General features: G+C 49.9%; 1 protein-coding gene across 1 annotated transcript; it reads left to right on the top strand.

Annotated features, from left to right (window-relative positions):
• Positions 1-29,893: 29,893 nt before the first annotated feature.
• Positions 29,894-68,700, top strand: GPR139 (G protein-coupled receptor 139; the record flags this gene model as incomplete). Its single annotated transcript, XM_079120248.1, has 2 exons — positions 29,894-29,999; positions 67,766-68,700. The coding sequence occupies 2 exons, from the start codon at positions 29,894-29,896 to the stop codon at positions 68,698-68,700; spliced, it is 1,041 nt and encodes a 346-aa protein (XP_078976374.1).
• Positions 68,701-71,941: the final 3,241 nt, after the last annotated feature.

The raw sequence follows: 71,941 nt of genomic DNA, 5'->3' as shown, positions 1-71,941 counted from the left end.
GTACTTTTTAGTTACGAGAGCCCGTACATTTCTTTTTAAAAACTGAGCTCGTCAGAGCTTTTCTCTATCAATTTCCATCAGAGGCGTCCGGAGAAGTGCTTCGTTACTAGAGAGCGGAGTTGGCGTTTCAAGCCCGCCTCTGACTTCAAGGCCTTGATAGTGTCCCCACGGACACTGCAATTAGATTCCACACCGAAGGAAGGCAAAGATAAAGAAAGCGTGGCCTGGCCAGGAGGCAATCGGAATCCAGGATGGGCAGGTGACAGACTCCCACGCCCCAGGTGGTAAGAGATGTCGCAGAGGAGAGCGTGTGTGGGCAGAGGGGACACGCAGGTCAGGAAAGGCTTGGAGGACGTGACCCACGGGAGGATTCTTGAAAAGTGAAGAGACCCCAGAGGGCCAGTTAGCCTGGGATGGGAGCGAGGACTGGCCGCCCAGCCCTGCCATTCCTACCAGCCTCAGCCACGACCTGCGTGTGTGTGTGTGTGTGTGTGTGTGTGTCCCTGTCAATCTGTCTACCATCTCTCTATGCACACACATTCGAGCCTGCTCCCTCTCTGCTCTCCTACCTCTTTTCTTCTCCCTCCTCTCTGTCCCTCCTCCCCTCCTGCATTCACTCCTGACTTCAGGGTGCAGTCCACTCCATCCTCAGTGCCACCCGAGTCCAAGCCACCGTCATTCCCCACAGGTCCAACGGGACAGTCCCATAACTTGTTTGCCCACTCCCATTCTTGCCGTCTGTCCATCGATTCTCTACCTCCCTGACAAAGTGAACGTTGGGAGGTGCAAATCTAATCACGGCTCCCCGCATGCTTAAACCGGGGCTAAAAACCACGCTCCTCACCAACAGCCAACAAAAGCCCTGCCCACGCTGCCAACTGCGGCCAGCTCCTCGCCTGCCACACTGTCTGGCTCTCCGGTTCCTCAGAGTGCTTGTCTCTCCCACCGCAGGACCTTTGCACTTGCCCTGTCCTCTACCTCAGATGCTTCCTTGTCTCTGCCTAGTTATCCCTACTTACCCTTCTCACCTCTGCTCACTTCTTCAAAGACGCCTTCTGTGACTGCCAGGCCACACAAGATCTCCTGTACACATTCTTCCATTCCTTTGAACTTTTTCATCGTAGCATTTATTCGTGTGTGGGGTGGGGGTGCGTGTCTGTATGTGCATTGTTTCATACCTCTTGCTTTTGACTTTAAGATCTAACAAAGCAAAGGCTATATCCTTTTTTTTTTTTTCAGTACCAAGGATTAAACCCATGGGTATAGAACCACTGAGCCACATTCCCAGCCTCTCATTTATTTCTTCATTTATTTTATTTTGAGACAGTATCTTGCTAAGTTGCTTAGAGCCTCACTACATGACTGAGGCTAACTTGCTCCGTTGCTTAGAGTCTCACTAAATTGCTGAGGCTGACTTTGAACTTGCCATCCTCCTGCCTCAGCCTCCTGAGTTGCTGGGCCTACAGGTGTAAGCCACCACGCCCGGCTATCTCGACTTTGGAAAACAACGGCATACCCAGAACCTAGTACCATGATTGGCAGACACCCTGCTATTTTGTTGCATTGCCATGGTTCCATGTATGTTATGTTTGTGATGCTGGTTTTATTAGAGTAAATAATTATTCCTAACCCTTTATCCAAGGGTGGAGAAATGGAGTCTCGACCAAGAGGGCCAACGGTTTCCAGGAAAATGAGAGGCAGCATGCTATAGTTTAGGTCTGGAATGTTTCCCAAAGTCCCACGTGCTGAAGGCTTGGTCCCCAGCGCAACGCTGTTCAGAGGTGGGGCCTTTGGAAAGTGAGCAGCTCGGGTCCACCACGCCCATCCGCCATGATGCGCGGCCCACCAGAGGCCCAAAGCAATGGATTTCCAGCCGACCACAGACTGAGACCATGAGTCATAATAAATCTCTCCTTCTCTCAGTTCTTTCTTTTTTCTTTCAGGTATTTGACACAGTGGTGTAAAGCTAACACAGTTTCTTTCTTTATGGAAGTGAAGAATGTGTAATAGTTCTGTGTCACTCCTATTGATTATCTACCAGGTATTCAGGCATTTCTGTTTAAGACTCCTCTGCTAACACTGGGCATTTATTTCTATTTTACTCATTTATTTTAGTTTTCTTCTGGACTTCCACTTGGCATACACTGGAAATACAATGCGGGACAAGACCCTGCCTTCATGTTCCGTGGGACCTGCTCTGCAGCATGTGACGGTTTTCTGTCTGGACCTGTCATCCTGCCCAGCTGTCTGCTGCTGTCAGCTCAGGTTCTGGGGTCAGACCGCCTTGGACCCCTTCGTAGTCCAGTGGTCTTGAACAAATGGTCCAGCTGCTCTGAACCTTGGTTTCCTGCCTGTGAAATGTGACTGAACATTGCACCTTCCTTCCAGGTGCTTCTTAATAAGCCTCAGGGGTGCTCACTCCTTCCCAGCGCTCCTCTGAACCCTCAGCAGGACCAACTTTTGGGTGTGTGACTGAGCAGCCACACAGGGACCCGCATGGAGAAGGTTCCACACTGGGTCTAACGCCCTGCCTTCGCCATCTTAAAATTCTCCAGCATTTTTGAACAAGGGACCCCACATTTTCTTCCTGCATCAGGCCCTGCAAATTACAGGGCCAGTCCTGACCAGCCCACATGGGGTATGTTGAGAGGATGAACGTAACAGTCACGTTAGTTTATGAGCATTCCATCGTCACACCTAGCCAGTCTCTCAGCCTCCCTGGGACAAAGGCATTCCTTTCTTCCTTTACTCCTTTCTTCCTCTTTTACAGATGGAGAAAATAAAGGCTCGGGCACAAGAAGGTCTCTTTATATTCTCCATTCAACCCAGTACCTCTTCCTGGCCACGTCTTATAAATAGCACCTAACTCGAAGCCTCAAAATGCAAACCACTTGGAACCATTTTCAAAGTGGCTAGGCAGACATGATAGTTACATGCTAAGACTGAGGCTGTGTCCCCAACCTCAGTGGCATCCCATGCTCTGGCACTCAGGGCTGCAAATACAAGCAAAGACAAATCCATCTCCCAGCGCCCTGCATGCCCTCTGCTAGTGGGTGCTGAGGCTGGGACAAAGGAAGCAGAATATTTCCGAGTGAAGAGGAACAGAGTTCAGTTTTGAAATGGTCCAAAAAAGCCTCAATGAGAAGCAGACCTGAGGAAAGCAAGGAAGCAGGTCTGCAGCTTTCTGGGGAGAATCCCAGGCAAGGGGAATAGCCAGTGCAAGAGCCCTGGGGCCTTACCCATGAGTCATAGTGTCGGGAGATGTATGAACATGGAGGGGGATGGATCATGTACACTGCTCCTCACCCTCAGTCTTGCATCTCCGTCTAGCCACCTGCAGACATCCAATCTATGAGTTTTTGAACAATTATTTATTGTGCCTCTGTGATGTGAGGCATGCTTTATTTCAATACAGTGGGGGTTCTTTTATTTTTTGTTTGGGCTAGTTACATTCAAAATAGCTACATGACAAGATTGTGAATGTTCTCATGCCAACGAAATGATACCTGTCTGACATGTGTTTAGAGTTGATGGATATGCTAATTACCCTGATTGGATGATTACACATTGTATACATGAATCAAAACGTCACATTATACCCCATAAATATGCACAATTACCATGTGTCAATCAAAAATAAAAATAAAAGAAATTAATGAGACAGGTCAAAATAAAATTTTAATATCTAATAAGGCTTGAAATATCAGACCAGGCTTCACTAGGCCCATGTGACTCTACCATAACCTGTCCTCTAGGGGGCTCCGGGGCCTCCCTGTCCTCCACAGACCCAGCCAGGCCCAGCAGCTCTCTCCCTCCCTACTCTGTCTGGCTCTGTGTGCTTCAGAGTTCTCCACCCTGCGCTCCAGGGACATGCCCTGCCCTTCCCCAAAACCTGCTTGGAGGAGACACTAACAAAGATGGGGCGTGGGCAGAGAGACAGGGGTCCCCTTCACCTTAGGAGACAGGGCAGAGGCCAGCCAGTTTCTTCTCTCCAAGAGCTGACGTTGTAGATGGGGGTGCAGGGCGGTCCTTAAGCCCATCACACGGTTGACATTGGCAGCTGCTGCACTGCTCCTGGAATTGCCTGCCTCTGTATTTCCGCAGAATCTTAACAGTCTCACACGCGCCGTCTGGAGTACTGGACAGATGTCTCTAGCTCCCCGTTCTGTGGTAGCTGAGAAGTGTGCTCTTGAAACTCTCCATCTGCCCACCCCTAGGAGGAGGGGCGCTGCTCCAGGGCACTGCTTGGATCCCACCTGGTCTGCCCACACCCACTTGGAACACGCTAGACCGCCCCGCGCCCGCGTGTCGATGAGAGCGCCTGCCTGCGTGTTTTCACGTGTCTAGCTCGGTGTGGGATGAGAGGGCCTCGCGTGCACGCGAGTGTGTGAGGGCGCCCGCATGACTGGGTATTGTGTGTCTTTGTGTGAGCGTGGGTGAATCTGCTCCTCCCAGACTGAAGGGGTGGCGTGTGGCGGGCTTCTCCTAGCCAGCCTGCATCCCCTCCAAGAGCACTCCAGCTCGGGGACGTCCCACCGCTGGCCGCCCCCAGAGTTGGTACACGCTCACAGAGATGCACGGACCCTTCGGTTCAGAGGCAGCAAGCTTCAGCCAACCCTCTGGCATCTCGCGTCTCCCACAGCCTCCCCTTCCCCCCACGCCCTGGATGTAGAATCCTCTATATGAAGATGGACTCGAGGCATCGGAGAGGGAGAAGAGGAGAGTCGAAGAAAGGCAAACTGAGGACACGCTGGAGGAGTACGGAGCCGCTGCGGGAGAAGCTGGTCCCACCCACACCACGCCCCTCCGCGGGGGCTGGGGAAGGGGTACCCTGGTCTCCAGCCTGGCCTTCCTCCGGGGTTGCGGGCTCCAACTCCATCGTCTCCCCTGAAACTGGAGCCAAGACAGGCAGCTGGGACCCCTCCTTTTTACGCACCTACCCGATCCCCCCGCCCCCCCGCAACACACACACCCCACATCCAGGCCGTTGCTGATTGGCTGCCGGGAGCGGCGTCCCAGCCCCCCGGCTCTGAGGCGGGAGCCGAGCGGTCCGAGGTGGGAGGTGCACGAACCGGCTCCGGAGCCCCTCCCGAGTCCCCGCGCCCTGCGCCGCGCGCTCTGCACCCTGCGGGAGGGCTGAGCCCGGACTCCAGGCGGGCAGGTGCCGAGCGAGCAGAGGGATCGCGGCCAAGGGTAGAAGCAAGTCCTGCGGGAAGAAAGGCGCCGCTGCTCCAGCTGCTGCCTCCGCCGCCACCACGGAGCCGGCGTCCAGAGCCGGGCCGGCAGGCAGGGCGCGCAGCGGCGGAGGGCAGGAGGGGCGCGCTCATGGAGCACACCGCACGCCCACCTCGCAGCCAACAGCTCGCTGTCCTGCGGCTTGGGCTTCGTGCCCGTGGTCTACTACAGCCTCTTGCTGTGCCTCGGTTTACCAGGTGAGGGGCATGGGGAGAGGGGGGGAAGCCAGGATCCCTCAGGGGCCAAGCAGCTCTGCCCAGAACCCCCAGAACCCCAGACCCCTGTGCGTTCCCTGCCTCCCTCTGAACAAGTTTAAGCCTTAAAGGCAGCTGCGGAGAATTTCCAGCCTGGGGAAAGGAAGTTGCTGTGGCCTGGTGGTGGTGCTGCTGCTGCTGGTGCGTGTGTGTGCTCAGGAGTGTGCACAAGCAGCAGTGGGCATCGCATGAGTTGGCCCCGAGAGTGTCCGTGTGGATTCCAGCAGGCACTCGTGTGCCGCTCTGAAGGTCTGAGTGGGGAGGCTTCACTCAGGGCTGTGCTGTGACTTGACTGCAGGTTCTAGACCCAGCGCTTGATGGGGGCTTCACTTCTCCCATCAAACCACACGTCCAGCTGGGGACACTGCTGCCCCTCTGCCCTCTGCGCCATCTCCCAGACCGGAGATAAAGCTGGAGACCCTGATGCTGGTCACTTGCACAGAGGGCCCTAGGATGTGCCCTTGCTGCCCACCCCCCCCCCCCCCCCCCCCCGCCATAATAGTACCTCCGGATGGTTGAGAAGGCTCAGGTGGGTGCCTCTGGGGCTGTGCGTGCTCAGGAAAAGGGTGCTGACACACACGGCTGGCTGTCAACCTCAGGGGGTCACAGTCTCCTTGAGGACCAGTCTGGTCCCCTGGATTTGCCTCCAGGTCTACCCTGGTCCTTGCTGGGCAGCTCACAGGTGCTGCGGATATCTGACTGGTCCCACATCGTAATGTCCTCTCTGAGTGTAGCTAAGACTTGTGCTGAATTCCTGAGAGAGCTAGATGCTGGAGAGGAGGGGGTGCCCGGGGCCCTGTGTGAGAGCAACAGAGAGAGAGAGAGAGAGAGGTTCCCTGAGGCTCCAGCTTGGATGGCTCTTTCTTCCACACGGTCTACTGCAGAAAGATTCTGAAGATCACTTGCAGACAGAAGAGAGAGTGACAGAAAGGAGCAAAAAGGGACGGAAAGAATCCAACCCGCAGGCTAGAACCTTAGCAACCTCTCCAGCGAGAGAACCTGAGCATCCTAGGGTCCTGGGAAACTTGGGAACTGGGATTCCAAGAGCCGTTTTGAGATCTCCTTCCAAAACATCCCGCTTGGCAACCTTGAAGAGATTGTGTCAGTCGCCCCCTCCCGAATCGCCGGGCTAGGGAAAGCGCCAAGTTTATACTAAACGCGGAAGCCTCTCTCCCCACGGCCGGGGACTTGGCTTCTATTCCCACTAACCGCTCAGGCGCGGAGGGTGAGCCCCGCCTCTGATGCACCCTGCCGGGTGGTAGCGTCCCCCTGCATTACCTCGCGCTGGGATTGATTTTGGTCCCCAGTGGCACCTTCCCCCGGATCGTCTTTGGGAAATGACTTTTTCAGAAGGTTGGTTATGAGTGATGCTCGCTGATCCGGAGAAGCGATAGACCCTCCTGCCGGGTCAGCCCCTCTCATCAGGACAGATATGACCCCCAACACCTCACCCCTCCGTTTTTTTCTACCCTCTGAGGTAGCCACTCTCATGCTCCTCAGCATTTCCTCTGAAAGGCTTTAAGGGACAGTGACATAGAGGCATGGGGTTGGCTGACCTCTAGAGTCCAAAGCCAGGGACATGAGGTTGGAGAAAAGGAAGGACAGCTCAGCTGTCAAAGACCTCAAAGTGGAAGTCAAGCACCTTGGACCTTCACCGCCTAATTCCTCTGCCAACCAAGGCCTTGACCCACAGCATTGGCACCTACTGTGTGCCACTCACTGTGCCAGGTCGTGGGGTCCAGCCAGGGCCCAGAGACATTAAAAAATGAAGGGTTGGGATTAGAAACTTATAGAACGTCCATACCCTCGACTTAATGTTGACCACCCAATGCAGCACATGCTAAGGACGTGCTAAAGGGCCCCAGAGAGTCCTGGGCAGGACTCTGAGCTCAAGGAGCTCACCAGACAGCGGCATCTGATTCTAGAGGCTGCAGATGGATGGAGAGGGACTGAGCATCCTGGAGAACACGTGCGGAGACCAGGCTTGTCCAAAACCACGGGCTGAAAGGAGTCTTGTCAGTAGCCCACAACGTTGGTTCAGAGGTAAAACCTTGAAGTCACTCTTTAAAGCCCCCAAGTTGGGACTAGTACGTCCTAGCAAATAAGAGTGCGGGGTGAGCATTAACCCAGCCTCTGCCCGGGGGAGGCTGTGAGCCTCTCATGTCTCTGTGACTCAGTTTCCACATCCATTCGGAGACCGTTGAGAGAGCAGCACCTCTGGGCTGCTGCAGCTGAGGTGCTCATCACCATGCTGGCTGGTGACAAGGAGGAGGGCGCCCAGCCCCACAGGGAGCCAGCCAAGGGCTAGGAGGGGCACAGAGGAAAGCACTGGGCGTGGGGTGCTAGTCTTCCTGCAAGTTCATCACCTGGGCCCCACCTCCCCCCAACCGCCATCAATTAGCAAACCCTCATTATCCTCCCACTGACCGAGAGGCACAGCTACATGGGGCGCGAAGTGAGGAACTTGCTAACACGGCTGAAAACAGAGATTTTAATTGAATCACCATTCCTGGCAGTGAACACAGCCCCAGTGTTCCAGATTCTCGTAGTGGTGGCTGGAGATGTGGGTGGAAACCGGGGAATGGAGGGGGATCGGCGAGCGAGGGGAGCCAGTAATCAAGGGAAAGCGGGGGATGTATTTAGCTACCTACAGTCTCTAAGGAAGAGCTTGAGGAAAGCCATGTAGTCCCCTCCCCTACTCCAAGGATGTGCCTGCTCAGTCTGGCTTCATGGGTCTGGTGTGGAATCCGGAGAATTCTAACGTGAAATATAAGGATGACTTTTCACCCTCTTAGTACCTCAGTTTGCCCCATCAGTAAAATGGGGCTGACAGGTGGTCATTACCCACACAAGCAATATTATAATAAGGTCACCTAGATAAAAATGGCTCAAGCCAGGCACGGTGGGTGCGCGCCTATAAAGTGAACTAATGGGGAAGCCAAAGTAGTTGGATAACTTGAGCCCAGGAGTCCAGCCTGGGCAGCACAGCAAGATCCCATCCCTAGAGGGTGACACAAAAATGGCGGAGCCCAGTACCTGATCCAAGAGGGACCCCTTTCCTCAGTGCCTCCTCCACACATCAGACCCTTCTCACCTTTGTTATGACACTTCATCTCCATCACACTCCTGTGACAGTCTCTGAACCCATTTTACAAATGAGCACATGGAGATTCAGAGCAGTGAAGTGTCTGTCCGTGGTCACACAGTTGAGCCAGAGCCTGTCCTATTTCTGCACCACGTGGCCGGCATCACAGCAGAGGTTCTTTTCCCAGTCTGGCGCCTCCTGCTCACGGGCTCAGAGGACAAGCTGGGTGCCGCAGCCTTTCCTAAAAACTCCATCCCGTTCTCTCTCCTCTTCCTCCTTTTTAAGTAGCAAGGTATTTCCCACTTCTCGAGAGACAGACAGTAAGTGCGCTGAGCTCGGCTACCTGGGCCAGCAGGGACGAGACAGTCCAACAGGAAAGGCAGTGCAGGCGGAGGAAGGTGAACTTGAACTTGGACACCTGGAGAAGACACGGGGTGGGAGGCTGGGTGAGCCCCACCTGATCGGGAAGGAGCGGCATGGAATTAAACTGAGATTTGAGAGATATTTTTTTAAATTTTACTTTCTGAAAGATGCCAGAGATGTGGAGAAAGACAAGAGATGATAGCTGAAACCCAAGGGCCACCCTGCAGAGGGGGCTGCCAGTCCTAGGCGATACATCTGCCTCCCAGGGCTGCTGGGAGATGACAGGAGTTGATGCGGCTCACAGGCTGGCAGGTAGTCAGCAAGCCCCACACGAGGCAGTTACCGTGGTTATTAACTGGAGGTGGCAGACCAGCAGCCTGTCCCCTGGACAGAGCCCTGCAGCTGTGTTTTCTTCAGCCCATACACATCTTTAATTAGAGAAAATATAGTAAACAGGTTACGCCTGAGAACTCAGGAACTGGACCTCTAGGGGAGTTGAGTCCTGGCTTTCCTGCTTACGAGCCGTGTGATTGAAGGCAGGGACTTTCACTGGCCTGTGCTTGGTTTCCCCATCTGTAAAGTGGGACTGATGATAATAATGGTTCATAGTTGGTAAGGTTTCTGTGAAGATTCAATGAGCTAAGTACTGAACACAGTACCTGGCACATAGTAAGCACTCTGTACGCCATATTTTCATCTTTTAAAAATTAGGAAAATGTTCCAACTTGTTTGATATTGCCAGCTTTACCCTACATATCAAAGCCAGACAAATACATTGCAAGAAACCTGCAACCCAATAATCCTCATGAAATATGCACAATAATCCTCAAGAAATCACAAATCGAATCCAGCAAGATGTAAGAAAGACAATACGTCAAACCAACTTGAGTTTATCTAAGCTGGTTCAACATTTGAAAATCACTCAGTGTAGTTCACCAGGTTAACAAACTAAAAAGAAAATCCAAATTGATTCATCTCAGTAGAAACAGAAAAAAGCATTTGGCAAAATTCAATATTCATTCATAAGAAATCATCAGACTAGGAACATAAGAGAATTTCTTTAACCTAACAAAGAGCATCTGTAAAGAACCTAAATCTTGCAGCATATTTAATGAAAGCCTGCATGTTTCTCCCTAAGATCTGGAATGAGGCAAGAATGGCTGTTCTCACACTCGTATTCAGCTCTGCACTAGAAGTCCTAGCCAGAGTAATAGGGCAAGAAAAATAAATAAAAGCCCTGGAGAAGGAAGAAAATAAAGTCATTTCTATCACATGTGATAAAATGTCTTGCCAGGAAACCTCTAAGGCTTTACCAAAAACTCCTAAAACTCATAAGTGACTTCAGCACATTTGCAGGACACTTGATTAACATGCTAACCTACTATATTTCTATATGCTAGCAATGAATCATTTGAAATTACAAATTAGGAATTTTAAGTAAAAAATCTTTAAGCTCCCATGTAAAACCAAAAAATTACATTAGCTTTCATTCCCAGAAGCTAGCAATTTTCTGGAGCTGAGGAACAGCTGCTTCCCCTACCCCATTAAACAGGTAATAATATTTATATGGTGAAAACCCTAAAATAAGAAATGGCACACATTGAAAAGTCTCCCTTCATCACTGTCCCCCGTTGCCAATTCTCAAATCTACCACCACAAAGGTAACCATTCTGCTTAGTATTTTAGCTTCCTATGGAATCTTCCAGGGTACCTTACTGCATATATAGGATTAGAATTATAGAATGAGGATTTCCATTCTCCCTTTTTTTTAACTCTCCCCAAAATGAACACATAATACACATTGACCTACATTTGCTATTTTTATTAATCATTCATAATAGTTATGTGAGCTTGTCATTCTTTGATGCAGATGCATAGCCTTTCATTGCATATTTATATCAAAATTTGTTTATTGGCTGCCCCTTTCCAAAGCACACACTGGCTCCAGTTTCTAAACAGTCCTTATGTGATTCTCCATGTTCATCCCCATGACTTCTCTGGCCTGTCCTTAGACCGCATTTGACCATAAGACCCCTGTCAGACCAAGAATACTTCCTCAGAAGTTCTTGCCTAAGTCATTCTTGATGGTTCCATCGAAGCCACAGGGAAGCCACGCTCTGCCTGGGCTATAGTTGGAGACACAGCCCTTAGATGGTATTCAAGCATAAACCAAGGATGGAGCAATACAGGGGACTGTCTGGGGTGGCCTTGGGTTTTGGCAGTTTTTGCCTTTGCATAGTTTCTGTAATGATCATGTCAGGTCTGGTTCGATGAGATCGAACATAAAATAACATTGCATGGGAAGTCGGCATGGATTTGAGCCATTTCCTACCCTGGTTTGCCATATGATCTCAAGTACAGCCCTTCACTTTTCTCATCTGCAACAATTCAGCAGTTAAGAAAACTAACTGCCTGGTTGTGAATTCTGGCTCCCCTAGCTGCCAGTCTGTTACATGGGTCAGATTTCTCATCCCTCTCTGAGCCTCAGCCTCCTCAGCTGTGAGAGGAATAACAATACCTAGCTCATGGGGTTATTTTGAGGACTAAATGAAATGTGAAAGTGCTCACGCCGTTCTTGACATGTTGCTCTCACAGAAGAAGAGTTTCAGTCGTGTTATTAACCTCTGTGCCCTGCGCTGTTGCTGTGGGATTAGAAAGAATAAATGCAAGGGCTCCTCACACATTGTTGAAGCTCAATTCTCCATTGTTTTATTGTCCAACATGTCCATGTGTTCAAGTTATGTAAGAGCCTGGTAGCCACACATTACATGGTCCATGGATCTTTTCCCATAAATTGCACAGTTCCATTCAAAGTGGAAATGAAATTCTGTGTCCTGGCAAACTGGAAGAGAATGAGCCACTGGATTAAGCCATCAATGCCATGGTAAGCCCAGGGAATGTTTCCTCCTGAAAAGTTGCCTGAGAGTCAGTGAAATTCTCAAAAATATATCAGTACAGAACATGCAGCAGCCTTTTGCCAAAGCTGGCAAATAGGGACAAGTACCAAGGCCGTCAGTACAGCGGCCAGGGTCGTGAGCAGAAGGCGTCCTGCCATTGAATCCCATGTGCACCTGAAACACATAGGCAAGGGTTGAAATGAGTAGCCACTCAAGTAGGGGGTACCATGAGATGCGGGCGTGGGTGCAGTGTCCATGTCTTCAATCCCAGTACCTTCAAGGGGCAGTAACTAAGTGGTAATGGAAATGAACAAAGTAGCCCAGATTTAAGAAACATCTTACTTGTCCCAAGAATGGTGCTTCCCTGCTGTTTTTCTGAAAGCATGTGGCTCTCTTGATCTCTCATTTTCCCTGCAAGACAGACATCTGCAAAAAAGGAAAAAGAACTCAGAAACACACTTACATTTTCCCTTTAATAATTGCTGACACTTACGTAGTGCTTTCTGCGTGCGAGGGAGTCTTCAAAGCACTTCCCGTGCGGGAACTCATGTAATTCTCTCGATCATTCTTTGAAGTATATATCACGCCCATTTTTCAGATGGAAACTTTGAGATGCTAAGCCCAGGTCACACACTAGGAAATGACTGAGCAAAATTCAGTGCTGCTGCCCAGCTTTACTGGGCACACGCAAGATGACAGCTGACTCCAGACGCTCCGGCCTGGTGGGGAGGTGAGGTTGGCAGCAGGGAGGGCAGAGCCTGGACAGTAGAAGGCCCCTGCCACTCAGCTCTCTAACTGGTAGTTCAGTGTCGCCAAGTTGTTCTAAAAATCTAGAAATCCAGATTTTTACATCAAAGGCCCAATCTTTCAGTCTTGGCAACTAATTCAGAAATGTGAGCCAGCACTTTGTGAGCCAAACCAAACATCTCTGCAGGCTTGGTGTGGCCCACCAGGTTGCCAATTCACAAGCCCCAGGATCGGGAAGGCTGCAGGAGTGACAAGGTGCAGCCTGGACTCACAGGAGATGGAGGATGAAAACAAATCCAGAGCTGGGAGCGAAGAAGAGTAGACACAGAGACCCAGAGAAACGTATGGCCTAACAGGAAAAGCATACCAACTCTGAAAAGCAGGGATCTGGCATAAATCGGAAGAAAACACCTCCAAGAAATACCACAAATTGCATGTTGACAAGGCCTTGGAACATAAACCCACCATCTTTTGGAACAACCGGCCTTAGAACCTGCCAGCATGGTTGGTGAGGATGTGGGCTCAGTAGTCCCCAAACCAGATTCCAACGCCAGCCTCATATCTTTGTCAGAGTGGCTCTGGCAACTTGCGTTATCCTTTCTGAGCCTCAGTGTTCCTGTCTGCAGAGTGGGCACAACAACACCCTTCTCCTAGGGTCTGTGGTACGGATGGGAGGAGATCATTCCGAGCTGGCCCACAACACAGAGCGGGACGCTCCACAGCTGTTGGGTTGTTTTTTAATCTGTTTTGCTTTGCTTTTTGATGAGTCCAAACCGCCCCATTTCACAAAAGCAGGAATTCGAGCGCTTTTCCAGAGTTCCCGAGCTGGGAATGGCCAAGTCTTCACCAGGACTTGGTTCTCCCAACTCTTACCTAGTTTGCTTCCCACATAGTCTCCCTGCCCAGGCCTCTTAGGAGGCTGCAGAGTGATGAAGTGAAAGCTGGGGAATCTTAGAGCACAGAGCGGTCACCCAGATTTGGGGGCTCATTGTGTTGGTATCTGGGATGATATTAGGTGGCACCAGTCTGCTGCGTTAATCCCTTTGCGGTTTGCTTAATCCTGCTGATTCCATCAAAGGGGAGCCTCAGCCCCTGCTACTGTGTCTTTCACACCTTTTTAATATGTGCTAAATCTCCTATTTTAACAGACACAGGGCAGGCTCTGGGCTCAGCACCGAGGCTGGCAGCAGTATCTAGCTTGAATTTAATATTATTCCTGCACTGTCACTGTACTTATTTTGAAGGCTACTTTCTATTTACAATAGGAAGACTGGTTTATCATCAGCGGTTTCGTTGGTCTGAGCTGTCCAGTGCGGTCACCACCAGCTAGGTGAGGTTCTTAGGTATTTGACATTTCACTAGTGCAACGGAAGGACCGAATTTTTAATTTGACTTCATTTCAGATTAAAATCTGATCCTTAATTTAGGTATTGGAAAATAAATGTCTAACTGAATCCTGGGTATATGATCTACTCTTTCAACTATATATTTTATGGCATCTAAATAGAGAAGGAAAACTTAGCCCCCATAGAGAATGTGCTGGAATCACGAACTACACACTGGCTTTTGAAGATTGAGCACAGCAAAAAAAAAAAAAAAAAAAAAAAGAAAGAAAGAAAGAAAGAAAGAAAGAAAGAAAGAAAGAAAGAAAGAAAGGAAAGCTAACTATCTCCATAGTTGCTATTGATTATATTTTGCATGTATGTAGTTAAATAGAAAATGGTGTTAGATTAATTTGTTTCTCTTTCATTTTTGAATGTAACTACTAAAATTTTCTAACTGCATCTGTAGCTCATATTACATTTGTGTTGGACAACACTATCATACGAAGTATAAATTTAAGATAAAGGACAAATCACTTTCAAACAAAATGTGAAAGTAAATAAAAGTACAGGTGAAACTGACTTTTGAATACAGTAAAAGTCATAAAATTGGGTAAGTACCTTAGTCAGTTTGGGCTGCTACAACAAATACCATAGGCTGGGTAGCTTATGAACCAAAGAAATTTATTTCTTACAGTTCTGGAGGACTGGAAGTCAAAGATCCAGGTGCCAGCATGCTTGGGCTCCAGTGAGGGCCGCCTTCTGTGTGGCAGATGCCAGCTTCTCTTTGTACCCTCACATGACAGAAAGAGGCAAGAGAGAGCTCTCTGGGACCCTTTTCATAAGGATGCTAACTGCATTTGTAATAGTGCCACCCCCATAACCCAATCACCTCCCACAGACCCCACCTCCAGATGCCCTCACTTTGGGGGTTAGGATGCCCACATATGGATCGAGGAGGACATGACAACTCAGTCCTTTGCAGTGGACCAGTCACCAAAGTCTGGAGAACACTCATCAAATACAACAATGTCCTCAGTGAAAAACGTGAGGCCAAAAAGTCAAGGAAGTTCCCCGAGGATACCTAGCTGCTTAGGAGCAGAGCGGCACCTGAGCCAGGTCTTCCAGATTCCAAATCCAGTGTGCTCTGGTCACTGTGCGGCAGGAGTGACCCCCTCACCACCAGCTCCGTGGACCTGTGAAGAAGGTGGGGACGGGCGTGAGAAGGAGGTGACTGCCTCGGGCCCCCGTGGGAGTTCACGGGAAGGAACTTCTCTGTGTGGACGAGTTGGGATCTTTGCTCTTCTGTGACCTGGAAGCAGAATGGCCTGGCTTCTCTTGAAGGAAGGTCACGGCCAGCTGAACTATATGGAGGTGAAGCAAAGGACTTTTCAGCCTCAGTGTGTGATTTCATTTGCCCCACAACAAGGAGGGGTGACAAAAGACGCCAGGACACGTCACACGTCACAGGCTGCATTCCAACATCCAGCCACCCAGAAGCCACCCTCAGTCCAACACCTCTGGGAACCAGGCACTGTGCTAGTCACCGACAATCCAGAAAGTCCTGTTCCTGCTGCATGGGATGTCCACACCCCTCCTGCCCCCCGGTATCAGAAACCTGAATAAATGTCGAAGTTCAACCGTGAAAAGTTCGTTGAAGAGGAGACAGACACACGGAGCTTGAGATGCTAAGACCGAGAAACCTGAGGTCTTAGAGGCGAAGGAAAGTTCCCTGCAGGAAGGAGCGATTGAAATCTGAAGGACAAGAAAGGGCAAAGGGCAGAGGGAGCAGGCTGTGCCCCCGCCGTGGCAGGAGGGGCGGGTGCACACCCTTGGGGACAGGAGGGGGATCAGAATGTCTGCAGTGAGAAAGGGGGTGGGCAGCCTAGGAGGCTCACACAGAGCGAAGCAGGAGAAGCCAGGCGAACGGCTCCGGGTCGGGACAGCACCTCTGTGTGTGAACTGACGTCCCCAGGAACTTCTTTTCTTCTGCCCCTTGTTTGCCAGAAACGTTGGCAGCCGTCGGAGCCAGGGGAATTGCTTCCCTGCCACAGACGTTTCTTATCACTTCAGCTGAGTGCAAAGCAAGCTATCCATCACATCGCTTCCAGCGAGGGACGTCGCCAGACACACACACACTCCCACACAGCTGCCCACGCCAACACACAAACACAGACACACACAGGCATACACACAGACGCACAGCAGACACACAAACCTAGACACACAGAGAGACACAGATAGGCTTACAACACACAGACGCACAGCAGACACACAAACGCAGACACACACAGGCATACAACACACAGATGCACACTCTGCACACTCTCACACACGCACACATGCACCACCACACAGCACAGCCAAAGATGTCAGAATGACCCAGGGGCTCTGCTCTGGTCCGGGGCCTCTGCTCCCCTCCCGCGTTCCCAGCCTCCCCAGCCTCCTCAGCCCAGTTTCCCTCCACCCCCGTCACCAACCAGCAGCGTCGTCTACCTCTGGAAGAAAAGCCGCAGCTTACCTCTAGGTGGGGCACTGGAGCGAGCTCCGGAGGGGACAGGCCACAAGCAGGGCAGGGCTACGCGTCCTTAGATGACCGCACACAGTTCCCACCTGGCCTCTGCCCTCCACACCCAGGACCTTCCAGATCTGCACTCCCCTCCACAGCAGCGGGCACTGGGTCAGTGGCACTGACGTAGGAATCGAGTTTCAAAGTCCCAGGTGCTGCAACGTGGCTGGCAGGGAGTCTTGGCAGGTAAGGTCCCCTTCTCTGAGCCTCAGTTGCTCATCGGGGAGCCAAGGTGTAAATCACTTGTCATAAGGGGCTGGAGCCCTTCCTCGTGCCAGGCATGCTTCTAGGCACCATGAGGAAAGCCAAGAAGACCAAGAGATCCCTGCGCTGCTGTCCATTCTACTCAGGAGCCAGATGGCAAGCAAGCAGACGGATGCATACACAAAACCACCTTAGGGACTGTACAAATCCACAAGGTAGATCCTATTATTATTTCCATTTTGTAGAAATGTAATAGAAGGAAGAAACTATACCATTTGTAGCGATTGTTATAGCATGGTCTCAGAACTGGCGGTAGGGACTAAGAAAATGCAGATTGAAAATGTGTTTCAGTTGAAGAAACACAACCTGGCATAGCCTCTTAAGGATTGGATTGGATTTGTGCACGGACACGCATAAAAGTCTGAGCTGTGACTGTGGTTGCAGTTCAATCTCCTGTCCCTCTGTGACGTGGGCACGTGCTGACCTCATGCACTTGGACAGTCAGGACTCTGAAGTCAATATTCTCTTATTGTAGGAAACAGCATGATCTCACATCTTTATAGGAAACTGGGTGTCAGACAGAGCTGGCCTGGAATAGTATATAAATGTCTTCAAGCATAAACTTTACTCCCGGGACCCGGTATAGTGGCTCTAGAGTCAGACTCAGGTTCAAATCTTGGGTCTGCACTTACCGGCTGTGTAACTAGCAAAAGTACTTCTAAGCGTCTCTGTTTCTCATCTGTGAAAAGGAGAAAATAAATGGACCCAGCTGTTAAGGTGGCGGAAGTGAAATGATGAAGTCATACAGACAGCGATGGTTACTGACAACCTCTGTCAGTCAGGCCAGGTCCCTGTTGTCATGGAGTTCACGTTAAAGCAGATATTTGGTTGGTAGAGTGCTTGCCTCACAAGCACAAGGCCCTGGGTTCAATCCCCAGCACACAAAAAAAAAAAAAAAAAAGCAGATATTTAAAATAACAAAATAACATCAAGCAGTGATCCAACTAGAGTTGCTTGGGACCCAGAGGAGGAGGTTTGAGCAGAGAGAATGAGCAGGGGACTAGCAGGTGCAAAGACCCCGAGGCAAGAGTTTGGTATGTTGGGTGTGGACAGCCAAGCCAGTAGATCTGGACAGATCAAAGACAGTGCAAGAGCGAGATCCTGGGAGGCTTGTCACCTTGCCTTTATCTTGGATTTTTCTCTACTTGAGAATGGAAGGCACTTGGCAGAGGTTTTCAAAGAGTTCTACCAGGGTGTCTGTAAGAAACAGACTCTGCCTAGTTGATATCTGTTACTAGCCTCTAAGATGAGGTCAAGGAGTATGATTTTGAAAAGTAGTGAAGATAAATTATACAATGTATGCGAAGCACCAAAATTGTAGCATGTTCTTTAAAATGTTACTCCTTTCCCATGTCTGCTCCAAACCTCTCATGCCATGTTCAGACCAGAAGTCACCCTGGAACAGAGGGTGCCCACCGGCATTTTAAACTGAGGTCAAATTTCCTATTCACCTTCCCAAACTATACCAGCCCTACAGTTTATTTTTCAAACATGTACAGTTGTCTATCTACCCTAATCCATGGGGACTATTCCAAGACCCTAGAGGATGCACAGATAATACTGAATTTCATATTTATATATTATATGTAATGTATTATATATATGTCATATATTTACATAGAAAGGTATATTGTTTATATGTCTGTACATTGTAACATATCACATCTATATGTGAAATATATTTTAAACTCTGTTTCCTATATGGGCTGCAGTATTGGCACATAATAGCAGAGTTAGTCTCCTTTCCACATTGTATGCCCTGGTACCTCCTTTGCATCACTACTCTAGAACTTTGGGACCATGTCAAGTAAAACAAAGGCCACGTGAACAGAAACGCTGTGATACCATGACAGTCCATCTGATAACCAGATGGGTAGCATATACAGAGTGGACCCACTAGCAAAGGGATGATTCATATCCCAGGCACAACAGAGCTACGCAGCGAGATCACCTCATGCCCCTTAGAACGGTACGGGATTTTAAACTAGAATTTAATATTGCAGACTGTGGTTAACCACAGGTAACTGAAATCACAGAAAATGAAACCACAGATATGGGGGATTGACTGTATTCACCAACAGAAATGTTGCTACGGGTTGAACCTCTAATGAGCCCTCAAACAGCGGCAACAGAAAGAAGAAAATAGAAACCATGATCTCCTGTCCAAGGGCCAGGCACTGTGTAAGGCAGGTACCTGCAATGCTGCCCATATGTTGTCAGGAGATGCCATGGAGGAGCTGACTTTCAGGGATCTCAGACCCAATGTCAGATAATATGAAGCATCCCCATGCTAAGGGGGAGTCTCAAGAGGGTGCTTGCATGTCTCCAACAGCCCCTAACACTAGCTAAACCCTCCTTTAGACAAAGAATGAATGGCCTGACACTCATAGCCTTGGCAGGCTAAGGCACTCACTAGAATTTTAAGGACATTGGGTTTTTTTCCGCCATGATTTTGTAAAATGCTTTCCTTCTTTACAGAGCAAGAGAGACTAGTTTGCATAAATATGAAAAAAATTATTTAGTAAATTTTAAACAGTTCATAGAAGTATTTTACATGCATCGATGTAAACAGACATATTAGGTAAGTAATGTACAAGTTTCGAAAGTCACGCACCTGGTTCCAAAATGGCTGCTCTTCAGGAAGTGCTGATAAAATCTTTTATCCTCATAGCAATGCTTAGCGGGTAACTGCCATTTTATCTCTAGTTTTTTTGTGTAGAAACAGTGACATCATCAAGAAATGACCCAGTCAAGGTCACACGGGCCTCTGAAACCCAGTTCCCCTGGGCTCTGGTATTTGAGATCTTACCAGATCGACAGATCATGGCATTTGCTTCCAGAATCAGGAAATCCTCCTGTGCATCACTTAAGGCTCCAGCGCCTGCTAGCTTTAGAAATTAGCTGCCAGGTATGTGATCAGCCCTCACCTGTAAAAGCTTGGGCAGAGCCCCAAAGCACCCCTACGGTTCTTCTGCAGCCTCTCCCACCACCCCACAGCATCAGCTGCAAAGAGGGGCCAGGGGTGCCCCGCGCCACCCTGCATTGCAAAACCGGTCTTCTGGATCAGCCCTGCAGACTTCCCTGCCAGACAGAGCTGTTAACCAAAAGGCGTCCTGTGGCATCCAAGTATTCAGGACATTCTGGAACTTTCCTGAACAGGACAGCTCATTCCTCCATCCCCTCCCAGCCAGCAGATCACCCCCCTGCTGGCCTCTGTGCCGCTCTCCTCTGTCTCATCCTAGCTTCTTGGCGGAACTGGCCTTATCTGTACGTTGATGAGTCATGCCTTTCTCTACATTTCAATGTTTTATCCCTGCAGGGAGGATTCTGGTTAAGTACCTTCACCCTCGCAGCTCTCAATACTCCCAGCCACCCTCTTAGGACTATTTCGGAGGCTCTTAAGAAAATTGGACTTTTGGGCAGTTGGAGTGCAGCGATTGAGGAGGGAAAGCACCCGGGTTTGGGCATGATCTCGGGATGAACTGATCAGAACCGATATCCCACCTTCTCTTCTGTATCACAACCTGAGCACCTGGCACGTCCCAGGTATCAGACACCGGGTGTCAGAACTCCTGGCTTCCGATGCTGCGCACATCAAGGGGAAATGGCATCTCATAACCTTTTGCTCACACAACACACAGACGGGATGCCAACTGTGTTACTGTTACTCCAGAAACACGCTGGCTCTTAGAGCCATCTCAGCCACGCAATGAATGACATCACAAAAGTTATGCTGTATTCCAGCTCTGGCGACGCTGTTGCCTCAGACACCTCCCCTGTTTTCTTGGGACTTATTCTTTCACCTGTAAAATGGGAGCGATGGATGAATCATCTCCGGGTTTTCCCATTTCTGCAACGCTGGGCGATCCCGGGTCCCTTGCTGGCTCTCTCTGGGTGGCAGAGTTCTCATTTATGACATGAGCTGATAATGCCACCCTGGCCACTTCACATGAGTAGCGATAAGGTGTTAAAATAAAACAGTGCCCCTGGTGATATTTGCGCGAAGTGAAGTTTTAGCCGTTGTGCGATGATACTAGAATGAAGGCTGGGTTCACTGGCGAGCCAGTGGATGTCCTTGGGTTGCTGGCAACAGACACCGTCTCTGAACAACTTCAACAAAAGGGGTTTTTATTTATTTATTTATGCAGTCATTTATATTGGAGAAGTATCTTTACATTTCTACAGAGCCTTGTCTAGACAGTCTTTGTGGGGTTTTTTGGTTTAGTGGGGGAGTTTTGGATTATGATAAAAATGTTCAATATGATATCTATCCTTTCAATAAGTTTTGAAGTGTATAATTCAGCCTTGCTGACTTAAGTACAACACTGTACGGCAGCTCTCAAGGGCTTATTTTTCTTGCTTCACTAAAACGATCTCCAAGAACCAGCAGCTCCCCATCCCCCACCCCCAGCCCCTGACAGCCACAACCCCAATACCTCGTTTCTGTGTCTTCAACTTTTCTGAAGACCCCTTATAAAAGGAATCTGGGAGAGGAAGGATTTGTGCTTCCACGCCTGACTGTTTTCATGTAGCATCATAGTCTCCAAGGTCTTCCATGTTATTGTGCATTATAAGCTTTCTTTTAAAGGTTGAATAATATTCCATCGTGTGTACGATCACACCTTTATTCATTCCTCCACTGATGGATATCTAGGTTGTGGCCACTTCTTGGCCCTGTGAGTAGTGCTGCAGTGACCATGGGGGTGAGGAGCTGCCCTGATAGAGGAACAGGAAGGAACAGGAGGAATAGGAAGCCACATGTCAGGGAAGGGGCATGAAGCAAGAATCACAACTGTGACCCCAGAGCAGATGAGTCCTGGTGGGCAGACCCCGCCAAGATGAATGATAACACAAACTCTTCTCCTACCCCCTTACTCGACTCTCTAAAGGTTCTACACCCCAGGTCCAGTTGGCTAAGTTCAGGAAGCCTGCCTACCTACCCCTGATTGCTGTGAATTTGAGCATCTGGTTCCTTAAGGGTGGCCCGCACCTGATTCACTCTTCTTCCGAGACCACATTCAGCAGGGGAGAATCACTCACCAAAGATCCAGATCTGCTAGGTAAAGAACGAAGAATCTGGGAAGCTCCTAAATGCAATTAATTACTTCTCAGAAATTAGTTGGTTTTTAAACATGCACATGGGGCGTGCGTGTGATCCCTGTGAGCTGGGAGACTGAAGCAGGAGGATCAAAAGCTGGAGGCCAGCCTCAACAACATCGGGAGACCCTGTCTCAAAATAAAAATCTTAAAAAGGCTGGGGCGGTGGCTCAGAAGTTGAAGCACCCCTAACTTCTAATGACTAGCACCTCAAAAGACAGAAAAAAATAAATAATAAATTAGTGAAGTGCTCAAATATAGGATTTGGGGTTTGATTTACATTTTGCCAGTTCATGGTCTCCTCCCCTGCCTACAGGAGTCCGGTGCCATTGTGGGTTTCCTCTGTCCTCTGTCTCTTCTCGTCCCTTCTCCCCTCTTCGGCACTCTCCTTTCTTACTGTCCGGCTTCCCCCTCTGTGTGCTTCCTCCTGCGTCCCCCCTCTGTCTCCCTCATCCTGCTCCCGTTGATAAGGCCTTTCAGAGCCAAGCGAGTCTTAGAGGACGCTCAGGAGTCTCTCGGTCCCTCCGAACTGGAGAGAAAAGACGGTGGTCCTGACACCTTCCATCGCCCCCCTATCCCATCACACCTGCACGCGCGCCTTAGTGCGCAGACGCTCACCCTGTCGCGCACCTCACCCCCGCCTCCCCGCTTCCCCTGCAAAGACCCCACTTCCTCCATTTCCTCCACAGTCCTCCGTGTTCTGATGACGGTTTACCCAAGTGCAACGTGGAGCCTTCTCCTTTCCCCGAGGATGGGCGCTCCCATGCCTCTGTGGCTGGCGCTGACCACGCCGACAGCTGGGTTGACAGACAAGGACGAGCCTGGATCCGGATTCTCTGGGCATGGACATGCCCGTCAAAAACCGCCAGGCGTGGCTGTGCGAGGATGCTGGTGTCGATGCTCGGGCCCAGGGGCAAGACAGGAGTGCCAAGTGGGCTCTTCCTGGACAGCCCATGGGAGCCACAGAGGAAGGTAAACTATCGGAGCTCCAGCAGGACAGGCCTGGGTCAGTGGTGCCCAGGCCTGTCCTGCTGAAAAATATCAGGCACCATTCTGACAGCCCAGTGGCAGGGAGCGATTGTCTCCTCCATCAGCTCCAAAGGTGAATTTCTCAGGAACGGTGACCCCACCAGCCGAGGTGGGTTTCACAAGCGCTTTGTAATAATGTGCTTTCCCAAGATGCAGCACAAGATAGGTCTACCTGTGTTTTACTACCACGATGCTCAAGCATACCTAAAAGCGGGAATTTTTAGAGGGAAAGCTCATATGCCTATGACCTGGGTTTAATTATCTGCACTTAATTGATCTCTTGCCTAAGTGCCTATTAATCCCTTTGCTCGTTCTTCTAACTATGCGTACAGCTTTTCATTTTTAGATGCATTTTGAAATCAGTGGCAGGCATGAGTCCACTTCCACCCAGAACTTCGGCCTGAAATGAAGGTGGCTCTTTATTTGTGATTCCTACAGAAGATACGTTCAATGTAAAAAATAAAATAAAATGAAAGAGTTAGGGGGAGGAACTGAAGGAGGGATGTACAGGCAGAACACAGAATTTAGGGCAATAAGCTGGCTCTGGATGATTTGGTAATGGTGGGCTCATGTCATAATGCATTTGCCCAAACCCTTAGAAGACACAATACCAAGAGCGAACCCACGTAAATACGGATTTGGTGATAATGATGTGTCAAGGTAGATTTGTCAGCTGTAAGAAATTGCTGTGGTTCAGAGGCGTGTCCCCCAAATGTGTGAAAGGCTTAGGTGATACTATTGGAAGTTGCTGGGCACCTTTAGGACGTGAGGTCTGGCAGGAGGTCCTTAAGTCATGGCAGGCATGGCCTCAAAGGGATTATGGGACCCCAGTCTCTTCTCTCTCTCTCTCTTTCTGCTCCCTGGCACAAAGGTGAGCAATTGGCTTTGCCATTTGCATCTTCCATGAAGTGCTACCCTTAGTAGAGGCCCAAAGCAATGGGGCCACCCAATCTTGCACTGGAACCTCCCAAACCATGAGCGAAAATTAACCTTTTTCTCTTTACAAGTTTAATGCCCTCCAGTAATTTGTTACAGTGATGCAAAGCTGACTAAAGTAAAAATGTAACACACCAGTGCAGAATGTTGGTAATGGTGCATGCGTGGGGAGAGAGGGTTTATGTATTTTGTTATGAACTTAAAACTTCTCTAAAAACTGAAGTCTATTAAAAGCTCTTTAATAAAACATACGACCTGGATCTAACAGAGCACTAGCCAACTGGCATTCCGTGGGCTGCATTCAGCTTGCAGACCTGTGTTGGTTTTGCCTACCCAGCATCTCTCCCATTCCTCCCATTACAGAATCTCCATTTTCCTTTGGGTAAGTGGTCCACCTCCTGTTCTCTCCTAGTCCATGTGACTGGAAAGAACTAAGCCCTTCTCCTGGCTCCATCGCTGGACACATGAATCATTCAGGTGTTTTTTTAGTTGGACACAGAAATCCAATTCACACTAGTTTGAGATGAACAGGTGACGCAGGCCGGTGCATCCAGAGGTGTTGCCAGGACTTCTGATGCTCTCTTTCAGCTCAAGTTCCTAAGCTGGCAGGATCAATCCAGGGATGCCAATGATCATCTTTTTTATATCTTTTATATTGTAGGAACCTGCTTAAGAATGCAGCTAATCAAAGTAAAGCAGCCTTCACTGATGGAACGAGACAGGGAGGTCTCGTGCCAGGATCCCCGAGGCCTCCCGTCAGGTAAACGTCTGTACTTTTTAGTTACGAGAGCCCGTACATTTCTTTTTAAAAAACTGAGCTCGTCAGAGCTTTTCTCTATCAATTTCCATCAGAGGCGTCCGGAGAAGTGCTTCGTTACTAGAGAGCGGAGTTGGCGTTTCAAGCCCGCCTCTGACTTCAAGGCCTTGATAGTGTCCCCACGGACACTGCAATTAGATTCCACACCGAAGAGGCAAAGATAAAGAAAGCGTGGCCTGGCCAGGAGGCAATCGGAATCCAGGATGGGCAGGTGACAGACTCCCACGCCCCAGGTGGTAAGAGATGTCGCAGAGGAGAGCGTGTGTGGGCAGAGGGGACACGCAGGTCAGGAAAGGCTTGGAGGACGTGACCCACGGGAGGATTCTTGAAAAGTGAAGAGACCCCAGAGGGCCAGTTAGCCTGGGATGGGAGCGAGGACTGGCCGCCCAGCCCTGCCATTCCTACCAGCCTCAGCCACGACCTGCGTGTGTGTGTGTGTGTGTGTGTGTGTGTCCCTGTCAATCTGTCTACCATCTCTCTATGCACACACATTCGAGCCTGCTCCCTCTCTGCTCTCCTACCTCTTTTCTTCTCCCTCCTCTCTGTCCCTCCTCCCCTCCTGCATTCACTCCTGACTTCAGGGTGCAGTCCACTCCATCCTCAGTGCCACCCGAGTCCAAGCCACCGTCATTCCCCACAGGTCCAACGGGACAGTCCCATAACTTGTTTGCCCACTCCCATTCTTGCCGTCTGTCCATCGATTCTCTACCTCCCTGACAAAGTGAACGTTGGGAGGTGCAAATCTAATCACGGCTCCCCGCTGCTTAAACCGGGGCTAAAAACCACGCTCCTCACCACAGCCAACAAAAGCCCTGCCCACGCTGCAACTGCGGCCAGCTCCTCGCCTGCCACACTGTCTGGCTCTCCGGTTCCTCAGAGTGCTTGTCTCTCCCACCGCAGGACCTTTGCACTTGCCCTGTCCTCTACCTCAGATGCTTCCTTGTCTCTGCCTAGTTATCCCTACTTACCCTTCTCACCTCTGCTCACTTCTTCAAAGACGCCTTCTGTGACTGCCAGGCCACACAAGATCTCCTGTACACATTCTTCCATTCCTTTGAACTTTTTCATCGTAGCATTTATTCGTGTGTGGGGTGGGGGTGCGTGTCTGTATGTGCATTGTTTCATACCTCTTGCTTTTGACTTTAAGATCTAACAAAGCAAAGGCTATATCCTTTTTTTTTTTTTTCAGTACCAAGGATTAAACCCATGGGTATAGAACCACTGAGCCACATTCCCAGCCTCTCATTTATTTCTTCATTTATTTTATTTTGAGACAGTATCTTGCTAAGTTGCTTAGAGCCTCACTACATGACTGAGGCTAACTTGCTCCGTTGCTTAGAGTCTCACTAAATTGCTGAGGCTGACTTTGAACTTGCCATCCTCCTGCCTCAGCCTCCTGAGTTGCTGGGCCTACAGGTGTAAGCCACCAAGCCCGGCTATCTCGACTTTTGGAAAACAACGGCATACCCAGAACCTAGTACCATGATTGGCAGACACCCTGCTATTTTGTTGCATTGCCATGGTTCCATGTATGTTATGTTTGTGATGCTGGTTTTATTAGAGTAAATAATTATTCCTAACCCTTTATCCAAGGGTGGAGAAATGGAGTCTCGACCAAGAGGGCCAACGGTTTCCAGGAAAATGAGAGGCAGCATGCTATAGTTTAGGTCTGGAATGTTTCCCAAAGTCCCACGTGCTGAAGGCTTGGTCCCCAGCGCAACGCTGTTCAGAGGTGGGGCCTTTGGAAAGTGAGCAGCTCGGGTCCACCACGCCCATCCGCCATGATGCGCGGCCCACCAGAGGCCCAAAGCAATGGATTTCCAGCCGACCACAGACTGAGACCATGAGTCATAATAAATCTCTCCTTCTCTCAGTTCTTTCTTTTTTCTTTCAGGTATTTGACACAGTGGTGTAAAGCTAACACAGTTTCTTTCTTTATGGAAGTGAAGAATGTGTAATAGTTCTGTGTCACTCCTATTGATTATCTACCAGGTATTCAGGCATTTCTGTTTAAGACTCCTCTGCTAACACTGGGCATTTATTTCTATTTTACTCATTTATTTTAGTTTTCTTCTGGACTTCCACTTGGCATACACTGGAAATACAATGCGGGACAAGACCCTGCCTTCATGTTCCGTGGGACCTGCTCTGCAGCATGTGACGGTTTTCTGTCTTGGACCTGTCATCCTGCCCAGCTGTCTGCTGCTGTCAGCTCAGGTTCTGGGGTCAGACCGCCTTGGACCCCTTCGTAGTCCAGTGGTCTTGAACAAATGGTCCAGCTGCTCTGAACCTTGGTTTTCCTGCCTGTGAAATGTGACTGAACATTGCACCTTCCTTCCAGGTGCTTCTTAATAAGCCTCAGGGGTGCTCACTCCTTCCCAGCGCTCCTCTGAACCCTCAGCAGGACCAACTTTTGGGTGTGTGACTGAGCAGCCACACAGGGACCCGCATGGAGAAGGTTCCACACTGGGTCTAACGCCCTGCCTTCGCCATCTTAAAATTCTCCAGCATTTTTGAACAAGGGACCCCACATTTTCTTCCTGCATCAGGCCCTGCAAATTACAGGGCCAGTCCTGACCAGCCCACATGGGGTATGTTGAGAGGATGAACGTAACAGTCACGTTAGTTTATGAGCATTCCATCGTCACACCTAGCCAGTCTCTCAGCCTCCCTGGGACAAAGGCATTCCTTTCTTCCTTTACTCCTTTCTTCCTCTTTTACAGATGGAGAAATAAAGGCTCGGGCACAAGAAGGTCTCTTTATATTCTCCATTCAACCCAGTACCTCTTCCTGGCCACGTCTTATAAATAGCACCTAACTCGAAGCCTCAAAATGCAAACCACTTGGAACCATTTTCAAAGTGGCTAGGCAGACATGATAGTTACATGCTAAGACTGAGGCTGTGTCCCCAACCTCAGTGGCATCCCATGCTCTGGCACTCAGGGCTGCAAATACAAGCAAAGACAAATCCATCTCCCAGCGCCCTGCATGCCCTCTGCTAGTGGGTGCTGAGGCTGGGACAAAGGAAGCAGAATATTTCCGAGTGAAGAGGAACAGAGTTCAGTTTTGAAATGGTCCAAAAAAGCCTCAATGAGAAGCAGACCTGAGGAAAGCAAGGAAGCAGGTCTGCAGCTTTCTGGGGAGAATCCCAGGCAAGGGGAATAGCCAGTGCAAGAGCCCTGGGGCCTTACCCATGAGTCATAGTGTCGGGAGATGTATGAACATGGAGGGGGATGGATCATGTACACTGCTTCCTCACCCTCAGTCTTGCATCTCCGTCTAGCCACCTGCAGACATCCAATCTATGAGTTTTTGAACAATTATTTATTGTGCCTCTGTGATGTGAGGCATTGCTTTATTTTCAATACAGTGGGGGTTCTTTTATTTTTTGTTTGGGCTAGTTACATTCAAAATAGCTACATGACAAGATTGTGAATGTTCTCATGCCAACGAAATGATACCTGTCTGACATGTGTTAGAGGTGATGGATATGCTAATTACCCTGATTGGATGATTACACATTGTATACATGAATCAAAACGTCACATTATACCCCATAAATATGCACAATTACCATGTGTCAATCAAAAATAAAAATAAAAGAAATTAATGAGACAGGTCAAAATAAAATTTTAATATCTAATAAGGCTTGAAATATCAGACCAGGCTTCACTAGGCCCATGTGACTCTACAATAACCTGTCCTCTAGGGGGCTCCGGGGCCTCCCTGTCCTCCACAGACCCAGCCAGGCCCAGCAGCTCTCTCCCTCCCTACTCTGTCTGGCTCTGTGTGCTTCAGAGTTCTCCACCCTGCGCTCCAGGGACATGCCCTGCCCCTTCCCCAAAACCTGCTTGGAGGAGACACTAACAAAGATGGGGCGTGGGCAGAGAGACAGGGGTCCCCTTCACCTTAGGAGACAGGGCAGAGGCCAGCCAGTTTCTTCTCTCCAAGAGCTGACGTTGTAGATGGGGGTGCAGGGCGGTCTTAAGCCCATCACACGGTTGACATTGGCAGCTGCTGCACTGCTCCTGGAATTGCCTGCCTCTGTATTTCCGCAGAATCTTTAACAGTCTCACACGCGCCGTCTGGAGTACTGGACAGATGTCTCTAGCTCCCCGGTTCTGTGGTAGCTGAGAAGTGTGCTCTTGAAACTCTCCATCTGCCCACCCCTAGGAGGAGGGGCGCTGCTCCAGGGCACTGCTTGGATCCCACCTGGTCTGCCCACACCCACTTGGAACACGCTAGACCGCCCCGCGCCCGCGTGTCGATGAGAGCGCCTGCCTGCGTGTTTTCACGTGTCTAGCTCGGTGTGGGATGAGAGGGCCTCGCGTGCACGCGAGTGTGTGAGGGCGCCCGCATGACTGGGTATTGTGTGTCTTTGTGTGAGCGTGGGTGAATCTGCTCCTCCCAGACTGAAGGGGTGCGTGTGGCGGGCTTCTCCTAGCCAGCCTGCATCCCCTCCAAGAGCACTCCAGCTCGGGGACAGTCCCACCGCTGGCCGCCCCCAGAGTTGGTACACGCTCACAGAGATGCACGGACCCTTCGGTTCAGAGGCAGCAAGCTTCAGCCAACCCTCTGGCATCTCGCGTCTCCCACAGCCTCCCCTTCCCCCCACGCCCTGGATGTAGAATCCTCTATATGAAGATGGACTCGAGGCATCGGAGAGGGAGAAGAGGAGAGTCGAGAAAGGCAAACTGAGGACACGCTGGAGGAGTACGGAGCCGCTGCGGGAGAAGCTGGTCCCACCCACACCACGCCCCTCCGCGGGGGCTGGGGAAGGGGTACCCTGGTCTCCAGCCTGGCCTTCCTCCGGGGTTGCGGGCTCCAACTCCATCGTCTCCCCTGAAACTGGAGCCAAGACAGGCAGCTGGGACCCCTCCTTTTACGCACCTACCCGATCCCCCCGCCCCCCCGCAACACACACACCCCACATCCAGGCCGTTGCTGATTGGCTGCCGGGAGCGGCGTCCCAGCCCCCCGGCTCTGAGGCGGGAGCCGAGCGGTCCGAGGTGGGAGGTGCACTAACCGGCTCCGGAGCCCCTCCCGAGTCCCCGCGCCCTGCGCCGCGCGCTCTGCACCCTGCGGGAGGGCTGAGCCCGGACTCCAGGCGGGCAGGTGCCGAGCGAGCAGAGGGATCGCGGCCAAGGGTAGAAGCAAGTCCTGCGGGAAGAAAGGCGCCGCTGCTCCAGCTGCTGCCTCCGCCGCCACCACGGAGCCGGCGTCCAGAGCCGGGCCGGCAGGCAGGGCGCGCAGCGGCGAGGGCAGGAGGGGCGCGCTCATGGAGCACACGCACGCCCACCTCGCAGCCAACAGCTCGCTGTCCTGCGGCTTGGGCTTCGTGCCCGTGGTCTACTACAGCCTCTTGCTGTGCCTCGGTTTACCAGGTGAGGGGCATGGGGAGAGGGGGGGAAGCCAGGATCCCTCAGGGGCCAAGCAGCTCTGCCCAGAACCCCCAGAACCCCAGACCCCTGTGCGTTCCCTGGCCTCCCTCTGAAAAAGTTTAAGCCTTAAAGGCAGCTGCGGAGATTTCCAGCCTGGGGGAAAGGAAGTTGCTGTGGCCTGGTGGTGGTGCTGCTGCTGCTGGTGCGTGTGTGTGCTCAGGAGTGTGCACAGCAGCAGTGGGCATCGCATGAGTTGGCCGAGAGTGTCCGTGTGGATTCCAGCAGGCACTCGTGTGCCGCTCTGAAGGGTCTGAGTGGGGAGGCTTCACTCAGGGCTGTGCTGTGACTTGACTGCAGGTTCTAGACCCAGCGCTTGATGGGGGCTTCACTTCTCCCATCAAACCACACGTCCAGCTGGGGACACTGCTGCCCCTCTGCCCTCTGCGCCATCTCCCAGACCGGAGATAAAGCTGGAGACCCTGATGCTGGTCACTTGCACAGAGGGCCCTAGGATGTGCCCTTGCTGCCCACCCCCCCCCCCCCCCCGCCCCCGGCCAGTATAGTACCTCCGGATGGTTGAGAAGGCTCAGGGGGTGCCTCTGGGGCTGTGCGTGCTCAGGAAAAGGGTGCTGACACACACGGCTGGCTGTCAACCTCAGGGGGGTCACAGTCTCCTTGAGGACAGTCTGGTCCCCTGGATTTGCCTCCAGGTCTACCCTGGTCCTTGCTGGGCAGCTCACAGGTGCTGCGGATATCTGACTGGTCCCACATCTTAATGTCCTCTCTGAAGTGTAGCTAAGACTTGTGCTGAATTCCTGAAGAGAGCTAAGATGCTGGAGAGGAGGGGGTGCCCGGGGCCCTGTGTGAGAGCAACAGAGAGAGAGAGAGAGAGAGGTTCCCTGAGGCTCCAGCTTTGGATGGCTCTTTCTTCCACACGGTCTACTGCAGAAAGATTCCTGAAGATCACTTGCAGACAGAAGGAGAGAGTGACAGAAAGGAGCAAAAAGGGACGGAAAAGAAATCCAACCCGCAGGCTAGAACCTTAGCAACCTCTCCAGCGAGAGAACCTGAGCATCCTAGGGTCCTGGGAACTTGGGAACTGGGATTCCAAGAGCCGTTTTGAGATCTCCTTCCCAAAACATCCCGCTTGGCAACCCTTGAAGAGATTGTGTCAGTCGACCCCCTCCCGAATCGCCGGGCTCGGGAAAGCGCCAAGTTTATACTAAACGCGGAAGCCTGTCTCCCCACGGCCGGGGACTTGGCTTCTATTCCCAACTAACCGCTCAGGCGCGGAGGGTGAGCCCCGCCTCTGATGCACCCTGCCGGGTGGTAGCGTCCACCCTGCAATTACCTCGCGCTGGGATTGATTTTGGTCCCAGTGGCACCTTCCCCGGATCTGTCTTTGGGGAAATGACTTTTTCAGAAGGTTGGTTATGAGTGATGCTCGCTGATCCGGAGAAGCGATAGACCCTCCTGCCGGGTCAGCCCCTCTCATCAGGACAGATATGACCCCCAACACCTCACCCCTCCGTTTTTTCTACCCTCTGAGGTAGCCACTCTCATGCTCCTCAGCATTTCCTCTGAAAGGCTTTAAGGGACAGTGACATAGAGGCATGGGGTTGGCTGACCTCTAAGAGTCCAAAGCCAGGGACATGAGGTTGGAGAAAAGGAAGGACAGCTCAGCTGTCAAAGACCTCAAAGTGGAAGTCAAGCACCTTGGACCTTCACCGCCTAATTCCTCTGCCAACCAAGGCCTGTGACCCACAGCATTGGCACCTACTGTGTGCCACTCACTGTGCCAGGCGTGGGTCCAGCCCAGGGCCCAGAGACATTAAAAAATGAAGGGTTGGGATTAGAACTTATAGAACGTCCATACCCTCGACTTAATGTTGACCACCCAATGCAGCACATGCTAAGGACGTGCTAAAGGGCCCCAGAGAGTCCTGGGTCAGACTCTGAGCTCAAGGAGCTCACAGACAGCGGCATCTGATTCTAGAGGCTGCAGATGGATGGGAAGGACTGAGCATCCTGGAGAACACGTGCGGAGACCAGGCTTGTCCAAAACCACGGGCTGAAAGGAGTCTTGTCAGTAGCCCACAACGTTGGTTCAGAGGTAAAACCTTGAAGTCACTCTTTTAAAGCCCCCAAGTTGGGACTAGTACGTCCTAGCAAATAAGAGTGCGGGGTGAGCATTAACCCAGCCTCTGCCCGGGGGAGGCTGTGAGCCTCTCATGTCTCTGTGACTCAGTTTCCACATCCATTCGGAGACCGTTGAGAGAGCAGCACCTCTGGGCTGCTGCAGCTGAGGTGCTCATCACCATGCTGGCTGGTGACAAGGAGGAGGGCGCCCAGCCCCACAGGGAGCCAGCCAAGGGCTAGGAGGGGCACAGAGGAAAGCACTGGGCGTGGGGTGCTAGTCTTCCTGCAAGTTCATCACCTGGGCCCCACCTCCCCCCAACCGCCATCAATTAGCAAACCCTCATTATCCTCCCACTGACCGAGAGGCACAGCTACATGGGGCGCGAAGTGAGGAACTTGCTAACACGGCTGAAAACAGAGATTTTAATTGAATCACCATTCCTGGCAGTGAACACAGCCCCAGTGTTCCAGATTCTCGTAGTGGTGGCTGGAGATGTGGGTGGAAACCGGGGAATGGAGGGGGATCGGCAGAGCGAGGGGAGCCAGTAATCAAGGGAAAGCGGGGGATGTATTTAGCTACCTACAGTCTCTAAGGAAGAGCTTGAGGAAAGCCATGTAGTCCCCTCCCCTACTCCAAGGATGTGCCTGCTCAGTCTGGCTTCATGGGTCTGGTGTGGAATCCGGAGAATTCTAACGTGAAATATAAGGATGACTTTTCACCCTCTTAGTACCTCAGTTTGCCCCATCAGTAAAATGGGGCTGACAGGTGGTCATTACCCACACAAGCAATATTATTAAATAAGGTCACCTAGATAAAAATGGCTCAAGCCAGGCACGGTGGTGCGCGCCTATAAAGTGAACTAATGGGGAAGCCAAAGTAGTTGGATAACTTGAGCCCAGGAGTCCAGCCTGGGCAGCACAGCAAGATCCCATCCCTAGAGGGTGACACAAAAATGGCGGAGCCCAGTACCTGATCCAAGAGGGACCCCTTTTCCTCAGTGCCTCCTCCACACTCAGACCCTTCTCACCTTTGTTATGACACTTCATCTCCATCACACTCCTGTGACAGTCTCTGAACCCATTTTACAAATGAGCACATGGAGATTCAGAGCAGTGAAGTGTCTGTCCGTGGTCACACAGTTGAGCCAGAGCCTGTCCTATTTCTGCACCACGTGGCCGGCATCACCAGCAGAGGTTCTTTTCCCAGTCTTGGCGCCTCCTGCTCACGGGCTCAGAGGACAAGCTGGGTGCCGCAGCCTTTCCTAAAAACTCCATCCCGTTCTCTCTCCTCTTCCTCCTTTTTAAGTAGCAAGGTATTTCCCACTTCTCGAGAGACAGACAGTAAGTGCGCTGAGCTCGGCTACCTGGGCCAGCAGGGACGAGACAGTCCAACAGGAAAGGCAGTGCAGGCGGAGGAAGGTGAACTTGAACTTGGACACCTGGAGAAGACACGGGGTGGGAGGCTGGGTGAGCCCACCTGATCGGGAAGGAGCGGCATGGAATTAAACTGAGATTTGAGAGATATTTTTTAAATTTTACTTTCTGAAAGATGCCAGAGATGTGGAGAAAGACAAGAGATGATAGCTGAAACCCAAGGGCCACCCTGCAGAGGGGGCTGCCAGTCCTAGGCGATACCATCTGCCTCCCAGGGCTGCTGGGAGATGACAGGAGTTGATGCGGCTCACAGGCTGGCAGGTAGTCAGCAAGCCCCACACGAGGCAGTTACCGTGGTTATTAACTGGAGGTGGCAGACCAGCAGCCTGTCCCCTGGACAGAGCCCTGCAGCTGTGTTTTCTTCAGCCCATACACATCTTTAATTAGAGAAAATATAGTAAACAGGTTACGCCTGAGAACTCAGGAACTGGACCTCTAGGGGAGTTGAGTCCTGGCTTTCCTGCTTACGAGCCGTGTGATTGAAGGCAGGGGACTTTCACTGGCCTGTGCCTTGGTTTCCCCATCTGTAAAGTGGGACTGATGATAATAATGGTTCATAGTTGGTAAGGTTTCTGTGAAGATTCAATGAGCTAAGTACTGAACACAGTACCTGGCACATAGTAAGCACTCTGTACGCCATATTTTCATCTTTTAAAAATTAGGAAAATGTTCCAACTTGTTTGATATTGCCAGCTTTACCCTACATATCAAAGCCAGACAAATACATTGCAAGAAACCTGCAACCCAATAATCCTCATGAAATATGCACAATAATCCTCAAGAAATCACAAATCGAATCCAGCAAGATGTAAGAAAGACAATACGTCAAAACCAACTTGAGTTTATCTAAGCTGGTTCAACATTTGAAAATCACTCAGTGTAGTTCACCAGGTTAACAAACTAAAAAAGAAAATCCAAATGATTCATCTCAGTAGAAACAGAAAAAAGCATTTGGCAAAATTCAATATTCATTCATAAGAAATCATCAGACTAGGAACATAAAGAGAATTTCTTTAACCTAACAAAGAGCATCTGTAAAGAACCTAAATCTTGCAGCATATTTAATGAAAGCCTGCATGTTTCTCCCTAAGATCTGGAATGAGGCAAGAATGGCTGTTCTCACACTCGTATTCAGCTCTGCACTAGAAGTCCTAGCCAGAGTAATAGGGCAAGAAAAATAAATAAAAGCCCTGGAGAAAGGAAGAAATAAAGTCATTTCTATTCACATGTGATAAAATGGTCTTGCCAGGAAACCTCTAAGGCTTTACCAAAAACTCCTAAAACTCATAAGTGACTTCAGCACATTTGCAGGACACTTGATTAACATGCTAAACCTACTATATTTCTATATGCTAGCAATGAATCATTTGAAATTACAAATTAGGAATTTTAAGTAAAAAATCTTTAAGCTCCCATGTAAAACCAAAAAAATTACATTAGCTTTCATTCCCAGAAGCTAGCAATTTTCTGGAGCTGAGGAACAGCTGCTTCCCCTACCCCATTAAACAGGTAATAATATTTATATGGTTGAAAACCCTAAAAATAAGAAATGGCACACATTGAAAAGTCTCCCTTCATCACTGTCCCCCGTTTGCCAATTCTCAAATCTACCACCACAAAGGTAACCATTCTGCTTAGTATTTTAGCTTCCTATGGAATCTTCCAGGGTACCTTACTGCATATATAGGATTAGAATTATAGAATTGAGGATTTCCATTCTCCCTTTTTTTTTAACTCTCCCCAAAATGAACACATAATACACATTGACCTACATTTGCTATTTTTTATTTAATCATTCATAATAGTTTATGTGAAGCTTTGTCATTCTTTGATGCAGATGCATAGCATTTCATTGCATATTTATATCAAAATTTGTTTATTGGCTGCCCCTTTCCAAAGCACACACTGGCTCCAGTTCTAAACAGTCCTTATGTGATTCTCCATGTTCATCCCCATGACTTCTCTGGCCTGTCCTTAGACGCATTTGACCATAAGACCCCTGTCAGACCAAGAATACTTCCTCAGAAGTTCTTGCCTAAGTCATTCTTGATGGTTCCATCGAAGCCACAGGGAAGCCACGCTCTGCCTGGGCTATAGTTGGAGACACAGCCCTTAGATGGTATTCAAGCATAAACCAAGGATGGAGCAATACAGGGGACTGTCTGGGGTGGCCTTGGGTTTTGCAGTTTTTGCCTTTGCATAGTTTCTGTAATGATCATGTCAGGTCTGGTTCATGAGATCGAACATAAAATACATTGCATGGGAATTCGGCATGGATTTGAGCCATTTCCTTACCCTGGTTTGCCATATGATCTCAAGTACAGCCCTTCACTTTTCTCATCTGCAACAAATTCAGCAGTTAAGAAAACTAACTGCCTGGTTGTGAATTCTGGCTCCCCTAGCTGCCAGTCTGTTACCTTGGGCAGATTTCTCATCCTCTCTGAGCCTCAGCCTCCTCAGCTGTGAGAGGGAATAACAATACCTAGCTCATGGGGTTATTTTGAGGACTAAATGAAATTGTGAAAGTGCTCACGCCGTTCTTGACATGTTTGCTCTCACAGAAGAAGAGTTCAGTCGTGTTATTAACCTCTGTGCCCTGCGCTGTTGCTGTGGCGATTAGAAAGAATAAATGCAAGGGCTCCTCACACATTGTTGAAGCTCAATTCTCCATTGTTTTATTGTCCAACATGTCCATGTGTTCAAGTTATGTAAGAGCCTGGTAGCCACACATTACATGGTCCATGGATCTTTCCCATAAATTGCACAGTTCCATTCAAAGTGGAAATGAAATTCTGTGTCCTGGCAAACTGGAAGAGAATGAGCCACTGGATTAAGCCATCAATGCCATGGTAAGCCCAGGGAATGTTTCCTCCTGAAAAGTTGCCTGAGAGTCAGTGAAATTCTCAAAAATAATATCAGTACAGAACATGCAGCAGCCTTTTGCCAAAGCTGGCAAATAGGGACAAGTACCAAGCAAGGCCGTCAGTACAGCGGCCAGGGTCGTGAGCAGAAGGCGTCCTGCCATTGAATCCCATGTGCACCTGAAACACATAGGCAAGGGTTGAAATGAGTAGCCACTCAAGTAGGGGGTACCATGAGATGCGGGCGTGGGTGCAGTGTCCATGTCTTCAATCCCAGTACCTTCAAGGGGCAGTAACTAAGTGGTAATGGAAATGAACAAAGTAGCCCAGATTTAAGAAACATCTTACTTGTCCCAAGAATGGTGCTTCCCTGCTGTTTTTCTGAAAGCATGTGGCTCTCTTGATCTCTCATTTTCCCTGCAAGACAGACATCTGCAAAAAAGGAAAAAGAACTCAGAAACACACTTACATTTTCCCTTTAATAATTGCTGACACTTACGTAGTGCTTTCTGCGTGCGAGGGAGTCTTCAAAGCACTTCCCGTGCGGGAACTCATGTAATTCTCTCGATCATTCTTTGAAGTATATATCACGCCCATTTTTCAGATGGAAACTTTGAGATGCTAAGCCCAGGTCACACACTAGGAAATGACTGAGCAAAATTCAGTGCTGCTGCCCAGCTTTACTGGGCACACGCAAGATGACAGCTGACTCCAGACGCTCCGGCCTGGTGGGGAGGTGAGGTTGGCAGCAGGGAGGGCAGAGCCTGGACAGTAGAAGGCCCCTGCCACTCAGCTCTCTAACTGGTAGTTCAGTGTCGCCAAGTTGTTCTAAAAATCTAGAAATCCAGATTTTTACATCAAAGGCCCAATCTTTCAGTCTTGGCAACTAATTCAGAAATGTGAGCCAGCACTTTGTGAGCCAAACCAAACATCTCTGCAGGCTTGGTGTGGCCCACCAGGTTGCCAATTCACAAGCCCCAGGATCGGGAAGGCTGCAGGAGTGACAAGGTGCAGCCTGGACTCACAGGAGATGGAGGATGAAAACAAATCCAGAGCTGGGAGCGAAGAAGAGTAGACACAGAGACCCAGAGAAACGTATGGCCTAACAGGAAAAGCATACCAACTCTGAAAAGCAGGGATCTGGCATAAATCGGAAGAAAACATCTCCAAGAAATACCACAAATTGCATGTTGACAAGGCCTTGGAACATAAACCCACCATCTTTTGGAACAACCGGCCTTAGAACCTGCCAGCATGGTTGGTGAGGATGTGGGCTCAGTAGTCCCCAAACCAGATTCCAACGCCAGCCTCATATCTTTGTCAGAGTGGCTCTGGCAACTTGCGTTATCCTTTCTGAGCCTCAGTGTTCCTGTCTGCAGAGTGGGCACAACAACACCCTTCTCCTAGGGTCTGTGGTACGGATGGGAGGAGATCATTCCGAGCTGGCCCACAACACAGAGCGGGACGCTCCACAGCTGTTGGGTTGTTTTTTAATCTGTTTTGCTTTGCTTTTTGATGAGTCCAAACCGCCCCATTTCACAAAAGCAGGAATTCGAGCGCTTTTCCAGAGTTCCCGAGCTGGGAATGGCCAAGTCTTCACCAGGACTTGGTTCTCCCAACTCTTACCTAGTTTGCTTCCCACATAGTCTCCCTGCCCAGGCCTCTTAGGAGGCTGCAGAGTGATGAAGTGAAAGCTGGGGAATCTTAGAGCACAGAGCGGTCACCCAGATTTGGGGGCTCATTGTGTTGGTATCTGGGATGATATTAGGTGGCACCAGTCTGCTGCGTTAATCCCTTTGCGGTTTGCTTAATCCTGCTGATTCCATCAAAGGGGAGCCTCAGCCCCTGCTACTGTGTCTTTCACACCTTTTTAATATGTGCTAAATCTCCTATTTTAACAGACACAGGGCAGGCTCTGGGCTCAGCACCGAGGCTGGCAGCAGTATCTAGCTTGAATTTAATATTATTCCTGCACTGTCACTGTACTTATTTTGAAGGCTACTTTCTATTTACAATAGGAAGACTGGTTTATCATCAGCGGTTTCGTTGGTCTGAGCTGTCCAGTGCGGTCACCACCAGCTAGGTGAGGTTCTTAGGTATTTGACATTTCACTAGTGCAACGGAAGGACCGAATTTTTAATTTGACTTCATTTCAGATTAAAATCTGATCCTTAATTTAGGTATTGGAAAATAAATGTCTAACTGAATCCTGGGTATATGATCTACTCTTTCAACTATATATTTTATGGCATCTAAATAGAGAAGGAAAACTTAGCCCCCATAGAGAATGTGCTGGAATCACGAACTACACACTGGCTTTTGAAGATTGAGCACAGCAAAAAAAAAAAAAAAAGAAAGAAAGAAAGAAAGAAAGAAAGAAAGAAAGAAAGAAAGAAAGAAAGAAAGAAAGGAAAGCTAACTATCTCCATAGTTGCTATTGATTATATTTTGCATGTATGTAGTTAAATAGAAAATGGTGTTAGATTAATTTGTTTCTCTTTCATTTTTGAATGTAACTACTAAAATTTTCTAACTGCATCTGTAGCTCATATTACATTTGTGTTGGACAACACTATCATACGAAGTATAAATTTAAGATAAAGGACAAATCACTTTCAAACAAAATGTGAAAGTAAATAAAAGTACAGGTGAAACTGACTTTTGAATACAGTAAAAGTCATAAAATTGGGTAAGTACCTTAGTCAGTTTGGGCTGCTACAACAAAATACCATAGGCTGGGTAGCTTATGAACCAAAGAAATTTATTTCTTACAGTTCTGGAGGACTGGAAGTCAAAGATCCAGGTGCCAGCATGCTTGGGCTCCAGTGAGGGCCGCCTTCTGTGTGGCAGATGCCAGCTTCTCTTTGTACCCTCACATGACAGAAAGAGGCAAGAGAGAGCTCTCTGGGACCCTTTTCATAAGGATGCTAACTGCATTTGTAATAGTGCCACCCCCATAACCCAATCACCTCCCACAGACCCCACCTCCAGATGCCCTCACTTTGGGGGTTAGGATGCCCACATATGGATCGAGGAGGACATGACAACTCAGTCCTTTGCAGTGGACCAGTCACCAAAGTCTGGAGAACACTCATCAAATACAACAATGTCCTCAGTGAAAAACGTGAGGCCAAAAAGTCAAGGAAGTTCCCCGAGGATACCTAGCTGCTTAGGAGCAGAGCGGCACCTGAGCCAGGTCTTCCAGATTCCAAATCCAGTGTGCTCTGGTCACTGTGCGGCAGGAGTGACCCCCTCACCACCAGCTCCGTGGACCTGTGAAGAAGGTGGGGACGGGCGTGAGAAGGAGGTGACTGCCTCGGGCCCCCGTGGGAGTTCACGGGAAGGAACTTCTCTGTGTGGACGAGTTGGGATCTTTGCTCTTCTGTGACCTGGAAGCAGAATGGCCTGGCTTCTCTTGAAGGAAGGTCACGGCCAGCTGAACTATATGGAGGTGAAGCAAAGGACTTTTCAGCCTCAGTGTGTGATTTCATTTGCCCCACAACAAGGAGGGGTGACAAAAGACGCCAGGACACGTCACACGTCACAGGCTGCATTCCAACATCCAGCCACCCAGAAGCCACCCTCAGTCCAACACCTCTGGGAACCAGGCACTGTGCTAGTCACCGACAATCCAGAAAGTCCTGTTCCTGCTGCATGGGATGTCCACACCCCTCCTGCCCCCCGGTATCAGAAACCTGAATAAATGTCGAAGTTCAACCGTGAAAAGTTCGTTGAAGAGGAGACAGACACACGGAGCTTGAGATGCTAAGACCGAGAAACCTGAGGTCTTAGAGGCGAAGGAAAGTTCCCTGCAGGAAGGAGCGATTGAAATCTGAAGGACAAGAAAGGGCAAAGGGCAGAGGGAGCAGGCTGTGCCCCCGCCGTGGCAGGAGGGGCGGGTGCACACCCTTGGGGACAGGAGGGGGATCAGAATGTCTGCAGTGAGAAAGGGGGTGGGCAGCCTAGGAGGCTCACACAGAGCGAAGCAGGAGAAGCCAGGCGAACGGCTCCGGGTCGGGACAGCACCTCTGTGTGTGAACTGACGTCCTCCCAGGAACTTCTTTTCTTCTGCCCCTTGTTTGCCAGAAACGTTGGCAGCCGTCGGAGCCAGGGGAATTGCTTCCCTGCCACAGACGTTTCTTATCACTTCAGCTGAGTGCAAAGCAAGCTATCCATCACATCGCTTCCAGCGAGGGACGTCGCCAGACACACACACACACTCCCACACAGCTGCCCACGCCAACACACAAACACAGACACACACAGGCATACAACACACAGACGCACAGCAGACACACAAACCTAGACACACAGAGAGACACAGATAGGCTTACAACACACAGACGCACAGCAGACACACAAACGCAGACACACACAGGCATACAACACACAGATGCACACTCTGCACACTCTCACACACACGCACACATGCACCACACAGCACAGCCAAAGATGCAGAATGACCAGGGGCTCTGCTCTGGCCGGGGCCTCTGCTCCCCGCGTTCCCAGCCTCCCCAGCCTCCTCAGCCCAGTTTCCCTCCACCCCGTCACCAACCAGAAGCGTCTTCTACCTCTGGAAAGAAAAGCCGCAGCTTCCCTCTCAGGTGGGGCACTGGAGCGAGCTCCGGAGGGGACAGGCCACAGCAGGGCAGGGCTACGCGTTCCTTAGAGGAACCTGCACACAGTCCCACCTGGCCTCTGCCCTCCACACCCAGGACCTTCCAGATCTGCACTCCCCTCCAGCAGCGGGCACTGGGGCAGTGGCACTGACTTAGGAATCGAGTTCAAGTCCCAGGGCTGCAACTTGGCTGGCAGGGAGTCTTGGGCAGGTAAGGTCCCCTGCTCTGAGCCTCAGTTTGCTCATCGGGGAGCCAAGGTGTTCACATCAACTTTGTCATAAGGGGATGGAGCCCTTTCCTGTGCCAGGCATGCTTCTAGGCACCAGGAGGAAAGCCAAGAAGACCAAGAGATCCCTGCGCTGCTGTCCATTCTACTCAGGAGCCAGATGGCAAGCAAGCAGACGGATGCATACACAAAACCACCTTAGGGACTGGGAAGTGTTTTGGAGATGGTATCACCAGGAAAGGTGACAGGGAGCTACATCAGACATGGTGGGAAAGTGCTCTCTAAAGAGGTGATGTTTGAGCAGACTCTGAATAACAAGAAAGAGCCAGCCAGGGGCATGTGGGAGGAAGGGTGTGCCAGGCAGAGGGAACAGTGAGGGTAAGAGCCCAGAGATGGGGAGGAGCTGGCCCAAGGATGGGTGTAGCTGCAGTGCACTGAGCAAGAGAGGGGAACCAGAGATTGGGGGAAAGGTAGGCATCAGCCCCGTTAAGTGGGCCATTTGGTCCATTGCAAGGACTTTGGATTTTACTCTGAGTTGCTGGAAGACATAGGCACCTTTAAGCAGGCGACATGAGTTAATGTGTCTCTCAAAGGTCTCTGGCTGCTATGAGTCAGTGGACCATGGTGAGAGGGGAGCCGCACAAAGAGGGAGGAGTCTGTGGCAGGACGAAGGGCCTTGTGAATGCTGGGAGGAGCAAGGGAAGCACTGGCAGGGTGCCCAGCACAGCACCTGGCACCCAGCAGGAGTGAGGGTCAAGGGTCATGTTCAGGGTCAGGGTCATGTTCACGGCTAGCCTCTCACCTCCTACTCCTGCTCCGTCCAACAACCTCCAGAGAGTAGAGAAGCCAGCGAGCTCCTGACGTCCTCAGACGCCAGGATGTCCGTGCCTGGTTGCAGGGGCTGTGCAAAGTCCCCGTGGCACGGCCGAGAGCCGGCCTCTCGGCCCGGGCTGTGGGCAAACCCGGGCCTGGCCCAGCGTGGGCGGTCAGGATCCCAAACCCAGAGGAGACACCAGGCTCTGCGGGGCCGCCACCCGGCAGACGAGGCAGCCTGGAAAGGTCACCTTCAGCGCTGTCGTTTGACAAATGAACGGGGCTGAGGTCTGGCCAGCGTGGCGGAGGGACACGGTCACCGGGACTGCATTCAGCTCTAACGACACTGAGTCCAGCAGGAAGAGTGACACTCCCCAGCCCGGGCGAAGACTCCAAGGACATCGTGAACAGAGTTAGCTCGTGGGGAAGGGAAGGAGAGGCTGGTGACTCCGTGGAGTCAGCCTTCACTCCTCCAGCCCTAGACACGTCCCTGAGTTGGTGACGCGCAGTCGGCTAACGCTCTTCTCACGCACCCTCGTTTCCCTCCTGGAGAGGTCTGAACAGGCGACCCCGCCAGCCTCTCAGAACGTGGGCCAAGTCTTTGTCGCGCTGCCTGCAAAGGCAGCACCTGCCCTTCACGGACGCTGAGGCCAGCTCAGAAAAGTCCACGTTTCACGTGACTCAGAAGAAATGTTAACGTCTGGGAAACCAGCCCTTCCCCCACTGTCACCAGGAGCCCAGAGCCAGGTCACCGTGGCCTCCTGCAGACTGCGGCTATCCAGCTCACCACAGTCCCCACCTCTCCTCAGTGCCTCCCCCAGGCGAAGATCTTTCTTACCGCGGCCTGTTTTTATTCTCACTGTTACCCCCACAGGAAACTGACGTTGAAGTTCACCTCCAAGTTCCTCTACATATACGACACACACACTCACACACATTTACACCCTCATGGTTTATTTACATTTACACCCAAAGAATCCTAAACGCCTTTCCGTGGGAGAAGTCGTCCAAGCCCTGGATTCGAATCTCAGGGCTAGACCTCCTAGTTGGGAACAGCCAAGGTCTCCAAACCTCTGGCACGTCAGTAAAATGAGGACGAGTACCCAGCTTCCCCTCTCCTGCCCATCTTCTCTCCCCCTGGTCCCTTCCCTCTACTCTACTGATCTTCCCTCCATTTCGTGAGATCCACCCCCTCCATCTTTCTTTTCCTTGTTCCTCTCTAGCTTCCACACATCTGACCTTTGACCTTCTGAGTTTGGCCTTCTTCAATTAACAAGATGGACTCCATTTCCTTCTGTTTTCCTGCAAATGACATTATTTAGTTCTTCTTCCTGACTGAATAAGTTTCCACTATGTATAGGTACTACATTTTCTTTGTCCATTCATCTGTTGATGGACACCCAGGCTGGTTCCACCATCTGAATACAGTGAATCGAGCTGCTATGAACATGGTGTGCATGGGTAGCTGTGGCAAGATGACTTTAATTCTTTAGGACAAATACAGAGGAGGGGTGTGGCTGGGTCATATGGTGGTGCCAGGCCTAGTCTTTTGAGGAACCTGCACACTGACTTCTACAGTGGTTGTTCTAATTTACACACCCCCTGACAGTGCAAAAGTGTTGCTTTTTTAGGCTGCATTATTAGGAACCAACACAAGGTGGTACCAGGGAGGATGGGGGAACAAAAGAGAAACACAAAGATGTGCACGAAATGGCCCCTGCCCTTAAAAACTGACACTCTAGTGAAGCAGAAAGACATTGGTAATGACAATAAAATGTGACATATTCTATAATAGAAGTGAGGGCGGTAAGAGGGTGAGGTATTTAAAGTCCTGTAGGGACCCCAACGAAGAAGGGCTCATCTCTGCCAAGGAACACCAAAAAGAGGCTGAATTAGACTATGAGCCCTTGGCAGTAGACATGGAGTCTACATTATCTCTTGGATTCCAGTGTCCTCTGGGGGCCTTGGTACATGCCAAGGGTTTGATATGTATTTAATAGATGGCTGGACAGTGGGTGGGTGGGTGGATGGATTTGTGGATTGGTGGATGGATGGATGGATGGATGGATGGATGGATGGATGGATGGATGGATGAATGGATTGGTGGGTGGATTGGTGGGTGGATGGATGGATGGATGGATGGATGAATTGGTGGATGGGTGGGTGGATGGATGGATGGGTGGGTGAATTGGTGAATGGGTGGGTGGGTGGGTGGATGAATGGATGGATGGATTGGTGGATGGATGGATGGATGGATGGATGGATGGATGGATGGATGGATGAATGGATTGGTGGGTGGATTGGTGGGTGGATGGATGGATGGATGGATGGATGGATGGATGGATGGATGGATGAATTGGTGGATGGGTGGGTGGATGGATGGATGGGTGAGTGAATTGGTGAATGGGTGGGTGGGTGGGTGGATGAATGGATGGATGGATTGGTGGGTGGATGGATGGATGGATGGATGGATGGATGAATGGATTGGTGGGTGGATTGGTGGGTGGATGGATGGATGGATGGATGGATGGATGAATTGGTGGATGGGTGGGTGGATGGATGGATGGGTGGGTGAATTGGTGAATGGGTGGGTGGGTGAGTGGATGAATGGATGGATGGATTGGTGGGTGGATGGATGGATGGATGGATGGATGGATGGATGGATGGATGGATGGATGGATTGGTGGGTGGATGGATTGCTGAATGGGTAGGTGGGTGGGTGGATGGATGGATGAGTGTATGGATTGGTGGATGGGTGGGTGGGTGGATGACTGCCATCTTAGTCTTATAAATGCAATCTCATACTGGCCTTGTGGAGATTGAGGACATGTCAATCATGACCATCAGCATCGTCACTAAGCAGTACAGCAAACCTACGTATCCCCTTTGCCATCAATCCTCACACTCGTGCCTGGGTGGTTGGTCATCCTGCCCTTCTGGCAGAGGAGGAAACTGAGGCTAGAAGGAGAGAGGCTTGCCCAAGGCGATTCCTCTGGCGAGCAGCAGAGCCAAGGTGGGCGAGTCTGCAGGGCACAGCTGGTGCTCTGTGCTCACTGCTGAGCCTGCGGCACATTGGTATTCAGGGCACGGGACAAGACAAATGCTGTGTCTGCCGACCTCTGCTTGGGTGCATCCTCCCAGCCTGGTCTTCGCAGGCATCTTAGGGAGCTATGTCTTCCTTCTTGATTGAGGACTCTCCCCATGTCCCCTCTGCCCTCTCCCCAAAGCAGATGGTTTAATTACTTGAAATTATTTTTAAGCAAGGACAGGTAGGTGAATTCCCTCTCTGCTCCATATCTAACCTAAAATATGGAAATTGAGTTGCCTCTTTTCTTTTTTTTTTTTTTTTCTTAAACTGGCATTTTGTGATGAAACAGTCCCCCTTTAAAAAAAAAAAAAAATCTGTCCTCTTCCAGGTCATTTCAAGGTTCCATTTATCAGCCATAAGGGAGCTCAATGTCAGTCAAGTGCTCATGATTTTAAACCCCTTTCATGTAGTGAGTGTTTATTGACCAACTACTATGTGCCAGACTTTATTCCTAATGCTTAAAAAGAAACATCAATAATAGCACTAATGTTGACACAGTGCTGCCCAATATGCTAAGTGAATTAAAACTTACAAACTGCTCATCCATTATGAGACAGAAGGCTCAGAGGAGTTAAGGAGCTCTCCCAATCTACAAGTAAAAGGCAGGGCTAAAAACCGAAGCTGTACTCTTGGTCTTCAAACCCAGGGCTCACGGTTCTGTGATACCCACAAAGCATCCAAAGGCAGCAACGATCTCCAAAGCAAAGCCACCTCTCAGAATCTTGCTAGGACCTCCCACCGTCTGCTCCTTTGTAAATTGTGACCAGCTACTGGTTCTGTAAAGACCAATAAACAGGTGTCCCTGCCTTCAAGGAGGACACAGTCTGGCTGGGAAGATGAAGAAGTGACTGCATCCCTCTGTGTGATAATCCATGGACCCCTGGAGAAAGATGAAGGGCAGGAACTCCAGTCCTGGGTTAGGGACCATGCTGGGGATAGGGTGGGGTTACCAGGACAGACCCCTCCTCCTTTCTGAGACACTCTGCCGTGCGTGTCCCGGTCACAAGTCCATTTCCTCGTCACCCACATGCACTAAGCATCTTCTCTGGACCGTCGCTGGGGGCTAGAGGGAGGATGGATGAACTTGGCCCCTGATCCCAAGTGGGTGGAACAGAGTGAAAGAGCTTTCTGAAACTGTGCCGTCTGGCTTAGTCAATATCTGGCCACCCTTTCCCTTTGATAAAGTCCATGGTAGGTTGGTCGGCTGATTACCTCGTAGTGGAACGATTCATTCTGGAGAAAAAAACTCAGGGTGATCTCATAGCCCCAAGTCAGTGGCCCAATACTTCATTCATGCCTGTCGATCACCACCTCCCCGCAAGTGGCCAAATCCATGGCTGAACCTTGGCTGGCAAGACTGTCGAAGCCTTGTTGGTGAAACTTCAGAGTCATTTGTCATAATTACAACTAACATCACTGAACGCCATACTGGGCACTGTTTTTAAGCCCTTGACACGAATTGACTTAATTAATCCTTCTAAATCCATGAAGCAGGGGCTCTTATTACCCCATGCTACAGATGAGGGAACTGAAGCGCTGAGGAGGTGAGGTGGTAGGTGGTTGAAGGCCATGTCATGGTTAGTACTGTGCTGCTCCCATCTGCAGTGTGAGATGGACTTTTAATGATCCATTTTTGGTTTTTTGGTTTATTTTGGGGGGGAGGGGTTGTCACCCAGGATTGAACCCAGCGGTGCTCAACCACTGAGCCACATCCCCAGCCTTTTTTATTTTGAGACAGGGTCTTCCTAGGTTGCTTACAGCCTTAAGTTACTGAGGCTGGCTTTGAACCTGCAGTCCTCCTGCCTCAGCCTCCCAGAGAGAGGGAAATTTTAACCAGGGTTCAGGCAGGACAGCTTTTGGGTTCCAAGGGCACCCCACTGGGGATGTCACTAGAGCTGCTGTGATCTGTTCCTCTGGGATGGAAATGTGGCTTGCAGCCTTCCCCCTCGGGAGGTCATTGGATCTGGAGATGGGGGTTTTCTTCACACACCAGGCAGCCTTCTCTCATAGATGAGAAGGCCATCTGTCTCCCCCATCGGGAAGATGGATGTTGGAGACTTTTTTTCCCCCACCAATAAGGGTCGGAAACTGACAGTAGAGATGTGGGCGACTTTGTGAGACGCTGAGCAGAGCAGCCTGCAGCCTTCCTTGGGTGTGCGCAGGTCGAAGGCTGTAAGTGAAATCTCCTTCCTCTTCCATTTCTAACCAGCCATACATTGGGCTGACGCATTGGGCTTCCCTCCTCTTGAGAGCTCGCCTGCTGCCTCTAACAACTTGGCAGCTAATTCTCTTGAGTTTTTAAGCACGCCATTATATTATCTGCAAAAATAATAATCATAACAGCAACGGCAGCTCCTGCAATACCTCTTATTTTAGTTTCCTAACTTATGACTCTGGCTCACCTGCAGGTCTGGATTCTTCATTTGTACCATTAGTGTTTGTTATTAGTTAAAAATGGGTCTGACCGACGGTCTTTTATTGGAACGGGGGAAATGGGTTGCATTTTTAAGCAAACATAGACTGGCTTTGAGAATCAAGCAGCCAAAGCTCAGCCAAGACTTCCTGCAGCAACTGGGATGTGACAGGTTGACATTGAGACCAAGATGCTTAACAATTCCCCACCAAGTGCCAGTGTGCCTGACACTGTGCTAGGGCTAAGAATGCGGCTCTAAACCAGCCGGACCCAGACCTGACCTCCAGTGTCCCGACAACCAAGGAAAGAGACGCAACAGAGTGCATCCAGGAGGTGTCTGGGTGAAGAATCAGCTGAATGTGGTCTAACCGGCAGCAGAAAAACACCACTCCGGATCTCAAAACGCGGTTGCAGGATTGATAATGAGCAGGAAAGCAGCAGAAGGTGTATTAGCTTCTGAAATCTATTATGATAATATTTATCTAGACCAAAAAAGGGAGATGAGCGCGAGGAACTGAAAATGGTTCACGTATGAATGCTTTTGAGAACGTGGATTCGAGAGAAATCGGCAGATCTTTTCATTCGCTGCTGACTCGTTTCCGACACCCATCGGGCCACCTCTGAGACGGGTCAGGATAATTCCATTTGCCGACGCTCTTCCCGGGTGCAGAGCCGCTGCACGGGCCTCGTCTGGTCCCCACAACCGCCCTGGGAGTCTGCAAGCAGCTTCACCGAGGTCCTGGCGCCCGATCCTTGAGTTCCCGCCCTTCATCTCTGCGGTCCCCGCGCCCGCCAGGCCCGCTCTTTTCCCCATTCTGCGACCGACCGATCGCAGTGAGCTCTCACACCTGCCTGATCGTGCACGCGGGGCCGCCCCCACCCCCGTCTAGAAAGAAGCCCATCCCTTCCCGGCTCCACCGAGAGCCCCCTGTCCATCCAGGAAACCCAAGGCGAGCAGGGAAGGGCATTTGTTTCCTGGGTTGGGGAACGTGGACACCTGGAGTAGGGAACTAGGGCATCCCCCCAGGCCAGTGGACATAACTTTGGTCCCGAAGCCAATTTAGGCACAGTGGAAGTGTGGGTCCCAAGGGCTTCTCCCTCTTTAAAAAAAAAAACATATATATATAGCAACTGCTACAGGCAGCTGGAGGGACCTGGGTTCGAATCCTGGGTCTGTAACTTAGAGCTATGTAACCTCGGGGAAGTCTCTACACCTCATCCCCTCCTCCATGGCCTGGGGGTGTGGCCCAGGGATTGCCTGGTATGCACAATCCCCAGCACCCACCCCCCAAAAAGAAATCCCTCCTGTACAGAAAGGGTCTACTAATACTCTCCTTTAAAGTGAGAGAAGGGCAGTGATCATATTAAGTATTCGAGGTTCCTCACCATCTCTAGCTTACAGGGAGACTGCTCAGGGGAAGCCATCCTTATGATTAAGACCACTTCCCTGATAGTAGGCAAAGGTGCAGAGCTATTCATCGTCAGCACCCGGCTTATCGCTGCTGCCCTTGCTATTGTGATTGAGCATTTCTTTTATTTCTGAAAGAGGGGAGGGGAAATTTGTTTTTCCTATGGACCCTTTTTCTGCCCTGTTTTGGAAATGGTATTTCTGCTCAGAGGAAAGGGAAATCAGTGTGTTTTATCATAGGCAGGGCGATAGCAAAGGAAGGGGGCATCAATCTGTCACACTGGTGGCTGGGTGAGCTGCTTCATCAAGGACAGACCAGAGTCATCCAGACAAAAAGAACAGGGAAGGGCTAGAGGAAGGGGAAGTGTGTAGGCCAGGGGGAGAGGCTGGAGGTTGGGGGGGCTCTGCGGATAGTGGTTCTTTTCATCTACATAGGGTGGGTGGCGGTGATGACAAGAATAGGAAGGAGACCTGAGCACAGGCCACAATTCTAGTGGTGCCCACCGCACACCCCAAACTCTTCTAAGCACTTGCTATTCATGAAGGTATGTAGTCCCCACCCTGATCCCATGAAGCAGGTTGTTTTCTGTTCCATGTTACAGGTGAGGAAAAAAAGGCACAGGAATTTCAGTAACTTGTCCAAGGCCACAGTCCTAATCCATTTTTTGTTGCTATAACAAAATAACTGAAGGTGGATGGTTGGTAAAGAAAAGAGGTTTATTGTGCTTAATTCTGGGTAGTCCAAACAGCACGGTGCCAGCATGGGGCAAGGGACTCCTGACTGTCTCACAACCCAGCAGAGAAGGGGAAGGAGAAGAAAATTGCACTGGGAGGAAGAGAGAGTTCACAGGGTGAGACAGGAAATTAGAAGGCCAAGAATCCCTTCACAGGAGCCCGTGGTGACTTCACCTCCACTAGGCCCGCCTTTTAAAGGTCCCACCACCGTTCCATATTGGGGATCAAGCTCCCAGTGCATGAATCTTTGGGACCAAACCACAGCAGTCACACAAGTGTGGCTTGGATCTGAATCCAGCACCCACACTCACTCCCACGGAGCGAGACAAGCATTGTGTCCTTTTCTTTGTGACTCTCAGGTGTGTGTCCTGAGGCCAGAAAAGAGGCTGGTCCCTCCAAAGTCCCAAGGAAGCAATCCTGCTCAACTCAGCGTGGGCCCATCTGAAGTCACTTCCTCTCTGCCTCTTCCCAGGGTGGGGAGGGAGACTTTTAGAATTTCCCAAACACAAACCCATTTCCACATAATCACACCTCCTTGACCTACATGTCATTCAGCTCTATGCGCAGGCACAAAATAACAATTTCTCCAACCTCAGAAAATTGCTTCCTGAGGCTCCTGGGTAATTAGCCATTGTCCTCTGGGCATGGCCTGTTCCCCGTCCAATCCCGTCTCCCAGCACAGATGCCGTCACTTCGACCCGGTACCTAAACGTAGGTCCCACGGAGGAACAGAACGTCCATGGGAAGGTGGCCTCGGAGGACGAGCAGCCGGGCTGCGGGCCCCAGGGAATCTCCTTGTGTTCCTGAACATCCAGATCCCATGGACCTTCCCTCAGCTAACCCAAGAGCGGGAGGGAGACGCGCACTCCGTGGGAAGATGCCGCCTCTCGGTGTTCCTGCTCCCTCTTGTCAAATGTCACAGATGCGGAAGCCGCCACCTCCACCCGTGTGCCAGCCCCCCTGAGGGATGTCAGGAGCCTCTGCTCTGCATCCCCCTTCGGGACATCTCTGGTTTGGTCCAAACAACAAGCCTCCTCCTCATCAAGCCCTTTCATACCTGAAGTCATCCCCTGACCCCCATCGCCTAGGACAAATGCAACCCATCGTGGCTGCAAAGCCATGCACCCGGCTGCCCTTACTGCTCTGCCTCTCCAGCCAGGCCCCCTCCTGGCCTCTCCTCCCTGGCAGGAGTGGAGGACGTAAACAAGAGGCCTGGTGGAGAAGTCTTCAACAGGAGGCAGCCGGCGTGGGGTGAGGAGTCAGCCTGGCCTTCCCTTCTGGGTTTCTAAAGAAACTCAGATCCTAGGTTGGACGTGAAGCATCCAACGTGCAAATAAGGCCAAAGCCTGGTGCTACATCTGCCACCCAGAATCCGCCCATCAGGTGCCAGTCAACCTCCATCCTGTGCCGATTCCCTGCCCCTGGCCCTGCCCGCTCTGCTCGCTCCTGGCCGCACACTCTGCTTCCCAGGCGCCTGATCGCCTGGCTCCAGCATGCCGCTTGCTCCAAGAAGGTTCCCACGCTCCCCAAAGCTCAGGGCTCCCCGTGCACACTGCCTTCTGCCATCATGGGGCTCTGAGTGGCTGCCTGGCTCTTCTGCCGGGCTAGAAGCAATGGGCGGGCAGAAACTGGTTCTTCTGCAGCCTGTAGCAAGATGCCTGCTTAGGGCCGGGAGTACATGTCTGTGATAGAAGGTGGGGGAGGGAGGCCCCCCAATGAGTCCTGTGAAATATGAAACCCTCCTCGATCCCAGAATCTCTTGGTTTCAGTTGGTGGACAGTCGACTTTAGCACTCACTAAACACTCACGACGGGCTGGGAGCTCTTTCTTCTGTTTGGCGGGTGGGGTGCTGGGATGGGAGCCCAGTGGTGCTTTGCCCCTGAACTACATCCCCAGTACTTTTGGGGGGGTATGGGGGGACAGAGTCCTACTAAGTTGCTGAGGAGCTCGCTAATTCACTGAGGCTGGCCTCCAACTTGTGGTCCTCCTTCCTCAGCCTCCTGAGTTGCTGGAATTACAGGCATGCGCCACCATGACTGGCTTCCAGGTACTCTTTTAATTCATGTAATTCTCACAAAAACCCTATAAGACAGGTATTATTAACCCCATTTAACAGATGGAGAACTTCAAGGCATAGAGTGTTTAAGAAACTTAACCAGGATCCCCAAACTAGGAATCAACAAATTGGGGCTTTTAACTCTGGGAAATCTGGCTTCAGAATCAGTGCTCTTAACCACCCCACCTTCAGTGAGGGAGAGGAAGGCTCTTTGTTCTAAGAGGAAAACTGTCTGTCACACTCAGAAGGGAAATGAATCCTATTTCTGCGCATCCTACATGACAGGCCTGTGCTAAAGCTTTTGATAGTTTACTCGGTCTTCCTAGCAAGGCACAGGGGAGGACATTATTCCCCACTGCACAAAAGAGGAAGTTGAGTTGAGCTTCATGCCCAAGCAAGTAAATGGGGAATTTGAACTGAGATCCATCAGTCATCATAGGGCGTGGCCAGAAGGGGTTTCCCAGAGCCTAGCCAGGGAGCCAAGGGGGAAAGATCCTCATCATGCACATAATGGAATACAGGAAAGTGTCGTGAGCAGATGAATGTTCCCCGGAGAGATCCTTGAGGAATTCACCCACCCATCCATCTACCCACCCACGTACCCATCCATCCACCTGTCCATCCATGCATCACCTATCCATCACCCATCCATTCATCCATCCATCCATCCATCCATCCATTCATCCATCCATCCATCCATCCATCTACCTATCCATCCACCTATCCATTCATCCATCCATCCATCATCCATCCATCCACCCATTGATCCATCTACCTATCCACCCATTCATCCATCCATTCACCTGTCCATCCAACCATCCATCCATCCATTCATGTATCCATCTATTCATACAAACATACATCCCTCTTTCATTCTGCAAATGTTAGTGGAGTGTGTCCTTTATGGCAACCCTGTGACAGGCCCTTAAGGTCTGAGAACAGAACTAGCAGTTCCTGCCATTCAGGAGTCCAAGGTGGCAAAGATCTGGAAAGAAATCATCACAGAAAAAGTCAATGAAGTGCTTAAGTGCACATGGAACTCAGGCAAGGAAGGCTTTAAAGTACAGTCTTATCTGCAAAGGGCCAGTGCAGGGCGGGCGGAAGGAATTCCACGCAGAGGAAATAGTCCAGGCAGTGCTGCGCGAGAGAGCCAGAGCCGTGCGCGCAGGCGGGAGGGACCTCGTAAGGGCTGGTGCAGGGCGCAGTGGCCTGCGGTGCGGGAGGGAGCAGCTGGTGTCGGCGGGGAGGACATTGACAGTCACGCGGGGACTTTGCAATTTGTCCTATGGAGCTGAGGTCTCAAACCAGTGACCCAGGGGCCACACCGTGTGTGTGCACGCGCGCGCGCGTGCAGCTTGCACGCCTCTCCTGAAACACTGGAAGAGGCGGCCACGCTGGCCCTCATTCCAAGTGGAAGGGAACAATGACTGCCCCGTAGATGGGGTGGAGGCTGTGTTATCACCAGGACCGAAACGGCACAGGGCCATCAAGGATGAGGGTGGGAACAACTCCTCCTGCCTCGGGTGGTTAGATCAGTAAGTTCTGAGCGCCCTGAGCCCAAGAAACGGATCTCCTACTCCAGGCCCTGGCACTCGGGTGGACGTCCCTAAATTTATGTTGGACTGAACCGGATTCGCCTGGGACAGTCTGGCACAAAACCTCTTCTCCAGGAACAGATGGTCTCAAAAAGATCCCTCTTACCACTGAACACCAAATGAATTTCCATTACCTTTAATTACATCACCTGATTCATTTTCCGTGGTAAAGCCTTAGTTATCTTCCAGTCCATTCAAACCTAGTAACCAGAACTACCACATGTCCCTGAGGCTGTACTAATCTATATTCATGATTATTCATTCAACAGGTTTTTACTGAACACCTATTAAGTGCCAGAAACTGAGTAAGAGATGGGTGACAGACTAATAATTATCAGAAAAGCAGATCCTCCCTGCCTTTTGGAACTTCTGTCTGCAGTATTAGGCACTGTTCTGGGCATTTTCATGCATTAATTCATTTAATCCTCACAAAATCTTGTGACAGGTGCCATAGAGTCATCCTTTTCAAAGATGAGCAAACTGAGGCACAGAGAGGTTGAGTAAATTTTCCAGAGTCACACAGCTAGAAAGTGGCAGAGGCAGATAGGAGTCCTTAGAATCTGTACTCTTTGCCATGCATATTCTTGGGGTGATGTTGGGAGACCCTTCTGAATCATCAGAGTGGGGCTCATGATGACAGTAGTGGCCAGCTCTCAGGACATCTGCTGCAGCAGAGCCCACAGTATGTAGATTAACTGCAGCCACGTGCTCTAGAAACTGCATGTACGAGCTCATTGTTTCACTGACAGCACGGTCTTGCCGTTTCCTCTAAGCTGGAGACACCTGATGCAGGCCTAATGCTAGAGAGTAGCCAGGGACGTGAAGTCGGGGGCTGATGGTTCCAGTTTACCAGGGCCTATCTGGAGCACAGCCAGCGGTCCCCAGGAAGAGACGCCGTAAGTCACTGGCTGGAGAATTTCATGTTTGACTTAGGCCTTCTGCTCCCACTGCCTGCGTGTTGTCACTCAGTCACACTTCCCTGCCTCTGCTCTTGCCGACCTTTGAGTCCTTTCTCCCAGTCTCTTCCTTCCTGCCTCCACCAAGCCTTCCCAGGCCCCTCACTGTGAGCCTGGGACAGTGCTTTCGCCTCCTGGGTCAGGAGCCTCACCTCTGTTGCTTGGTCGGGCAGCCTCACCTCTGTGCGCAGCACGTGCTATCTGGACGCAAGAAACAAGCCCAGAAACACCGGGTCACAGAGCTATCAACTAGCAGAGCAGGATTCTCCTGGGTCTGAAAGGAGCGTAAGCCGCGTGTAGAGGGGCGCTCTGCGCTTGCGCATTGCCGCCTCCCTGTCTAGCACCGTGCCTGCCCCGGGTGGTGGCTCAGGGGGCGTTTGTTGAATGCACGTGTGAACGCCAGCCACGTTTAATTCTTCCTTTGTCCTTGCCTGCATGGGAGAACAAGGCAGGGTCACAGAAAATGATGGCTTTCCGTTGGCTGCATTTTGTATGCACAATTGATAAGCTATTTGCCCGCGGCTAAAAATACCTACCCCTGGCAGCCATTGGAGAGATGGCGCTCGGCTCAAGATGTTTAATCAAACAGCGACAACCCGAGCAGAGCCACAATTAGCCTCTGACACCCCATGAACTCCAGATGAAGAGCCCGGAAGCCTCTGACTTCCTGTTGGTCCCCTGGCACCCAGTGACCATCACCCTGGGTCCACAAAACAGCAAAAACAAATGAGCATCCTCTCTTTGCCCAAGGCAGTGACCAGCTGGAAGTCAGCGGATGGACCGCCTGGGCAGAAGCGAGGCTGGGAGATGAACGTGGTGGAGACTGGCCAGGGGGAGCAGCCTCTGACCCTGGAAGGGACACTGCAGAAGGTCTCAGCTGTTTGCCCTGGACCCCAGGAGAGCCATTAGCTGCTGCTGGGGTCTCTTCATCCCCTCCCCCACTATTCCCAGGGATTCTCAAAAGCCATGTGACATCTCTGAAAGGAATTCTGTCAAATTCATTCATGCCACTTACATGCCAGCTGATAGTACTGGTAACAGAAGCATCTGAAGGAGGTGGTGCCCCGGGCAGGTTCTAGAATCCTGGATCCAGAAAACACTTGCTGACTGACCTGGGAAGTCACCCAAGCTTTGGTGTTCTCATCTCCGAAATAGGGAGATTCCTGGTATCTATCTCACGATGCCGTGTGAGAATCAAATGCAATGCCAGTAAAACCTCCGCAAGTGAGACACACAGTAAGCGCTCAGGAAAGGGAACCATTGAAATTCACCGGACGGGCCGGCTCTCCTGTGATTCCAGCACTGGGAAGCTGAGGCCGGAGAATCATGAGTTCAAAGCCAGCCTCCGCAACTTAGTGAGGACCTAAGCAACTTAGCGAGGCCCTGTCTCAAAATAAAAAAATTAAAAGGTCTGGGATGTGGCTTAGTGGTTGAGTGCCCCTGGGTTCAATTCCCTGTACCAAAAAAAAAAAAAATGGACTGACCTTGCTCAGCTTTTCTAGAGCAGGGGTCAGAGAGCGGGAGAGCTGGAGGAGGACCTCGATGTCATTATGTAGGACACGAACCTCAGTCTCTGTCATCGACAAGGAGTTGGAAGCCGTAGGAACCTCATTCATAAGACTTTAACTACAGAGGCCCCTTGACTTACGATGGGGTTGTGTCCAGACAAGTCTACTGTACTTTTAAAATATCCTAAGTAAAAACGCCCTAATCCACCCAACCTACCCAATGCCCTCGCACACTGGCAGCTTTCCTTCACGGTCCCAGGGCTGACTGGGAGCAGCAGTCACCTCCACTGCCCAGCATATCACGAGCCCGGGAAAGAGCCAGACTCGGTGTACGGCTTCCACAGAATGCAGCACATAAAGTTGAAGAATAATCGTAAGTCAGGGACTGTCTGTGTTGGACTTGAGAATATTAGATGACACATCATTGTAGCTGTGACCCATAGGGGGAGAGCTCATTGTCTGGCACAGTGAGCACTCAATAACTCAGCTGTTCCAGAGAAGGGATAACCTCTCGACCTTGACCTTGGCCCTCCCTTGCCTGCCTGTTAAGCCCCCACTCAGCTTCCCCAGCTGAGCTAACGCTTTCTTATTAACCAGCTCACTTTACAGATATGGAAACTGAGGTCTTGAGAAGCGAGATGGCTTGTCCAGAGACACAGGGGTCCACCTCCGACACCCAGGCATCTCCTAACCAATTCAGGAAGTCTGAGGACTCTTCATTGACCTCGTCTGATACCTACATCAGACGACTTTTCAAGGAGAAGGCCCCATCTAGAACTGTGAATGCTCCTTCCTCCTCATGGGGCCCTTACCTAGTGAGCCCGTTACCTTGGAAAGACTAATCCCCACGTTTGTGCTCAGTAACCACTTCCTGAGAGCTTCCTCAGACCTGGCTCTTGCTAAGAGTTTCCTGTGCACCTCTCTTGAACCCTCACAGCAAATCTCTGAACCAGCTTCCACATCACGACCCCCTTTTCCTGATGAGGAACTTTGTTTATGTACCTGTGAGTGGACCCAGGGGCCCTTAACCACTGAACCACATCTCCAACCCTTTTTATCTTTTTATTTTACTTTTTATTTAGAGACAGGGTCTCACTAAGTTGTTTAGGGCCTTACTAAGTTGCTGAGGCTGGCTTTGAACTTGCGATCCTCCTGCCTCAGCCTCCCGAGCTGCTGGGATGATAGGCGTGTGCCACCGCACCTGACTCCCGATGAGGAATTGGAAGATTATTATGTTTATACGACTTGACCAAGAATGCCAGTTGGAAAAACCTAGATCTGGAAAGCTAACCTAAATCTGCCAGACTCCAAAATGCTTCTCTCATTTTGAGTATCTGGTGATGCTTCCACTCAGCATTTGGAGGAGAGCCACCTGCATGCCCAAGACTCATTACCAAAAAGCCCTGCCCCATCTGTCTTTGTGACCAACTCCCAGAGCACAGAAAGCACAGGTGCATCCATCACTTGGTGCAGAGCTTGACCCAGGGTGGCACCTGAGTCCTTGCGAGATGCTTCTTGGATTTTCCAGCTGCACTGTCTGGGGCAGGTGCCGTCCTCTCTCCATCCATTTCCTCATTTGTAACTGGGGACCGGAAATCTTCCTTCCCCCTGCACTGTCACCTCCTTACAGTTTACTTTTAATCAATTCACCTTTTAAATAAGCTGAACTTATTAGCTAAGCAGGCATTTATCACTACCCTCCTTGAGAAAGTAACATCCTTCTGACATCGCTTAAACGACACCTGTAACTTTTGAAGTAACAGTGTTCATCAGTGAGTTGTGCAAAATCATCCACAGAAAAGCCACCAAGACCTCCTAGCTGCTGGGAGGAGGGTTGTCACTGGCACTGAGAAAGTGTGGCTTGGAAGTTTTTGAGTCTTGCAGCTGGCTTAGTTGTGGTTGTATGATCAAGGCTTCGCTGCCCTTGGTCAAAAAAATAAAAATAAAAAATATTTAAATAAAAAAATAAGTAAAAAAGTAATCTCAAAAAAAAAAAAAAAAAAAAAAAAAAAAAAAACAGAACCAATTTTGCTTTCAGGAGGTCAATTGATTGGCAAGACAGACTCCAGCCCTGCAGCATGGTTGCTGACTCATGTTCCCAGTGCCAGGAGTCAGTCTGCCTGGGATGGCAGCCATCTCAGCTCCTACTGCCTGTTCATCAGCAAGGTGGTCTCCGCTGGAAATCACTGCTCTGTTAATTTCCCAGGACAAAAAGCCAGGTAGGCTGCACTGTGGATTCAGGGTCCGAGAGCCACAGGACAAATCCACCCCATGTGTTCCACCTTGGCAGACATCACCAATCCATCCCAGCTCCACCAAGCCCAAGCATGGTTGAAAGAGTCCATTTCAACATGGCACCCAGAGAGCCACACCAATGGATGGACCAATCCATCCCAGTTCCACCAAGCCCAGGCATGGTTGAAAGTGTCCTTTTCAATATGGCACCCAGAGAGCCACACCAATGGATGGACCAATCCATCCTGGCTCCACCATGTCCAGGCATGGTTGAAAGTGTTCTTTTCAACATGGCACCCAGAGAGACACTACCAATAGACAGAAGGTGAGACCCCGTTGATAGGAGACTCTATGAAAGGAGAAACCAAGAAAGGGGAAACATTAACTCTGGTTTTGCAAAGAATCCACTCAAGTGTTAAAATGCGATTATAGGGAGAGACAAAGAAAATGAAAGAGCCATCAAAATAGAAACTCAAGGTTTAAAAAAGCAAAGGCTATTTCAGAGGATGCAGAGACAACTGGGTCATTGTGCGATAATGACTCTTAAGGGCACAGTCGCGCAGGTAATGATCGGTGTTCCCCACCAAGCAGAGGCACCAACTGGGGAAGGGTGGGAACACAAGAGGGATGAGAGGGTTTGGGGTGGAGGCAATGGAGAATGTTCTGGAGGCGGATAGGGCTGTCAGTGCCTATGATGAGTCATGGGAGGAAACCAGAATCTTCTCTGGGATTCCTTGAGAACGTGGACTCTCAGCCACTCCTCTCACATCTAGCACAGGGTCTGGTCTCTAGTAGGTGCTCAATAATTACCTGACAATCTGAACTGGCTGAGTGCAAAAAAAACAACGAAACGAGCTAACTTTTTGAGCGTTCACTCTGTGCCAGGAGCGGTGCTATGTACGTGCACACAGCAGTTCCTATTCCTAATGGTCTCAGAGGGTTCTCTCGGTTCCGAGGCCCAATTCACAGAGGTGGGGACAGATGCTCAGAGAGATCAGGTCACCTACTAACCATGAGATGGATGGTTCTCTTGGGATTTGAATCCTGTTGCCTCCAGAACCTTAGAGATCCTTCACGTTAGGGTATATTCTTTGGTACCCTGATATTTTGGGTGAGATTCAAACTGCGTAGGACGAAAGGACAAAACAGCCCTCCTGCTCCCTTCTGGGAACCTGGACGCCATCTCCCAGGCCTGGCCTTCCACGGGGTGGGGTCCCGCTGCCCACCTTCAGATCCCTCACCCGCAGTCAGTTTCGTGCCCCTGTCAACCTTCAGGAGGAAATCCGCACCTTCCCAATTCCTGCCACTGAGCCAGGGGGACCACGGAAACAAGGATGACCACTGGCCAGCGGCAGCGCCTGGGGCTGGGGATCCTGGTGGGACAGCCACCCTGGGGCCTCCTTCCCCAACTCAGAGCTCAGAACCCCCTGAAAACCTCCTGGCATCATCCGCAGAGGCCCAAATCCTGAGCACCCCATCTTGCCAGCATCTCCTCTTCCTTTCCCTTCCTCCGCCCTGAGACAGGCAGCTGCCAGTGAGAGGCGACAGCCTCCGCACCTCTGGGTCCCTGCTCCTCACTTGACCTAAGCAAGGGCACCGACGACCTCTCAGCTAAGGAAGCTGAAAAATTGCTCTTCCTAAACGTCCACCCTTGGGGATTCCCGGAAGCAGGTGACATAGCGTCACTGGAACTGCCGGCAATGCCAGGGGTCTTCGTGACCCCAGGGCTGACTCCTGTCATGCCAGAGATAAGCGACTTTGGGGGGCATGCATTTAAGCCACAGGGGGTGGTGACTGAAATGGGCCAATGACTCTCTTTTGGGAAATTCACAAGAACATAATTGAGTATGCAGAGCAACAGGGTTTGCAAAAGGTTGCAAAGGAATTTCATTAGCCCAGATAAGCAGTTCTCTCCCCGATTCTCAAGCGCTATCTGGATGGAACAACCATGCTGTCCGGGTCGAGCTTTGCTTTACATAATTGGCATTGCAATCGAAAAGTTCTTCCTGGGGTCTAACCTCAATCTTTTTATGGTCCTAACTTGAGTTCTTTTCCTTCTTATAAAATCTGTTAGCTAGGGGCTGGGGCTGTAGCTCAATGGTAGAGTGCTCACCTCCCACATGCAAGGCACTGGATTCACACCACATAAAAATAAAATAAAAAGATCTTGCGTCCATACACAACTAAAAAAAATTTTTTTTTTTAAATCTCTTAGCTGCCTTGAGGAGGGAGAGAAGGAGAAGCAAGAAAAGAGAAGGGAAGAAAAGTATATTGCATTTAAATGCAATACCAGCATTTGGATTTGGGGGAATTTAGCCTACAGAAATGCTTAATGAAGCTCTATAGTGATCCCCCCCAAAAAATAACAGTAATAATAATAAGGAATGTCCAGCAGGAGATGAATATTGCATGAATATTATTGATATAGGGAAAAATTTATGATGTATTTCTAAGTGAAAAAATTCAAGTTGCAGGGCAGTATTCCTGTATAATCCTGTTTCGTGAAGCTTATCATTATTACTGACCATTATCATAGGCATGTATAGGCATCCTGAAGAGAGAACACCAAAGAGATAACAAACTCTGTTCTAGTTACCTCTAGGGCAGTGTAGCCGACCACCCCACAACTTAGAATCTAAAAGCAACCATTTATGGTGGGTGAGGTCTTGGGCTGACTGGGCTCCATGGGGTTGTTCTTGCTTCTGGTCTTGCACAATTGTGTCCAGGAAGCAGCTAGGACCTCAGCCCCTTGGCAGCTCCATGCCACTGGGCATCCAAGATGGCGGCTCACTCCCCAGTCAATGCTGGATGTTGGCTACAGGCTTCATGGAGCCTTTCAACTCACATTCCTATACATGGACTCTCCAAGTGGTGTGGGCATTTCACAAAATGGCAGCTGGGTCCCAAGAAGGAGCATCCCAAGAGTAAGTGTTCCAACGACCCACTTATGACCAGGCCTCGGAGGTCACGCAAGGCTGCTCCTGCCACAGTCCGTTGGTCAAAGGTCACAGGACCAGCTCCAAGTCAAGGCATGGAGACAACGTAGGGGACCAAATAACAGGATGTGTGGTTCATTGGGGACCATCTGCAAGGTTAGCTACTACCTTATCTCTAGCAAATAAGATGTTGATGGATTTTTCCTTTATTATTTCTACTATAGTAGTTAAATGTATAAACTCAGGACACAAAAGGCCTGGTTTAATGTCCTGGCTCACCACCCTCCAGCCTCTGTGTGACCTCAGACATGTGACTTAATCTCTCTGAACCTTGATGCTCTCAAATCATGGTACCAACCTCGCCTGGCAGTTGTGAAGATTGAGGGAGACATGGCGTATAAGATGCTTTGAAGCACCCTGGGCATGATAAATGCTCAAGAAAAGTGAGCTAAGTATGTTATTATTATGCACTGATATAATGTTGAATATTTTACAAGTGGATATTACTTTTGTAATTGAAAAAATAAATTTTCAAAGACAAAAAAAAAAAAAGGAAATGTAGCAGAACAAAAATATAAACTCAGAACTCCCAACTGGTGGCCTGTCTCCATCCAGCTGCTTCTTCCAAGGAGCCAGAGGGACCCCTTGGTCCCCGGAGACACAGAGAATACCTCTCAAAGACCTTGAACCTGTCTCTCTGGGCCCTGACCACGCAGTGCTGGGCTCTGGCATCCCAACCTAGGTTATTCTGTCAGCCACTCCCCACAATCCTCTCAAGTTTGGGTACCGTAAGCTGCAAAATACAGGAAATTAATTCCCCCAAGAATATAACCAAGAAGCTTTGCAATCACAAAACATGGGCTTTCTATTATCCGGGAGCTTAAACCTGTCCAACAGCACCATTGACAGAAAGGATTTGCTACTCAGAAGCGTTGACATTCGGATCGTGAAGTTCACCGGGTCTGGCGTGGGTGAGATTGGGTTTCCCAACCACAGAGTCCCTGGGCCGGTCAGCTTGAGAGAAAAACTGTGAAATGCAATTTCAGGCCGTGATGATTTAGGTTTCTTAGTTTACTCACCCTTATAAATACACACAGGTCCTGGTCAACACCAGTCTTTCTCTTTGGGAAGAATGTGCCTCTGTAGAAATGAAAGGAATTTTTTTTTTCCCTGATGTGGGGAGTCATGGCCAAGGTCAAGCCTGGAGAGTGGACGTCTCTGTCCTCTCGTTTCTTCTGAAAATCCACAGGCTCCCCCTGGCTCTGTCCGGTTCCACTCTCTCTCTCTCCCACCGCCAGGTCTCCTAAGTGGTCTTGGTGTCACCCTGGGGTCAGGGAATCTGCCCGAACAAAAGAAGTGGGAGACTCTGTGTCTTGGGGTTGGTTTCTCGGGAGAGGCAGTGACTAGAAACTTGAGGAAATGTCAAACATGAATACCTGGCAATTTCATGTGGAGTTTGATGACTTGCCTGACTTAAAGCATTCATTAGGTGGGGCTGGAATATTTTTAAAGAGTTTCGATATGGAGAATTTTTAGCACCATGTTTCAAACAGACGTCAGCTGCGGGGAGGAGACGTTGGCAGAGTCTCTCTCTGCAGAATATATAGAGCACTTTTCCTGGGGAGACCCCACCAATTATCCACCTCTGGCTCTTCATGGGTTTGGGGGACACAGATGAGAGGGTATGAGAGGGTATTGCTTAATGGGCAGGAGAACAAGAGGCTCTGAGAATTGATGGTACTTTTCCAAGTCAGGGGCAACCCAGGGAACAGGGATTGCTCATCTCCTGCTAAGAACCCTTTCCTACAACCAGAAATAAGCAAGGCAGAATTTGATGTGCCACAAAACCACACGAAGCTGGAAACCCCTTCCAGTTTCCCCACATGCTCAGTTTGTGACTGGGTGAATTACCTAAAGCTTCAAGTCTCAGTTTCCTCATCTGTGAAATAGAAAAAGTCACTTTTCTGTCTGTTCTGTGAACATGCCAAACTCGTTCCCACCCCAGGGCCTTTGCACTCGCCATTCCCACTGCTCAGAATCCTCTTCCATCATGGAAGGTCCTTTCTCTTCAACCCTGATTGAACTCAAACATCACTTTCTGGTCTAAAAATAACTCCCTCAACAGCTTATCTCATCCTTTGACTTGACTCTTGATGGTATCACTCTCTGAAATCCTCTTGTGCATTTTGGTGCCTGCTTATTTATCTAGAGCCGTCTCCCTTACTCTACCATCCTCCCCATGATGAAAGGGAACCTGTCCATTGTGCTAATCCCTGCGTCATCAGCACCTCGTACAATATCTAGCATAGTAAATGCTGAATCAATATTTTTTGAGCAAAGGGACCATCGCTCACTAGCTCATTCAGTGGGCACTTAACCATGTCTCAGGAGCTATTCTAACCACTTTGCAAAAATTCTCCCACTTAATTTTTTCCCTTCTTTGGTCTGACTCAGAACAACCTTATGAGGTGGGTATTCTCATTAGCCCCATTTTATAAATAAAGAAACTGAGGCACAGAGACAGTAAATAAACTTGCCGACCAAGAGCCAGTAAGTAGTAATCCAGGAGCAAACCTCACCCAGACTCCATGCTGCCGGGGCAGTTGGCGGGCTTCAGACCTGATTTTACAGCTGGGTTTCCAGGAAGCTCTGACCCTATGTGATCTGGTCAGAGCCAGCAGGAACTGGCAGCCAGACCTTGAATCCAGACCCCTCCTCCAAAGCCTCTGCCCTTCACTCTGAATCTGCCCAGTCACAGCACAGATCTCACTGTGTGCTCTCATTTCACCGCTCATAGCAGCTCCTACGCTGATAGACCCCAACTCTGCACCACCAATCTGTATCTACCTTCAGCCCATGCACGCATGGATCCTTACCCCACAAAAGGTAGACGCTCAGTACTTTTTGAAAGGATTTCTGGATGAATAAAACATTTTGAAATCCTTTTCAACAGAACACAGCAAGGCTGTTTAATAAAAGAGAGCTATTAAATGCAAAAATGCTTACAGAGCCAACAGAAATCAATATCAGTGTTCCTGGCCTTAGTAAATGCTGTGCTGTGTGCTTCCCCCACCTCGGGGCCTTTGCACATGCTGTTTTCTTAGCTTGAACCCCCTTCCCTTACCACACTTTCTGCCCATTTATCTCTTACTTGTCCTCCAGTCTCAGCTGGAACAAATCAGTCCCCCAGCCAAGCCTTTTCTGATCACTACGCCCGAACATTCCTTCCTAACACTTAGTATAGATCCACCTTCTGTATTTTCTCGTATGACTCTTCTGTGGATGCTTTTCCTCCCCGGGGGGATTCTAAGCTCCGTGAAGGCAGGACGGAGGACATCTGTCCTATTCACGGTCTCTTCCCAGGTGCGCTCAGAGCAGAGACAGACACATCGCTAGGTAAATGCTCGGAATGTCGGGTTACAAATACAAAGCACTCCACCTCCATGGGCCTCTTTTCTGAAGCAGTGACTTGAAGTAGCACAGACTCATCCTCTTCCTCTACGGGACACAGGGTAGCATCCCTGGCAGAGGGCACCGCGCCCTGCATGGATGAACACTCACATCATACACTGTATGGAGCCTGAGCATCGGTCCTGGGTTTGAATCCCGGCTGAGGCATCTCGCCCGTCTTCACTTGCCGCCACTGCAGCAGGTCACTTGGAATTGCTCTGGGAAAGAGCAAGAACATCACAGGCTGCAGAAGGAAAGGGGAACCAGGTGGCACAGCAGAGCTGGGACTCACACTCGGCTGTTGGGAGTGTAAATTAGCCAGGTAGTTTTGCAGGTCATTCTTAATCAATATCTACTAAACATGAAGATGCACCCACTCAAAAGCACCACAGGCTTCTAGGCGGGTGCTACCCAGAGAACTCGCAAATAAAATGACTTCCTGCGAAGAGTCACGCGGTGCATAACAGCCAAACCCTGGAACCAGCGTGGTGTCGTATATTGATATGTTATAATAAATACAGATTCGATATACTAAATGTGTTTGACGTAGTTAATACATTTATGTATTTATAGGTTTGATTTATATATCTATAGATTTGATCAACTTGATGTAACATTTTATATTATGTCTCTATTCGATGTGATAAATTATAAATGATTCATAACGATGGATGAATTGCAAGGAGTTCACAAGGAACCGCTTTATGCTCATCTCGACAAGCAAACTCAGCTCCACCGGGTCTCGGGGACAGGCTGTCGGTGGAAGAAGCTGCGAGGGGCCTGGCAGGGGCAGAGGGTGGAGGAGGAGGGAGGAGTCAGAGTGGAGGGTCCCCGCCCCGCAGGGCGCCCGGAGGAAAGGAGGGGAAGAACGGGAAGGGACCTCGGCTGCTCCTAGGGCGCCACCCCTCTATTAAAGGATGCAACAGGGTGTTCGGATTTGTTCCATCCAGGGGCCGGGCCCTGGAGCGGGTGGTATCGTCACACGTGCAAGATCGTAGACGTGAAGTGGCTCCCCAGAGAGGGGCGGGGTCTAGCTCTGCCACTGGGGCCTCGCCGAGGACGTGGGCTCTCAGACCCGTCTGCAGAACAGGACTGACCGAGTTTAAGTCCCGGGGTTGTGCATGGGAATGAACGAGAAGCAAGGCCTGGAACAGCTTCGGGCATTACCCCAGAGACAGGCTTTGGGACACCAGTCCCGCGTGATTTTCTAAACGCGTCCCGTCCAGGGAGACGCTAGTTTTTAAACCCAACCAGAAACTGTGTGCGTGCGTTTTCAACACTAATCGGCCCAAGGGGGAAAAATACAGTTACTCTTTATGCAAAAACTGCTCACCTACGTGATATATAGACTTGCAGGCTCATCGATGGCCTGTTAACTGCCATGGCCTTGAGGGCTCAGAGCTCGGATGGCGGGAGAACAAGAGCGGAAGGGAATTTACATACTCTGCTATGATTTTTGATGACTGATGACCTAGTCCCAAAATCGATTCGTGTGCGTGTGCTACAGGGAACGAAGCCCAGACGCCCAGGGGTGCTCTGCCACTGAGCCACATCCACAAACCTTTTGAGGTCTTATTTTGAGAAGGGTTTCTTTAAGTTGCCCAGCCTGGCTTTGAACTTGCCTTCCATCCTCCTGCCTCAGTCTTCCAAGTAGCTGTGATTACAGACCTGCACCACCATTCCTGGCTAATTTATTTTTATTATTATTTTTAGATTGATCCAGTATTCTGGTATTTTTTTTTTAATTTCTTTGGGGAACTTAGAGAAAGAACAAAGAAAAGGAATCTTTGTTTCACCATTAAATGTATCTATTGTTTGCAGATGACATACAAACAATAGTACATTGTGTGCGTTACACTTTAGCAATGCTGTAAAATTCAACAGCAACAAATAGCATTTCCTGTTTTCTTTTTTTTAAAAAAATTTTGATTTGTTTGAATTAGTTATATGTGACAGTAGAATGCACTTTGACACATCATATATAATAAATCTGAAAGTCATGATCATCCCTCTCCTTTCATTCTAAACCCACTTAAAAAGGAAAAGTCCTAAAATCCAAGTTCTAGAGAGGTTCTCGCAAGTTCCGGGAGCCCAGGCTGCTGCCTGAATAGGTGCAGCAGGAAAAAGACCCTCATCCCCTCATGAGATTAGACAAAAGAAAGAGCAGAGTGTTGGGATTAGATCTGGGCTGGTTCCTGTCACCCTGACTTACACTATATGACCCTTTGGCTCTTGGGGTGCTGGTTTCACTTCCTAGGATAATGGCAACACCACCTCTCCTGGTTGTGTGAAGAATAAACCAACTTTACAATAGCATTCACGCCAGGTGCAGTGGCGCACGCCTGTAATCCCATTGGCTTGGGAGGCTGAAGCAGGAGGATCTTGAGTTCAATGTCAGCCTCAGCAAAAGCGGGGGGCTAAGCAACTCAGTGAGACCCTGTCTCTAAATGAAATACAAAATAGGGCTGGGGTGTGGCTCAGTGGTTGACGGCCCCTGAGTTCAACCCCCACTACCCCTTGCAAAAAAATAGCATCCAGATGTTCACATTAGGTTCAATTTGTGGTGCAGAGGTTGTCCCTCAAAAATGCTGGTTCTACCTATCCCACTCCTTGGTTTATACTCAAAGGACTTAAAATCAGCATAGTACAGTAAAGTGCAGCATACTACAATAAAATCAGCATACCACATCAATGTCTATAGTTGCTCAGTTGACAATAGCTAGATTGTGGAACCAACCTAGATGCCCTTCAGTAGATGAATGGATAAAGAAACTGCAGTATACATATGTGGAATATTACTCAGCCATAAAGAAGAATAAAATTATGGCATTTGCAAGTAAATGGATGGAGTTGGAGAATATCATGCTAAGTGAAATAAGCCAATTCCAAAAAACCAAAGACTGAATGTTTTCTATGATAAGTAGATACAGATGCATAATGCAGGAGTAGTAAGGGGAAAATGGAGGAACTTTGGATTGTGTGGAGGGAAATGGAGCGGGAGAGGGTGGAAGAAGGAAAGATGGTGGACTAAGACATTATTATCTTAGGTACGTGTATGATTACACAATGGTGTGACTCTACATCGTGTACAACCAAAGAAATGAAAAGTTGTACCCCGTTTATGTACAATGAATCAAAATGCAGTCTGTAAAAATAAAAAATAAGTAAATAAAAAAAAAACCTGCTAGTTCTGTCCTTCAACCTCCACAGAAATATCCTGATGCCCAGGGCTTCCCTCGTAGTCAGCAAAGTCCTCTGTGCCTCAAAGATCAACCAGACTCTCTTTTTTTCCCACAGCAAATATTCTGACAGTGATCATCCTCTCCCAGCTGGTGGCCAGACGGCAGAAGTCCTCCTACAACTATCTCTTGGCCCTGGCGGCGGCCGACATCTTGGTCCTCTTTTTCATCGTGTTTGTGGACTTCCTGTTGGAAGATTTCATCTTGCACATGCAGATGCCTCGCGTCCCCGACAAGATCATCGAGGTTCTGGAGTTCACGTCCATCCACACCTCCATCTGGATCACGGTTCCCTTGACCATCGACAGGTACATCGCCGTCTGCCACCCGCTCAAATACCACACGGTCTCCTACCCAGCCCGCACCCGTAAAGTCATCGTCAGCGTTTACGTCACCTGCTTCCTGACGAGCATCCCCTACTACTGGTGGCCCAACATCTGGACGGAGGACTACATCAGCACCTCTGTGCATCACGTGCTGGTCTGGATCCACTGCTTCACCGTCTACCTGGTGCCCTGCTCCATCTTCTTCATCTTGAACTCCATCATTGTGTACAAGCTCAGAAGGAAGAGCAGTTTCCGGCTCCGCGGTTACTCCACGGGGAAGACCACGGCCATCCTGTTCACCATCACGTCCATCTTTGCCACGCTCTGGGCCCCGCGCATCATCGTGATCCTCTACCACCTCTACGGGACGCCCATCCAGAACCTCTGGCTGGTGCACATCATGTCCGACGTGGCCAACATGCTGGCCCTGCTGAACACGGCCATCAACTTCTTCCTTTACTGCTTCATCAGCAAGCGGTTCCGCACCATGGCGGCGGCCACGCTGAAGGCCTTCTTCAGGTGCCAGAAGCAACCCATCCAGTTCTACACCAACCATAACTTCTCCATAACCAGTAGTCCCTGGATCTCGCCGGCGAACTCGCACTGTATCAAGATGCTGGTATACCAGTACGACAAGAATGGGAAGCCTATAAAAGTCTCCCCTTGACCCTGCAGGTGCGGCACCTGGTGCCCCTGCGTGATCCATTTCAGGTGGGAGGGTGTCCCATCCTGTGGCTGGACAGGTCTCCTTAAGAGTGCTCACCTGATTTCCTGTCACCGCAGCCTGAGCAACTCTCAGACTGGTAGATGAGAAACATGGAAGAGACGGAAGCAATGCATGGACCTTGCTTTTATTTACGCACTCATTTCCACAAAATCACGTCGACGGCAAAAGTTCCTGCCAGTCTGGAGATGCTGTTGGAAGCCGGGCCATCATCCTATGACCAGTAGGGACCCCGGTAGAGAAATAGCCTGTGACTTGGCACCGGCACCATAACCGTCACTGGGAACCGCTCATTTGTGTGACGTGCCGAGCCCTTGGTAGCACGTGGCCGCGTCCCCGCTCTTCTTCCGAGAGCTGAGGTCACCCATCGCTTCCCCGTGCCATTCCCAGAAGCCAACCATGCCGACCGATTTGAGATTTTTTTTCCAAGGTGCCCTTTGTCCTGGAGAGGGTTGTGGTCTTGAAGAGGCCCTGGCACCCCGGCTGCAGAACGTCACCGTGGGGGGAAGGGGGACATTCAATCCCTTCCAAACTCTGTCCCGAGCTCCCGCAGGGAGGCTCCAGACCAACGTGACTATGACCCTCAGGCCTGGCGTCTGAGGTCCAGTTTTCTATTTGCCATAATGTATAGATTTTATCTGTTTCCTCCAAAACAAAGACCCTGCCTGGTGTGTGGGGAGGAAGGAGGAATTCTTGAGCCCAGAAAAACAAAAAAAACAAGCCCACTCTTGCCATTGTCCCGATCCATGCCCCTGTCGACCGCCAACGACGCCTTTGCTCCAAACCGCTTCTTGTTGTGGTGCCCACGGCCTCCTAGAGGGGCCTGCGCCTGCTGAGTCGCCAGCCCCGCCCACTTGCTTGCTGAAACCCTCACCAGGCTGTTTGATTTGGTGTGATTTCCTCACTTGAATGTAATATTCCAGGGTCAGGAAGGGAGCCATCCCCTGTCCCCACCCCCAGGCCAGCCGGCACCACCTTGAGGCCACCAGGACAGACGCGGTTGACATGGACAGGTGCTGGCGCTGGCTGCTTGTCTGTCCTTTGAAGCACATGGCTCAAAACGGTGGTACCGGTTCTCAGTGAAGCCATTTCATCCAGATCCATTCATAGGATGAAATATGAATTTATTTCTTTATTCTCCCCTTGCCTGTTGAAGGCAAGAACCGTTCTAGAATGCAACCAGCAGGAGCTTTCCCAAGAATGATGGCTGCGTGCACACTCACTTGATTCCATGAGACCACCCCACGCCCAGGGCTGTGTTTTAAAAGGGAAATCTGAGCTGGAGTCCCTGTTATTTTACAGTTTATAAAAAAAAAAAAAAAAAAAAAAAAAAAAAATTCACTCTCAGATCTCTAGTATTTGCATTCACCCCGTTCTGGAAGAAATCTTCCAAAATGGTTTGGGAATTACATGATATTTTTGGTGACCCAACAAAAAGCAGACAGTTCACCTGGAATGCTAGGATCTTTAGGCTGACATTTTACTGCATGTTGTCCCTAGATTGGAAGGTGGTCTCTTTTTTAAGGGAGTTTGCAATAAATGAATGGGGTAAAAATGCCCCACACAAACCCCAAACTTCAGCCAAGGCCCTCAATACTAACTAAATATAATTTTGGTCCTATCAGTCCTAATGATTCTGTCTCCTACTTCTTTTAAGTCATAGCAGTAGAGTCCCACCAGACTCCGGGGACAGACTCTAAGGTCAGTGCAAAGGACAAAAACCCATGGTAGCCAGTTACCTGTGCAAAGTCCTTAGGAAAGAGTCACATTGGAGATCATGTGCTGTCTGTTTCAAAACCGAAGATAGCTAAGTTTTTCTTTAGCATCAGAACAGGTTGTTGGTTCTTTGGTTGAAGACAAAACAGACTTGGCTTGTGTTTAGGTCCCATGTTGTTTGATTCCAACGCGTCTGAGAACGTTAGGACCCTCTGGTGTGGCTAGGCACTCCCGCTAATAGAGGTTTTGGGAAGTTGTTGTCCAACTGTTGGACAAGCAGATCCCTGTTTCCCTTCTCACTTGCTCCCCGGCATGTGTCTCATTGAGTGGAGAGGTGAGCAGAGGTCCTCAGGTCCCTTCAGGTCCATTTCTTTGCCAAGCTTGTGCAGTTGAATACATGTTCATTAAAAGTGTGTATGATGTGACTCCACCGCACCCCCTTATGAATGAACATTGACCAAAGGCTACCTATACTGAATATATATATATATATATGAATATTTATTTATTTATTTACTTTTAAAACACTTAGCTCTAAAAATATGCCAGTTTGAGCTATATGTGATATGAGTCAAAGTGCAATATCCTTAATGATAAAGCAATTTCTTTTTTTTTTTTTCCTTTTTTTTTGGGGGGGGGGGGCGGTGCTGGGGATCGAACCCAGGGCCTTGTGCTTACAAGACAAGCACTCTACCAGCTGAGCTATCTCCCCAGCCCCAGCAATCCTTTTTGAGGACGTATGTGAGATGGAAACTGAGTCTGTGAATCGCCATGCTCTCTGGTCCATGTTTTTAATTGTATGTAAAAATTAATCCTTGATGTTTAAAAACTGGGTATGCACTGGGAAGCTTTTCCTCGGACACTCGTTGATTAGTTCTCTGGACAGTAGTGGTTTTATGTAGTAGGGCTGTGATCTCTTTTTTCTGACTCGGTTTTCTATTTTGCTAAGTTATCTTTTCAAAGATCTGATTCTCAAAGGCACTCCGGAGTGAGTCGCTGTCTCCTGCTTAAAATGCCTATTAATGCCCGATGGGTTAGGTTGGTACATAGCTCCTAAAATGTATTTCAGATCCTCTAAGGATTTTTAATTTATTATGATTTATAGTAATCATTATGAATGGTAATGAAAAAAAATTTGTTTTTTACTTTAGAAGTTTGGAAACCTTTTCTTTCATGCCAGTTTTGGAAACAAAGTCTTGAATCTTGAAGCCGTCAGGTAAACAGCTGTTGCCCAGGACGCTAGAGCAGTTGCCTTGGCTGGGATTCTGTGGTGCCTCTTTCAAAGACTGTTAATCGCATCTCCCTTGCTGAAGGACCTGTGTCCTTGGTTGGACACTGCTATGATGCTGCACACGTCCGTGCTGTGTCTTTTTAGTGAATGACTCGAAGACAGAAATGTCTCCTGGGGAAGGAAATGAGGGTGACGACCGACAAATCAGAAAACAGACCATGAGAAGGCAGGAACTTC

This window comes from Sciurus vulgaris (assembly GCF_902686455.1).
Source record: "Sciurus vulgaris genome assembly, chromosome: 18".
NCBI lineage: Eukaryota > Metazoa > Chordata > Mammalia > Rodentia > Sciuridae > Sciurus > Sciurus vulgaris.
This window is presented reverse-complemented; position numbering and strand designations above follow the sequence as displayed.